Source organism: Apostichopus japonicus, chromosome 20 (genome assembly GCF_037975245.1).
Source record: "Apostichopus japonicus isolate 1M-3 chromosome 20, ASM3797524v1, whole genome shotgun sequence".
Classification (NCBI taxonomy): Eukaryota; Metazoa; Echinodermata; class Holothuroidea; order Aspidochirotida; family Stichopodidae; genus Apostichopus; species Apostichopus japonicus.
The window spans coordinates 27,694,616-27,758,356 of NC_092580.1; the positions used below are offsets into that span (position 1 = coordinate 27,694,616).

The 63,741-nt window shown below is 36.6% G+C and overlaps 2 protein-coding genes and 1 long non-coding RNA gene across 4 annotated transcripts; 1 reads left to right on the forward strand and 2 right to left on the reverse strand.

Annotated features, from left to right (window-relative positions):
- Positions 1-27,508: 27,508 nt before the first annotated feature.
- Positions 27,509-35,289, reverse strand: LOC139961789 (uncharacterized). The gene is made up of 4 exons (XR_011791016.1): positions 34,976-35,289; positions 33,314-33,505; positions 32,188-32,307; positions 27,509-27,619 (listed from the first exon to the last, which is right to left on the reverse strand). It is a non-coding gene; the product is annotated as an uncharacterized lncRNA (long non-coding RNA).
- A 10-nt stretch (positions 35,290-35,299) lies between these two features.
- On the forward strand, positions 35,300-40,770 carry LOC139961787 (uncharacterized). Its single transcript, XM_071961287.1, has 2 exons — positions 35,300-36,568; positions 37,690-40,770. Exons 1-2 carry the CDS (start codon positions 36,551-36,553, stop codon positions 38,941-38,943), a joined length of 1,272 nt encoding a protein of 423 aa, XP_071817388.1. The 5' UTR covers positions 35,300-36,550; the 3' UTR covers positions 38,944-40,770.
- An 814-nt stretch (positions 40,771-41,584) lies between these two features.
- On the reverse strand, positions 41,585-54,626 carry LOC139961788 (uncharacterized). Of its 2 annotated transcripts, none has more exons than XM_071961288.1 (7): positions 53,555-54,626; positions 51,247-51,367; positions 50,334-50,405; positions 49,689-49,756; positions 48,349-48,699; positions 46,594-46,718; positions 41,585-44,968 (listed from the first exon to the last, which is right to left on the reverse strand). In XM_071961288.1, exons 1-7 carry the CDS (start codon positions 53,675-53,677, stop codon positions 44,842-44,844), a joined length of 987 nt encoding a protein of 328 aa, XP_071817389.1. In that variant the 5' UTR covers positions 53,678-54,626; the 3' UTR covers positions 41,585-44,841. The 2 variants fall into 2 exon arrangements, with proteins under 2 accessions (XP_071817389.1, XP_071817390.1); XM_071961289.1 differs by having other exon boundaries at positions 41,590-44,968; positions 52,999-54,626.
- Between the last annotated feature and the right edge of the window lie 9,115 nt (positions 54,627-63,741).

Sequence of the window (63,741 nt, forward strand, 5' to 3'; positions counted from 1 at the left end):
TTTGAGAGAGGATTACTCATCATAATTAAGGTGACTGACATTCTGTTCTGGTAGATAGATGTCTCGCCAGTTCGCGTGTTACTAATCGACAAGTAAATTAAATGTCGCCAACGGTAGTTACAGTCGACAATAGCCAATATCGATAAAGTGCACACATTTCATAGAAGTGTCAACCGTCAAAAGATAAAAGAGTATAAATATACATATATATATATATATATCTATTACTATAGTTTTATGAACGTTTGAAGTTGTTTCATTAAAGGAAGCTATTCAATATTTGTTCCACTTAATCACTTCAAGCATTATACGGTATTATATCTGTTTGCTTAAACCCGCCAAGATCGTCGGCCTATACACCACAAAGTACCTAGATAGATGCTTTGCTATGCTATTATAATAGTGTTATTGAGAGGTACTTTGTGTCACGTAACAATCAGTCATCAAGCGGTAAAAAAAAACGATTCTTTCTTTCAAAACAGAAAATTAATAAGGACAACAGCTAGGCGGCCAATTTTTCATTCATTAGAAAACAAATATTTGTTAACTGGTTCAAAGTTTAATGACTCCTTTGCATACATATCCCATATAGACCTGTATCAAGTACAGATCTAGGATTTTAGAAAAAGGATTGGGGGAGGGGGAGAAGGGGGTTGGTTCTGGGGGCGTAAAAGCCGACTCTCATGTAGGGGTGTTGGGTTCTCCTGCATATTATTTTTAATCAATTTAGGGGGGAAATGGTGCATTCTGAGGTTGTTATTAGAGTTCTACACGCAAGGTTGTGTTAATAACTATTTTTTACTGTTTGTTTGGAGTTGAAAGGAGGGGAGGGGGGGGGGAGGTTTATACCCCAACAGTTTGTACATTGAATGTAAATGATTGCATATAAACCTAAATGAATACCATCACTTTGGAGTACGGTAACTGGCGCCTTTTGGTGGAGCTTCTACCAAACATTTAGGCTTCGAAAAGTGCGTTTGTTATATTACATACATACATAAAATAACACCTTTTCACACACATAATACACGTCGCAAACTCTAACCCCACCTCACCCCCCCCCATCCCCCCCACTGGTCTTTAAGTATACATATGAGTAAAGCGTTAATTGCTTCGCCGAACATTTATGTGTTAAGCGTTTGTGAGTTTGTGATGATACACCCACTCACGCACTCAAGTGTGGAATGTAAAACAAGTGGACCCTCACACGCGCGCGCAAACACGCGCGCGCACACAAACTGAACAAATTATCAACAACACATAATGAACACAACCATATATCTAGAGGCAAAAACGATACTAATTGAGAGAGAAAATGTCACTATGTTTGATCATGCAATCAAAAATACAAAAAACGTATACTAATCGGCTCGAATGATGTAATATCGTTATATGTGAAAGACGAGTTTGTTACCAAACCTATTAAGTAAATTGTTGATTTGAATTTTATATCCAGTGTGTAAAGGATGCAAACATAAACAGAGCGATGGAGCGAATGTTTTACATAAAAGAACCACAGAAACCCTTTATTATGACTAACGGCTTCCACACGCTTGATGGTTAATATGATCAACATGTTTCAATCATTTCGAGTTATACACGATTGAGAAGAAGCTAAAAAGGAATTGTTATTGGCTATGTAGTCGACTTTTTTTTTCTTACAATGTTGTACATAACAAAGTACACTGCAGGAAAATAGAAGGGGAAAAAAAACACAAGAAATATATTGCTTTGTAAATTACATTTACCTAATGTACATCCCACGGATAGCCTTAAAGAAATGAAAAAAGGAACTGAAATCTTTTATCTGTGTATTATTTTTTTTCCTTTTACTTTGGTATTCAATGGAGCATCCACTTATTATACATTAAGCCTACACAAAAGTATCGCGAACATCATGCAGAAATAGAGGCATTGTGAGAAAGAGAAGAAGAAGATGATGATGATGATGATGAATAAGAGGAAAGCCTGTTTTTTACCCTTTGGCAAAACATTGCATTATCGTTCTAAAGTAGTTATGGTCCTGTAGCCCAATTTCTCAGTAACTAGAGCATGTTTATATTTTGGATACATCAAATGATTTGCGTTTTATTCCATTTTCGTTTAAGAACGTTCGTTTTATGGCAAGCCAAATGCCCAATAATTCGGAGAAAAAAACTCGGTTTATCGTTCCATAATCCAGATTTATCGGTCGATAAACCTGGATTGTAGTCGACAAACCCAGATTTTCGGTCGATAATCCAGGTTTTATCTAAATCACTTCGATAAACCTGGAATATTGTATTGTCGGTTGATATTCCACGTTTTATTGGATAATCCACATTAATCAGATTTCTTGGGCATTTGGCTTGTCATATATATTCTAATATATAATTCAGACAGGTCCGTGCATAATGGCGGAATATTAGTTTTGTGTACATCTTGTCATTGATAATCGGACACTACTGGAACTCAAAAAGTATTGTCCACAGCTGCAATGTAAATCGGCGAAACGAATTATTTTGTTTTTTATTTTTCTCTTCAACCATGCATGCTTAACATTTTATATGTTTTCAGTTTAAAGAATGGGAACTTTTTTGTTATTGTTGCAGTGATATGATGCGCATGCGTATTTGGTTCATAGTTTCATTTTTTTCACTCTATTATTTTGACCTTTGATTTGGTGGGGTTTCAACTTGGTAGAAGATGAAGATAAAAGTAGCCGATATGAAAATGGTGTATTCATATTGCGAATCGAGACAATTATAAACTAGAAAATTGCATGCAAACCTTGAGCACAAGAAAAAGTTTCGTCAATGTGAGTCTATGACCTCAGACTTGCTTGCTTCATGTTTACCTTTAAATTCAACTTTCCAGATTTCAAAATCAACTTTCCAGAATTCAAAACCAACTTCCCAGGGTTCAAATCCAACTTTCATATCTCGAAAACGGTGCCAGTATATTCAAAGAACTGAATTTCAATTTCCCGAGGATGCATAGAACATATATTTTTCTCTCCCATCAGTCAAAATGAGTTCACACGTGGACATTGTGTATTAACTGAACCTTCTTGACAATTATGTCTGACCGTAATTAAGCGGAGTACGGATTCACTTTGCAAGTTTAACTTTGAGTAACTTTTCTTTACTAATAAATACTTTTCAATTTTGAAAAATCCCTCGACTGAACGTTTTCCCTGACTGACGGTGGAGCCCCAAATCCAGCCCCCCCCCCCCCCTGTCCACACACATACACAATTGTGCACGCCGCTGCAAAAGGAGATTACTCGATGTTATCAGGCTGTGATCTATTTTTATTTTTTATTGACGAACTTTACCATAAACCAAGTTATAATTTTGGTTCTTATTCTAGAAAACACTGATTTTATTATGCACTTATTTGCTGTGACGTACTTCAGTTACTAATTATAATCCGGTTGTCCAACTGTAGGGGCTCTTAAATAGAGGATTTCTGAGAATCTGTTTACTAACACCAGTCTCATGAGGGATGTTGAGGCCTAAGCTTATAAACTATTACGTATGTAAACTGTTGAAGACCGAATTACTTTATGACTTCGTAAAATATCAGAAAACTAATTACACGTTTGGGAGATGCAATCATTCGTAAAATTATTTTGTGTTATCGTTATCCAATGTCTACATCAGAGAATGGAACACAATTGCTAAAAAATTGTTCCGGGATGGTTTTCAGGAATTTTCTTTTCAGATGCTATATACTTGTTCCCCTTTACGCCAACTTGGGATTAAAAGATTGTAAACATTTTGATATAATGGAACAATTTTATGATTTACGGCTACAAAATTGTTGCCAATTGCAAAGATAGACCAAGGGGACGGTCCCATGGTGCTTGGCGTTTTTCAAGTACTAAAATAAACCGTGCCAAGTAAGCGTGACAAACGCTACACCTGTATAATTTATATTTCACGTGTGTGGGTTTTTAAGAAACCCATTCCAGGTAACCGTAATATTGCGTACAATGTCTCCCTGATTACATTGTCATTCATATATATATATATATATATATATATATATATATATATATATATATATATATATATATATATATATATATATATATATATATATATATATATATATATATATATATATATATATATAAATATATATATATATATATATATATATATATATATATATATATATTTATATATATATACATATATAAATAATATATAAATATATATATATATATATATATATATATATATATATATATATATAAATATATATCCGCTGTTACAATAGTTCCGTTCAGTTAGAACAGTTCAAACATATATGAGATCGGTATATCCCTTTCTGGGTATCATTATTGATATACAATCTTTGCTTACTTATATTTTTGTAACTGATGTTTTGGTTAACATCTTTGTACGTAAATTCGAGTACAATACAGGTCATCACTGTTACCTGTAAGTATGTTAGAGTATCAAGTAATGTTCATTTAAAGTTCGGTCCCCCTTCTCTCCAGCCCCCTCTCCCACCCCCCCCCCAAAATAAAAACACACATTTACTACTAACCTCAAAGCTCTTTTCTTCAGAGAGACAACTAATTGTCTATACTTCGAATGTCTGGGAATAATTTAAGCAGTCACCACCTCCAAGACAATACTTTTACATACGTTTAGCAAGTTTAACTTGCTTAAAATTCGGGCCAATACTGATGACCTTTAAGTATAGAAGGGTCAACGAATGTAATCACGTGATTGATATAGAACAGGTGAGATAATTGTCCAAGTAATCTCTTGCGTCAATAGCATGAACACTCCAATAAGTTACCGGTACTCCGCCTTCCCTATACTTTGCATGGCCATATATCGCCAAATATGTTAATACTCGGGACTTTCATTTCGTCAGCAGGTATGAGGTCCAATCAGGTGTATAAATTGTAGAGAACTGCATTTTAATGAGTTATTCTAGGGGGGAAAAAGAAGAAAAAAAGCAACATGGAATAATGGCAACTTTAACAAAGTACAGATGTAGACAGCAAGTCGATTTATCAGGTTACGACATGATGTCGATCTTGACGTTCGTACCTCTACCTTACTATATGGACATACATGTAAAATGTTATATATGTATAGTGGATTAGCGAAACGACTGATATGTCAAGTCTATACATATAATTATGATCTGCCACATTTATTTCCTATCCCGTAGGTGTCGATCTATACTCGACGACATAGTCGTCCCTGTATGGTATAAACGAGATGGCATACATTGACACTTTGCGAACAGTTTTGTCACATTTACAATGGACTATGACTGAGAAAGTATAAAAGGAAAAAAATGGACTGTTATAGTTCCGCATCTTGGTCACAAAATCGATGATGTTGAAGGACCAAAACTAAAAACTATCTATAGGGAGAATCATTTCCATTACTTTCCTATGTACGAAAAAACAAACAGTCTCGCTGCATAACTTCAGATTCATATAGCCTTACGAATACACAGGGATCTTTAACAGTGGGTAGCCGCTTAATGTAGTTCCCGTTCGTATCATCTAAATGAAATTATAGACATGAACAGGCCGTGAATAACGATCATATAGGTGTCATACCACAATTACTTGCTCCATTGATTTACACACTACATAATGTACATCCAAAGGCCGATAGAGTATAGATAGACGAATTCAACTACATCATGTCCTACCCACCCACATGATACGGTAACTGATGGATTAGGCTGTCACATTTCACTCAATGTTTACCACCATGATTTTGAGCTACAAGAGGTGGATGTTTAGCATAGTATACTCCCCAACCCACCTGCCAGCTTCTCGCTGCGGAATCCTACTGTTTCATCCAGAATTTCTAAAATGCCTTAAATCACCTTCAATCCTCACGATTTTGAGACCATCAGTAGTTTATTTCATCCACGTCAACATATACAATTATAAACAAGAATGATAATGATGACTGAACAAGTACCACAAAGTATCCTCAGTAAGTACATTTAGGGACTATTTCCCCCGAAAATGACGGATTATCACTGCTCTAATTGTAGTATGGTACCTATAGGCCTATCATGGAACGCCAAAAATGTTTATCAACATGATAATATCCGTTTAATACAGTGGCAATACCAATCAATGCTGTTTTGAGATCTGAAAGCCATTCCAAAATTTAAGGGCGACATATATAGCTTACATAGTAAAATGTGTCTCTGCACCCATCAGGGAACCTATTACCTTTAAAATCAGGTCGACCGGAATAATAGTGTGCCATTTCGCTTGCCATGGTTTCGTTGCCGGGTAAAACACATGCACCGATAATTACACAAAAAGTTTTTGTAGAGCAGAACGAGAGATTGGTAAGATCAAATGCTGTGGCTCTGCCATGGGGACAGGTACGGTCATTCACTGTAGTCTGCTATGTGTAAATCACAAGAAAGAGCATTTCTCTAATCCAAACTTTGTCGTCGTATTTCATGAAAAGAATTCCAGTATAAGCCAAGATTGACATCTAGATATCTTTAACATGTTGACTGGCATCTGAGCCCCAGGTGTAAATTAAGAAAGGTCAAAGCAACGCACGGAAGAATTTTTTTATTCCTCTTATTTGTTCCTTCTTTTTCTTTTGAAATTACACGTCTGTCTAAAACAAAGGGTTTATCTTCATAGTCAGACAAAACACGAACTTGCAAAATATTTTTCATCATTCTTGAATTCTTTCTTGCGTTTCGTTTTGACCTTGAGAGCAAACCGCATTAGTTGTATTACTAAACTCATTAAACCGCCACCTGGAACATATTGCAAATTTTATTTCATCCCCGCGTGCGGTTATACTTATTTCCCCCCTTTGTTTTAGAGTGACACCCTTGATATGACCCTGGTAACAAAAACTCCCTGTCAATCTTTTCGTTCATCGCCAAAAGATCTATCAAAAGGGACAAATAGTTTTGTAACTGTTTATACCGGTATAGACTTTATTTTACAGCGGTTTGCATTTGTTTGTTACTCGAAGTTCAAAACACTATAGAACCAAAGGGCTCTCCTGCAAAGACATGTTTGTGAGAGAATTTCAGAAAAATACTTCGATAAAAAGCGGGAAATTGATCTCTCGAATAGAGAAATATCGCACGTAAATGTATGTAACGAATGATCGGACGTAAAAATAGGCTTCTTCGGATGAGATGAGGTGAGAAAACTAAGATCAAAGATACATCATGGGAAACCGACTAAAAAATTGTCAAAAAGGTTTTTTATTTTTCGCTTTCAACTGTATTATCTTTGATATATTGCTCTCTTTCGGTGACATATGCTTTATATTAACTAGCTGATCACCAAAGCAAACTCAAAGATAAAATTGAAACGATACAGACATAAAAAACATAGCTTTCAATAACAGATATTTAGTCGGTCAAGCTATTTCATAATTTAGGTCGAGTCTTTTACACGCGGTGGGTACTCGTAAACCACTATACGAAATGAGATGTTGTCATCTTGTGTGTTTTTACATATGTAAAGCGTGATGAAAAGAATTGATCACAGTTGGGCAAACTCATTTTTTTGTAACCACTCTTAGGCAATTTTTCATTCCAATCATTACCCCCCATATTTCCGAGAAACTATTTTGTTCATGCCTTAATTACATCGGTGATCAAGTGTTACTTATATAATGTCTTAATCTAGTCACACAGAATTTTTGTTTTTTGTACTAATGCTATCAATTTTAACCATACATGGCCTAGTTACAACAGCTTCAGTTACATGTACTTTTATATATCTCGTAGAAGGAGATATCATATATTGCGCCACATGCCCTATGACAAGAAAATCGTGATCCATGTGTTAAAGACATGCTCTTGCCTTGCTCCCCTCGTGGGGGTGAGGGTGGGTTAGGGTGGGGGGGAGATGAAACTATGAAATTAATGGTACTGGGACGTTTTTTTGTCTGATATTCTAAAATACACGGTGGAGAGAAAATATTTCCTTGAAAGATTATATTTGGGTGTTTCATCATTTAATTAGATTTATTGTGTGGCCTTCTATATGGATTGTCTACATCAAGTTAAGAATGACGTTATTTTTGTTCTAGTTCCTTTGCCGTCAATTGTAAGCATTTGCCATTTAACCTATTTATAAGAAACCCGTCTACAAAAACTTCACTTTTTTTTTTAGTCGAAGAAGCAAAGTTATATCTAGGCGGCTTTTAAAAAATCGTAACGTTCTCAGTCAGTCGTATTAATAAGGTATTGTTCACGCCTCTTATGACATCGCAAACTATAAAGTTATATAATATCGGTGCAAAACAACGTAAAATAATGGACCAGCAGGCAATGTTTACAAATAACCCTGTATCCATTGTTGACTTTCCGATAAACAAGACTTTTAATTCGCTCATTCTTTAAAATAAAAAAAAATAAAAATCATGTGGGAGAAAGTATACCTCATGCATAACAATGTGACTGCAGGGAAACCTGTCAAAACAAAAAGCAATGATTTATGGCAGTCTTGACAAACATTGTTTTGTGAATGAAATGCCTAAAATGTGTCCATCGGCTTTGCTGAACAGTGGCAAGCAGTGATTACGGGTGACGTCACGACTCATACGACGAGTAATAGTTTTTAAGGGATACCAAAATGGCGCAACGTTTTAAACCAATTTTATCAGAACTACTGACCGTTGATCGTGTGTTATAACACTGGATGATCCGGCTATTTCAGGTAACCTATTTACTTAAATGTATTTTTTTAAACTCGAGGACATTACGAAATTAATCGATTTGTTTTTATTGTTGGCAGCCAGTAAAGTTCCTTATACTAATACCTCTCTAAACTGTCTTCCCATATCGTGCTTCAAATCGCTCGTATTGACAGTACAAACAGTTCCTAACCTATATCTGATAGAAACATGATATTCATACTGCTCATACTGACAGTACGAGTGCTCTGAAAGCGAGACATGAGTGTATACAGTATAGAAAGAATTATCCCAACTGGGAGATTCTTGGACTGGAACTGTTGCATATTCATGATAACTAATGTTTACAAACTTACAGGTGTCTGACAAAAGTCTGTCGACATAATGCATAATTATCCATTCACAATTAACGCTCTCATCTTGAGCGAAGAAAAATATAAAGTGCTGATCCAATCCTGATGTTAGCAGACATAAAAACTTTGCAAAGAGTTATACAAATAAGAAATATAATATACATTTGCAAAATATTTGTAAGACGCAGCTTTTCTGTAGAAACGCTCTAACTGATTTGTAGATATTATTAAAAACACAACATTATTAAAACTATACACAGATCTATTAGTAACATTGAAGAATATCGATTTATGTCTGAATGTTATTTGGATTTAACAATTCACATGGTTTGAACAGAATATCAATAAGGTGCAACCAGAAGCATCGAAAGCCAGGTTAGTCCCAGAGACAATAATTATGTTAAATTTTCACTCTTCATATTTCCTTTAATTAGTACAAATACAAGTATACAAGTATTTACAAAATTAGAATACATATATTTTCCTGAAACCCCTCCGTAGTTTCCTGGTGCCCCTTATTGACCAAAGGCACGCAGGGCTGTAGCTCCATGACCCGACTCCCTCTATTCAGGCGTCAGAATAAAACCCTAACAAAAATGCAAGCCTAAAAAATGCTGTATGGTTTTCAAACGTGTCATCTTCCGTCACGCAATTGCAATATAGCTTATAGCATATAGTATATTGATAAATTTATAACAATTGATGAATTAATAACGATTTCACAAGATGATATACCCTTGTCTTAATTTGTATATGCACATCTTGGCAGAAGCATGTCGTGAACATCACGTGATTAGACTATAGTTAGCATGGTGAGTGCACCGTTTTTTAAGTGAGAAGACTATTCTTTATAGCGTTTGCTGTACGGAGCAATGCAGTGTTATTTCTAAAATAGTGGAACATGTAGTCAGCTAGTAGGCATATATTTGGTTTGATATCATTCAGCAACGACACACAACCACGAGCAGCTATAAAGGAATATTGTTTCTATAGCATATCATAGCATTTCAACAATTAAAACATTAACTTGCGTCTTTGTCTTTTTTGTTTGTTTTTTGTTTACCTTTGAAAAATATAGGCCTAACTCAACACGTGATGAATGAAGCTCATTTACGTCATCATCGCTAGGGTATTGCATCAATCAATTGCACTTTTATATAGAAGTCCAAAGCCTATATATAAGACTATACGTTTATATATAGACCTACGTCAAGCGAAAAATGTCAAATAGCTGATACATTACTTGTGAGTGAAAAACATACAGTTTAATATGTCTTTTTCATGTTCTTTCTATATATATATATAGATATATATATATATATCGCTAGAAACATTTAACATTTTGTGTAATTTGTGATAAAAATGTCATCCTTAAAAGTTACAATAATCGTAAATCATTAACATATGCTATATGTTTATTAATATTACTGATGGTACTATAGCACTGCAAGCACATGTACCGCATAAGGTTGTTACATTTTATGGATCGTCGTAAAATGTTGTGCGGCTATCCATATAAGAAATATGGATCAGAATATGGAACAGAATATGACATTTGTCAAAAGGACCTCTTTCATTTTGCAAAGGACCTTACAAAATTATGTAGGCTATACGGTCCTTGGAAAACCCGACATAGTCAATTATAATCATGTAAGTTGTAATGCCATTACGTCATCATTACGTCACATCTCGGGAAACAGCTGATATCAATTTCAACTACATGCTCTTTATATCCTCATTGAGGTGTTCGAGACTAGTATAACATTTACAAATATATACTAAAAACTTGATGATGACAGTTTTAGATTACTTTGTAAGACGAAAAGGAGAAGAAATTTAATCAAAGAAAGAGTAAAAGATTTAAGCTATATGTCGAGAAAAGCATTAGCATAACAATTAAAGCGCAATTACGAAAAGTTTCCTTTACTTTATAGAAAAATCTACTTAACTTAAAACATACAAATTTGGTCGAGTATTTCATTTCTTTTGTTATATTAGTCACTCGCAAAGTCACAAAGCAAGTCCTATTCCCTCTTATGTTGCTGTTACTTTGCAAAACGTTATAATATACGATATCACAGTGTTTGTTTATAATCTTAGGTGTCGTATTACCTGTTTAGTCTAAAAGGGATAGTAATTGGGAACATTTATGTTTGGGTTAATAAAAAAGGAACATACATTCTAAGCACCTTGTTGAAACTTGGATGCGATTCTTACATAATGTGTTGGCGATATTGATAATGCAAATTGTCTTAGTATGTACCGTAAATCAACTTGTAGCAAACAGGCGTGATGTCACAGTTTCACATTGACAACAAACTATTGTTTTTTTTTTTTTATATTAAACACCGTTGTTTTTTCTTTGCCTTTTAGAAAAGGGTTACTCCATTACCGAATGAGATATGAAGATAACACGACATAGTACGTCAATGACTTTATTGTATTCATTTTTAATTTTGTAGTTGAAAATTAATCTTCAGAAACAAATAACACTAATTTGTAAGTTAACGTCACGCCAAGTTTCCTTTTGGAGCAAAAACTTGACCATAACTGTCGTTATCTCGGCACGTAGGAATTGAATGCAAATTTCACCGAAACGTTCAGAATGTTTTTGCTCTTTTCATCAGCCAAATAGGCTTCTCTTTCACATGGTCTTTCGTTTTAGACTAGTCACTCAAGATAACAGTCTGGGATAAGGAAAATGGAAATAAAAATATAAAAAAATTAAGAGTAGAGAAAATATCCTACAAGCCAACGTTATTTCCCCAACCTGATATACATTACATTAGATGATGAATGTGTTCATGTGATCCTGACAATCATTAATCTAGTGACGTATATATCGAACAGTACATATGTTTAACAGGTGTTACGACATTACACATGATTATTGCTGAAGTACTGGGGCTACAAATGGATTGTGTTGAAAGTAAGTCTACATCTTCGAGGGAATATTTAAACTTGTGGATATAACTCACAAACTTACAACTATCTTGATCAATGCATTACATATTTAATGCATATAGTCAGTATATATTAAATTCAACTTTTTTTAATTTTAATTTGGACATCATATCAATCAAGATACCGAAAGGTGTGCAAAAAAAACAATCGCTTTTGATGCCAATTTAAAGCTGCATGTTTATATTTATACAGTGCCTCTTTACACCTACGAAAGTAACGGGTTTTTTTTTTCTTCAAATTCTGTAAGTTGCTTTAAGTTTCTATTAAGTTCAATTTGACAAGTTATTGGGGGACGACATAAATCAATTACTGATCGAAACGTTTTTCTTTTTCACTATTTTTTATTACAAGAATCATTGTGATTAATTATCTATAAACCAGTGATTATATATTGATCACGTATATGAAAATACAAATAAGCAAGTAATAACAAGTTGTGGCTGTTTACAATCTCTGAACAAGAGAAAATAAATACTGTGCCAAAAGATTTTAACAGAAATGTAAAAAAAAATAGAAGAGTTCCAAGTAACGCTTAAAGGTAAATATCTCTTGAGAAAAGACAGATTGCTGTTCGCTTGAAAGTAATTAATCGTTTAATGAGTATACAATTTTCAGAATCTAGTATGTTTGAGAGATTATTATATTTTTATATTTATTTATATTTGTTGAAATAAACATTAAAAAAACTCAATATCGTCCTGTTTTCTATATACATACATATATATATATATATATATATATATATATATATATATATATATATATATATATATATATATATATATATATATATATATATATATATACATGTATCCTATATCAATGACCCATCACCCTCTCCAAATAGTTTCCCTTTAAATAGAGAGGTTTACTGCTTTTTTGAGGCACTGTTAAAGTATACATCCATTATATAAATATTCATTATACATATTGTAAATATTCATGACTGTATCATAATTTATGAATTTCTCACGCGACTGTAATACTTCACGTTTGTACTTGCGAGAATGATTTAGTCATTCCTATAAACTTGTAAGTATACTAATGGATCTGTAAAACACAATAAGATATTTTATTTACTTAATTGAGATTGTATACATATCAACATGAAAGTATATAATTCGAAACTACTACTTCTGTGTTTGATTCGTAACATTTTAATTGGTAAAGCCTTCCTGAAGTATACACGCAGGACCTGCGACATGAAAACCTTGCATAAACGGATAAGAGGAAAATTGTGTCCATTTTGGAAGGATTTGTTTAGTCGTATTGTCGGGTTTTTCATTTTCTCTTTGAAAAACTCAAATTCTTGTTCATCATGTTGGTCCATCTGCGGCGGCATCATCGGTGTATCTTTTGAAGTGCTGTTTACGGGTTCCACATGTGAGTCAGTTTTATACCTATGCACCCCTCACAAATAAAATAGATCATACAAAATCGATGAACCTAGATTTGTTAAGGCTGAGGTTTACGAATATATGTCGAAGTTAAAGGGGTATATTGATCTATAATAAACAAAAAATAACTAAATAGCAAACATACCGCCCTTTTTATGGTGCTGTTTTTTAGTGCTGTTGGTCCCTATGGCAACTAGAAACATCCAATGTCAACGAATCATTTTAGTGCGAAATCTTTTGTTTTGAACAAATGAAACTATAGTTACTGAATCGCTGAATATAAATAACAAGAAGCCCAGTACTATAGAAAGAACCTGAACTACATTAGAAAAACATGCCTTGCTGCTTATAACGTTTAAACGAAAAAGTCAATTTGTGACTACAAGCGACTAAGTACTTTATTATATGAACTACACAGAAACATGATTTGCTGCTTAGTAACGTTTAAACGAAAAAGTCAATTGGTGACTACAAGCGACTAAGTACTTTATTATATGAACTACACAGAAACATGATTTGCTGCTTAGTAACGTTTAAACGAAAAAGTCAATTGGTGACTACAAGCGACTAAGTACTTTATTATATGAACTACACAGAAACATGATTTGCTGCTTAGTAACGTTTAAACGAAAAAGTCAATTGGTGACTACAAGCGACTAAGTACTTTATTATATGAACTACACAGAAACATGATTTGCTGCTTAGTAACGTTTAAACGAAAAAGTCAATTGGTGACTACAAGCGACTAAGTACTTTATTATATGAACTACACAGAAACATGATTTGCTGCTTAGTAACGTTTAAACGAAAAAGTCAATTGGTGACTTTAAGAAACTAAGTAATTATACTTGATTATATAAACTACACAGAAACATGATTTGCTGCTTAGTAACGTTTAAACGAAAAAGTCAATTGGTGACTACAAGCGACTAAGTACTTGATTATATGAACTACACAGAAACATGATTTGCTGCTTAGTAACGTTTAAACGAAAAAGTCAATTGGTGACTACAAGCGACTAAGTACTTTATTATATGAACTACACAGAAACATGATTTGCTGCTTAGTAACGTTTAAACGAAAAAGTCAATTGGTGACTACAAGCGACTAAGTACTTTATTATATGAACTACACAGAAACATGATTTGCTGCTTAGTATCGTTTAAACGAAAAAGTCAATTGGTGACTACAAGCGACTAAGTACTTTATTATATGAACTACACAGAAACATGATTTGCTGCTTAGTATCGTTTAAACGAAAAAGTCAATTGGTGACTACAAGCGACTAAGTACTTTATTATATGAACTACACAGAAACATGATTTGCTGCTTAGTAACGTTTAAACGAAAAAGTCAATTGGTGACTACAAGCGACTAAGTACTTTATTATATGAACTACACAGAAACATGATTTGCTGCTTAGTAACGTTTAAACGAAAAAGTCAATTGGTGACTACAAGCGACTAAGTACTTTATTATATGAACTACACAGAAACATGATTTGCTGCTTAGTAACGTTTAAACGAAAAAGTCAATTGGTGACTACAAGCGACTAAGTACTTTATTATATGAACTACACAGAAACATGATTTGCTGCTTAGTATCGTTTAAACGAAAAAGTCAATTGGTGACTACAAGCGACTAAGTACTTTATTATATGAACTACACAGAAACATGATTTGCTGCTTAGTATCGTTTAAACGAAAAAGTCAATTGGTGACTACAAGCGACTAAGTACTTTATTATATGAACTACACAGAAACATGATTTGCTGCTTAGTATCGTTTAAACGAAAAAGTCAATTGGTGACTACAAGCGACTAAGTACTTTATTATATGAACTACACAGAAACATGATTTGCTGCTTAGTATCGTTTAAACGAAAAAGTCAATTGGTGACTTTAAGAAACTAAGTAATTATACTTGATTATATAAACTACATAAAAACATACCTTGCTGCATTGTAACATTTAAACTACAAGTCAAGTGGTGACTATAAGTGACTAAGTAACTATTTGATTATATGAACTACAGACACACACAAAAAAGGCCTTGCTGCTTATAGTAACGTTTAAACTACAAGTCAATTGGTGACTTGAAGTGACTAAGTAATTAAGTAACCACTTGTCTATATTTAGTTGACTCAGTGAATAAGAAACTAGTCTACGTTACTTACAAACTAAGTGACTGACTGCCTAACTTTCCAACTAATCAACTAAACAGTTATAAAACTAACAACATAAACCACGAAACAAGTAAACAATCAATCAACTATAGGGTACACACCCAACTACTATACGAAGGACGTTCTTGACCTCAAAAATTATAATATTTTCCTATATATATATATATATATATATATATAGGCTACCATACAAAATTTCATAGGCTATAAATTGAGTTGGCCATTTTACATACTTTCACATACGGTTTTTCAATCATGGCAATATTTTCTATGACGTCAGTAAAGAGTTATTTGAGCTATGTTTTCAGAAAGACCGTGAGGTCCTGTAGGCCTTATGTGGTTCCTACTTTATGAAACATTTATACAAAAACTGTCCAATCTGTCTTCAATTAAGATGAAATGCCGGCAAAAAAATGAAATGCCGGCAAAAGGAAATGACACAATAGTCATTCTTTTTTGTCTACATAATTTTTTGTTGTTGTTGGTAATCCACCTCTTTGAGAACACATACAAATACAAACTTAATTGGTTTCCTACTTTCCAATTCCCTTATTCAAAGGTTTGCATGTATAGATTTTAAATGACTCTTTCGAACAAAGAACCAAAGGATTATTATTAGATATAAGCTACGGTATGATTAAATTCACAACTGTTTAGTTTAACTTTAAACCCAAGACACATAGCATCTTTTCAGCTAACTATAAAGGGCTATATCAACATTATAGGTTTCGTAAGTCCATTCCCGCAGTTATATGTAACTGTAACCATTTCTGTAAAGACATCTGATATAATACAGCTCTTCACGTGTAACGTTATGCTGTGACTTAAACTCTTATATCTAGTATTACAACTTGATTTCTTGCAGATGAGAAAACCTTTAACCTTCATGAATTTGTTGCTTAAATTTATTGATTTCCTTTGTTTGAAATTAGTATCATATAATGACATTGAAACGAGAATCTCTCTGTGTACATTCAAGATTGAAAACTTGTGACTGTAGAAGTGTATGTTACTGATATATTGTCCATTTTGGCGCTCCATACTATTAATACATCTGAAGTATTCAGTTGGATCATTGTGCAGTGGTGAACAATATTCCAACAATTGTACAATATATGCTTCTATTCATACCTGTAAGTATTCAGTTTAGTTATATATAGACTACCCAACTCCATGTTAGATAGCATCCCACTAACACCATATATTTCATTTGCACTTAAAAGTTATACATTTACACTAGACTACCTAAAATCAAGTGACGATGTTTCCCATTATAACAACACAATATCTTCCTCTTTGACAGTGATGTGGTATTCTGGAATGTACAATGAAACGGTGAAAGCATTGTAAGACAAACATGGACATGCTGAATTTGAAGTCTACATTTAAGTACTAACTTCCACTTTCGGCGGATGTCCATATAATTTTATACCTAGTTTGCAGCCAAAATATCCCTGTAAATACAATATTATCTGTCATCGAAATACCCCTTTCAATTCTTGCCAAGAAGGAGCCATTTATATTGTCAACCGCGACATAATCTTTCATCTTGTAGACCTTCGCCCATTCCCATCAAATCTCAGTTTCATACCAAATCATCACCCTAAGTATGTATGGAAACCGAAGAATTTCGAATGATGCATTGTTGCCCAAGGGCCGGCGGGTAAGAAAGTAGACCTTATGTAGAGGGACCTTTTAACACAATATCGAAAAGCCGTTTCACCCTTAAAGGGATGTATGTCCTTTGTTTGATCTCGTTAGACTTCATTTACTTTTTACTTAGATATTAAAACATTAACTGTGAAATATGTATTTGGGCAAAGAAGAACCGTAACAGTAGGAGCAACAAAGACGTCAACAACGTAAAATGAACACAAACAAATATAAAGGTATTAACAATGGCTGTCATCATTTGCATGGTAATAATTTTCAATATAAATGTGTATTTCTTCATATCTAGTATATAGACTTTACAGAAATAGAGATATTTTGATTGATTGTTTTTGACAGGTATAATGATATCGTTGTCTGTCTCACAGCATTATCACAAGACTGGGGCTGATCATGAAAAAGTGTGCGTGTGTTTAAGTCATAAGGGGACATTCTCCTTTATATGATACAAGTTGTTCGTATGCAACTTTAGCACTTGCGAGAGAGATGCCATGATTCAATCGATCCCTGGTCCATGTGAGTTTGTAACCACAGTAAACATTTTCAAATGCGTCTAAAAACGATCATAAATTTCGCATTAACTGAATAGACCGTTTCATCATGGCAGTAATTGGCATCCCTACGTCATATGTACTCCTTTAATATATATTTAAGTAACCAATGAGACATTAACCATCATCACTGAGGAGGCATCGAAACAAGGACAGCGCGTTTTCGATTTATTTTACCAAATGGACCCAATGATTGACGTAAAGTTGCCCTAAAAGGGTTTATTTGTCAGCTATTGTACGTCCGAAGTACCCCATCAATCGTTAAATCATACCAATTAGTCCCCCTCTCCCCTTGTCTTTGTTTAGGGTTCTGACCACTGCGGCCCCCTAGCTGAGAATCGCCATCGCTTTATGTGGTTGAGGTATAAAGAACGATAGAAACTGTTTCTTCTCTGGATCAATTTATGATAATATTTTGTCTGTAATAATATTTCCAAGAAGTTACCCTTTTCATATTTTGTCATTTTTATAGACGGGTAACGGACAGTATTACAGAAACCGCGATGAGCGGCGTTATCGAAATCTTCTCTAGGGTTCGTTGTTTTGTGGTAGTTTACGAGAGATGAATCTCCGATAAGATCACCGATACGAAATCCAGAAGAACTTTCCCTCGAACCTTGTTCTGTTTCGATCTTGTTTTTGATACTCTTTTCTTATATAATTTCCAACAGAAATGGGTCTCAAATTTAATGGTACTTATTTTGGAATAGATTCACCTCATAAATAGTTTGGTAGGCCTACATATATTAAAGACTGTCACTAAAAGGCAATCAGTTTGTGTTTGATTGTGTGGACATAACTTTGTGGGTAAGGACGAAGCACAGCCTTGGGTCGTAATGCTTGTGGCACGGACCCATCCAAATGTCAGTCTGCAATTACACCTGTGGGGGGGGGGTCATAAATATTACGTCTTGTAATGTGTGTAGCCATTTACATTTCGTCCTTTCAAAGCACCCCTTCCAGTCCTCTCTCTATCTTATCCCACATATATGTCACCAACTTACGTATCTATGACAATCAATGTACAGTTTAACGTGTAGGCCTACTCCAAAATCCACAGTATAGAAAAGGAGAGTTGCCTTTATATGGAACTCATACGCCTAGAGGACCTTACAACGTTTAGCACAGTTGTAGCCTATATGTGTGCATGCTTCGACGTCTTCGCCACCTCCTTAGCGCGTCAATGTTAGAAAAGCTTACAATACAGTACTAACATAACACGTCAAACGATTGACTTTAGAGACGTTCTTAGCCTACCTCAACAATATCGAAAAGCCCATTCGTATATACAACATGAGAACCAGTTGTGCGAAATTTCATACACAACTGGGTTTCAAACCTTTTTAGTGACAGAATGAATAGAGATCGTGTTTTGTTAATTTCTGTCTTAATTCGTAGGTTTCAAGTTGACACCTCCCCTATCTCCACCCCTCCCCTCCCCCTCCCCACCCGTCTTAAATACATTTTAATATGGCACCGAACAGGTCAAAGGTGCCGGGAAACATTTTAATGAGATTGTGAACAGGTTAAAATCACAATTTTCCTTCAGCCAACGATCTTTGAAAATCTGGCACGGATTCAGGTAAATCACCCCCACCCCTTCCAACCCCACATAAAAAATATGAAAAGTCGAAATTAAAAAAAAAACTTGCGTGAAGACCTAATCAGAGATCTAATTAATGACCCAAATATTCCTCAGAATGCACCATTTCAAGTTTTTTTTTTTCATTTCTGGGTGCGGGATCAATTTTAAACCCCCGTCATGGGGAGTCGGCTTCAACGACAACTGGGCCAAATCCCCTACTTTCTAAAATCCTGGATTTGCCTCTAATAATATAAATATAGGGGCTCGTCATGAGGTGTCAACATGTTTGTATGTGACATGTCTACCGTACATGTAGTACAACATACAATTTATTCACTTCATAGGTTTATAAGACACTCGTGTGCAAACAAGTTAAGTCCATATTTAACTTGCACTTTGGTTTTACAAGCTCGTCATTCGTTTCATTTCATATAATGTCTAATGTTTAATTTATTTCTCTATCAAAGTATGTATATTGGCCTGGATTTCTGTTTTCTTGGTTAATAATTACAGCTTCTTTTCCTGTGCAATCTTCTCAGCTGTGGCCCTAAACTCTAAAGGGAATATATATATATATATTCAAATTACGTCATTTTCTTTTTTTACGATCGACGATATCTCGGTTGTGGTTTTGTTTTACCCTCTGTATCTTTTTACTTGCTGATGAAATAAAAATGAGTATGATGGTACTTGAAACCGTCACTTTGCAACAATTAATTTTTTTAAGAAAACGTATCCACTTTACTTTTTTCTTTGAAACCGGTTGTTTACTCTTGTGTATTTTCATGTATTACATGCGATGTGAAAACTAATATCAATGCCAAAAAGTTTTCGTTGCATTTGCCAAACGATTTCTGCTGAAAAGCTAAAACCACTTCTTGTTATAAATTAACAGCCTTTGTCGTTATTATACACGTATCGCATGAGTGATCGCTTGTTGTTAATTAAAGATGATTGCTCATTTTCCACTATATGGACGGATGTAGTTTGTCTCGAATTACAAGATTTCACCATGTACGTAACATAAAACTCATTACGTAGGTTTCTGTGCAATAATGAGGTATAAACAAAACAGGATAATGGTTCTGGCCACACGAGCCCATAATACGATGATCCATGTGTTTACGAAGAGGCATTCTCTGTTTTCGGCAGATTGTTTGTTTTTTCCCTTTCCGGTGAAGGGAATAGAATCGGTAATATTTACAAGACACATGGCACCACAGTCAGTCATCATGACTGCTGTGCAGATAAAAGTGAACGAAGTTGTTTCAAATCCATTGAAAGAACAGCACCAAATTCCCAATTCTCTAACCAGAAATACCAAATCCAATGGAGTCCCCCCCGACCCACCCCACCCCATAAAAATACACTACAAATGAGCAACGTTCAATAGGTCAAGAGACTCTGGTTCTTGGTGGGGACTTGAACCTGGATCCTGATGAAGAATGAACTTTGACCACCACACAAATCATTCACCTGTCCTGAGTTGGTTGGACGGAATCAAAATATCACTATAACTATATATAAAGTAATTTGAAGGGGAGGCCGGTAGAATATTCATGCATGGGTTCGATTACCAGATTAGTGCAAGATTATTGACATTTTTTTTTATATAACGGGCCTGATAGAAATCTATTCCGATCAGGATTTGGCCCATGGGTCGTCTTTATAGAGAAATTCAGCTCAATAGACTATTGCCATATCTCTTCTTATTTAAAAGATCCGGATCATACTTATCTTTTATGTTATAAACATATTTAAGATGATATATTTATCCTCAAATATCGCTAAGAAACACGAGGAAATTCTGTTTGAGACATATAGGCTATCATGGTTTAAATTCCATGTTAGGCGAATACACTTTGCCAAATAAATGTTCAATTTATCGTATAGTAACACATTTGCATTGTGGGAGCGGTAAACAGTGTGTAATCTATATCAAAGGAAATGAAGAAACTAATGAGTACAGAAGATATCATTACAAGTTTTAGCAATGATGTGGCATTGCAACGCCGTCGATTTTAGACTTGCTCAAGTCATCGTGCAGTCTTGTTTATATATGAACATCTAAAATTAAAACATGATATCTTCCCCGCCTTCTCACCCTCATCCTTCCTTGCCCCAAACCACGTCTCCCCTTCCCACACAAAAACACAAAATGGCGTCCATTTCCTCATGGCAAACAAAGCTTAAAGGAAGTAAACCAAGTTCATGGGCTAATTGCCTGTCATGTTTTTAGCCACTGACGGAAGTTATGAGAAAATGTGCCGGAATGAATATTCATGTTTCATGCACACAATTGGTTCCTAGTTGTCCTTGTATAGAAGTCAAATTAGTCTTCGTCAGTCATATTTGGGTTCCTAAGGATGCACTGTCACGTGGTATTTTTCAAAGAGGATGCATCCGTCCCCTATAGTCTTCCTCTTTCAGGATTTCTGCAATTAGCTTGTGTATAGACCTCCCCATGAGACACCTCTATAGATCTTATACATATACATTAGGGAAAATGCCCCCCAAATCTCACCAATTTCTTTATTTGTTTCTATTTTTTTATTAATATATGCCATTGTTATATGCCATTGTTATCAAATGGAAGCTTCAAAGTGAGGTCGAGTTATCGAAATAGACTCGCAGGGGGTAACGAATGCCAAAGCTACTCAGTAAACGGTTTCCAAAAATAGAACAGAGAGCAAATAATGAAATTAAACCTTCTATTAATATAAAATAAAAAAAAAAGATAAAAAGAAGTCCCCTGATTTTAGGAAGTCTATGAGAGCATTTTGAGTAAACCATGACAACTGATGAATGCTAAGCCTATACGAGTAAAGTACTGAGGAGAGAAGACCCTGGTAAACTGACAGAAGATCTGGTGAAATGTTACTGGGTAATGGTAACCATATTATGCTGCAGCTATAAGTTAAATTATAAAATAGAGGAATAGAACTATAGAGATGTACCTCAGTTCTCACGCAAAGAGTTAGGTAAATGTTACCAACGATCAAGGGGTCTCTCCAAAACGAGAGTGGAACCCCCCGGCAAGATATGGTTTAAAGAACAGCGCTATAGGTCTCAAATTGTTCACATGCTGAAGTTGCAAAAGAGATCTCAAGAAGGTTTCTCGTTTTTTAGGTTGTGGTTTCCAATTTAAGGTGGATGTATAATTGAATTGGTTATATAGGCTAATAAAATGGACACTTTGGAACTATATAGGGTAGGCATTTATCTCAACAGCCTGAGAAGAAATAAAGATTATGATTATTCATAAGGGAGGGAGCAGGAGGGGGGGGGGGGGGAGTTGGAGATATACGGGAAACTGTGGTATCCTGATTCTTGAAAGTATAACTTATGCTAACTTAATGTACTATATTAACGCAGAGATAAAAAACAAAAGAAGAGGCAAGTGTACTTAAAAGAAAACACATTAAATACCAAACTGCCCATGCATGTAAAAAGGGCACAAAAAAAAACAGTGTTACAAAGTTCAAAGGTTACCAAACTATAGATAGGTAATATGAATGTATTAGCATTGACCCTGACCTGTCGATATACTATAATACAAATGTCTTAAGCATGCATCGACTTCTCATCACTAAATATTCTTAACTATACATGTATAAGGTCAACATAGCACACAGTATAGTGAAGCATGTGCTTGTAAACTGACTGACGTTAGGATGTGAACGCAAGGACTGTATAAATATTTGTGATATTTGGATCAAAGCAAAAGCATATATTGCCGAGGGATTTCCCCGTTCTAGGGAGGAATATCGTTTCTTCGAATGAATCGCTTTATGGCGGGTGCCTCTTAACATCACGATAGGGTATTTTCTTACCACTTCAGTCTGGTCTTTGTATAAATATAATTTTCATGCTTACGTAAACAGCTTGATTGCCCCCCAGCATTATGTTTTGACTGGAAGGTAAACAAGAGTACACATAGTCCACATTGTGATGTACAGTTAGGCTACATAGACCTTGTACATGCCTGCGTATCTATACAAACAGTCTAATACAATGCAAGATATATATATATATATATATATATATATATATATATATATATATAGATAGATATATATATATATAGATATATATATAGATATATATTATATATTATAAACGATGATAATTAAAAAAAATGTAACAATTTTCGTTTCACATTCGATTGTCACGATGGTAAAATGAAACTATGCAAAAGACCAGGTGCACATATAAAAATGCGAATATAACTGTACGTCAGTTATATAGCTTATCATGGCATTTGCATTTAATTTGGTACAACAAAAATCCTAATAGCATTCCGCACCATGATATACACACAACTCTGTGTGTAGCTGCAAAAAAATAGGCTGTGATGTCTATATATGTCGTAAAGTGCTTGCTTTGTCGAGGGCTATGATAGCATACTGATGTATGCATGATAAATCATTAATCAGGGATAGTTTAACTGGGTTGCAAACTTGACGAATCCTCCTCCGTCGAAAGATGAGATAGTATGCCCGGGAGAGGGAGGGGAGGTATGCGGTGGCGTTAGTTCATATATATTCGGTTTATACAGGAGACGAGTATCGCCTATTAGATACAATCCTGCAAACCTTTCATTTTAAGCTGTAATCCAGTGTAAAATTTATATTTCTTTGTTGTTTATCTTTGCCCCAGTTCTGCCAAGCCATTCAGGAACAGCGTACAGCAGCGACAAATATATTTTACTATTGGTAGCTTATCCATGTTAATCGATCACCCTTGACTTGCCTTTCCGTCCGCCACCCCCCCCCCCCCACCATCCCTCCGTCCCGCTCATTTCAAACATTCCTCTTCCAGTTGTCATTGTTTGCTAAACCTTAAGTGTTATCTGTTGTTTCCACATTCTATTATCATCGAGTTGATGTGTAACTTAAACAATTAAACTATAAAAAAAAATTAATATGTACCTGATGAATGGCGTGATAGTGTACTGCGCATACTCTTTGAACTCCATGTAAAAGAACCTTGAACAAAGGTATGTTTGATATAATGAGATAACATAAAAGATATACATTGTAAAAGGACAGTTGTAACAGATGTATACATCAAAGTAAAGACAAATGGTACTCACGAATTGAGACCAAAGTTCGAAAATTCAAAAGTCTATAGTACAAAATACATGTACACAAACACACAATTATTCGCAGCAAAAGTTCACGTTGACCCGGATACGCGAACGATCTTGATTTTAAAGATATGGTATCTGCCAGGCACGTACTTAATAGCTGAAACTTTAATTATACAATAATATTGTCTTTGGTATTGCATTTTACAATAATACAGACTGCGACTTAGATTGCAATCGGAGGATGGCTACGGGGGACCAAACCAGACCCCCCCCCCACTCCAATCGAATTCTTCTCGTAAGTAAAAATCGTTGCTGGGCTCCATTTGTAGATATCGATCAGGCTGTATTGTTAGGCAAGATCTCCTTAAACCCCATCACCCCCCCCCCTCCCATTTCTCCATATACCCCATGCAATGAACTTGATTGCATGTGCATAATATGCCTATATCTAAACTATAGGTTAAGCTGCTACCTGAACACATTGTTGACGGTTGAATATAAAAGCTCTGATTACTATATTCCCCCACCCTCCCCCTCCCCCCCCCTAGAACAGTACAACATGGGAAGTACAATCCCTTTAACTATTTAATTAACAACAATAACATTTTGCCCCCAAACATGTGCAGACATGTCGTAGACATTTAACTTAATGATAATGTTGGTTTACTAAATCCATAACTCTCTTAATTAGACAACAAAACACATCAATTAACATTTAACCCCCTAAAATTACATCCTAATAGATTATGAATATTCATGACATGGCTGGCTATGAAGCTAAGTGCAGTTTACTACGGATGAGTATAAAGGCCATTCACGTTACATTACGTTATTGAACCTCAGACTGCACACTATCTATATAGGCCTTTTGAAAGTTTTCATTATCTTGTTTGATTGGTTATTTAACTTCCGGCCTTCAATCTTCCTTTAAGCCCCCTTTTCAAATCTGAGATGTTATAAAATCGTACCACTGTGTTGCAGCTTTATGGCGGATGTCAACAGTACAAACACAGACTGCATGCTGAGCAAACCATGTATTGTATCAGAGTATCAGTAAACAAAACTTAATCCATAAATAACTTAGCAAAAATTAAGTTCAAATTTCCTTGTAGATACTTCAATACATTGTCATCTTCGTAAGGTAACGAACATTTATTTTCAGTTTCAGTTTGACATAGTTCAATTCAAAGTAAACTCATTAATTGTACTTCCCAATAGGACCTAATATGGCATCATGCATCTTTTAATGGCCAAGCGTTACATTAATTAGCTGCAAATGTGTTGACTTCTTTAGTTTGTTCAATTTATTTAATTTGTTTAACCTCCCATCTTGTTCCTGCTTCCTTAATGGCTTTATCTGCACGTATCGACGGTTGTCCAGGGAAATGCTTGTAGCATTTTCCTGAGTTGTCTAGGAGAGGTCATATTATAAACCAGAGCAATGTTATGGGGGTGGTGGGGGTGGTGGGGGTGGTGGGGGTGGTGGGGGTGGTGGGGTGCTGGGTAAGTCCTCGTAGCCCAGGCGTAACGAATGCGGAACCGCCCAGTATAGCAAATGTTATCTGTTTGTTGGATATAAATGTGAATGGTGCCTTGATCAAGGACCCCTATAAGCAGAAAGTTTCCAGCATAGTATATTCGTAGAAATTATTTACCGTTCAATCGATATTTCGACATCTCGGTCAATTTTACAACATTATCAACGTACAAACCTTTTCTTATTTGTAGCCAAGAAAAGCTATTTAAACCATGCATGCAACCTGAAATGGATCCTAATAGATTTATTACCCTCGTAGAGAACATTTCCCTAGAGATCTACCCCATCGCCTTCTCGTGCCACATCTAAATCACGGGTATTAATAATAAAATAATAAAATAAATAAAACGGGTATCGACTAGGGGAAGTCCATTCTATATATACTATTAATAATTATCCGTATCAATGTTTTGACTTTCGGAAAAGAATTAACATTTTACCACCCATCTTTTCCATTTTTTTCCCCTGTTTAAACATAGCCTATCTGTTGACAGACATTCAAGAGGGCGAATATAGTTCACGTGTTAAGTAATCATATAGAGGTATAACGTGGTTTGGCATAGAGTATTACAATACAGAGTACTGTATATCTGAAGATCCGGGATTTTAAAATAAGTATACTCACCGTTCCAGATATCTACCGAGTATTTAACATTAGGACCGAGATGAAAGGACTACAACATTCTACCAACTATTTGAGGTTGCATCTTTTTGGACTTCCTTTTCTCCTCTAGAAATCGTAGGAACTAAAACAAAACGTCAAAAAAGCATATCATATTTATATAGCAGGGAAAAAATGTTAGTATTTCACTTAAGTCTAGTTTCCGAAATCTTTATCAATTTATGACGCAGTAACAGAAGTAAAAATGTAAAATTCAAAAATTTATTTGTCTTTGTTACTTGAGACTAGAAGGTTTCAATCATATTACATAAATGTACATGAGTATAAGCTATACATTAAAGAAATATTTCATAAACTTTAATTTCTATTTTCTTTCTCGAAAATCTATTAAACAATAAACTAATAGTGGATTATTCCATTCCTGCTCCCTGCTGCCTGTCTACTGCCTGCTACCTGATGTCTGCTGTTTACTGCCTTTCTACTGCCTGCTGCTTGCCTACTGCCTGTCTGCTTCCTGTCTACTGCCTGCTGTCCACTGCCTGCTGTCTACTGCCGGTTTGCTCCTTGTCTTCTGTCTGCTGTATACTGCCTGTCCACTGCCTGCTGCCTGCCTACTGCCTGTCTGCTCCCTCTACTGCCTGCTGTCTACTGCCTGTCATCTACTGCCAGCTGCCTGATTGCTGTCTACTGCCTGCTGCTTGACTACTGCTTTCTGCATGTTGTATACTGCCTGTCTGCTGCCTACTGCATGCTGCCTGCTGTCTACTGCCTGTTTTCTGCATGTTGTCTACTGCCGGCTGCCTGATTGCTGTCTGCTCCCTGTCTACTGTCTGCTGTCATTTCACTCATTTATTCAATGCAGTATGAATATAAATTATTTATGAAAAGGAGATCAAACATAAAATATATTAATAATAAACAATGTCTACTGCCTGTCTGCTTCTTGTTGTCTACTGCCTGCTGCCTGTTGTATGTATACTGCCTGTCTGTTGCAATTCTGTGTAGAAAAGAAAAACCGTGGAGTTCTTCTCAATCTCATATGTATTGTTGTTCGCTTGAAAACTGTTTGCATGCAACAATTCTTTGCAATAGTTTTCAATGATGAGCTACTTCTTTTCAAGCTGAAATAATTACAGTTTCTGAACCATTGTGAAGAGTGTTCAAGTTGAATATTGACAGTAACCTTGCCATTCGAAAAAGATTTCACACCACGCACATTCAAAACACATGGGATATATATATATATATATATATATATATATATATATATACACACACATACATATATAAGTGTGTGTATGTGTGTGGGTGTATATAAAATTGGTTATGACGTCATCCATCACCCTGCTGATCGATTAGCCGATACTCATGGCTTTATCAATTACAACTGGTAAATCCTATGCATAATGATTGGCTGACTAACCTGCAAACCTGCAGACTACTCTAAAGGTTTCGCCAATAATTTCGTCCACATATTTACAGAAAGTGAAGGACACTTTACTGCAAAACGCTTAACAGCGATTTGAACCATCTTGACAAGGTATACTAAACTAGTCAAACTAAGGGACAGTTGTTTAGACTCCTAACCAGTCATTAGTTGAAACAGCCTTTGAGTAATGAATTCGTCTACTAGTTCTTTTTCCACAGTAGCATCTCCTGACAGGTCTGACATGTGTTACGGTGTTATAACACACTTCAGTTTATACTGATTAATGGCTGTCTCTTATTCACAGTAGAAAGTGATCAAGTGTATACATTGGGTAGATCGATGGTCAATGATAGTCGTCCGAGAGAATTGCATGAGAAACTGATGGTATTCCATCCTTCCATTTTGAAATAATATGACTGTACCTTTTTTAATTGTTTAGTTAACATTTAGTGTCATTACGTTTTGTATTGAGTTGTTGATCGTTGTCTTTAGTTCTATGAACCGTTTAATACATTACATATGTGATGATGTGGGGGAATACCAACCACGTGATCAAAGGCCATTGTTTAAACTACATGACTTGCAAGTCAGAGCCAAGTTTGTTAATACGTAATTAGTTTATATCGTTTGGTAAACACCATTAGATCAGTACTAACAATGCATAAAGTCCATTGTTGCAATAAACAAACATGATAACATTTAATATTGAAATTATCTGTTTAAAATAGATTCCCATCTGATCCAGGAAACTAAAGCAGAAACAAACACATTAAATGATATATTCTCATCTGAATTGAACGTCCCCAAATTTAAGTAAGACCATGTTCAGTTTATGCAAAGTTTGTGACCCTGGATGTTGAGATACACAAACATACACGCACATATAAACTATATATATATATATATATATATATATATATATATATATATATATAAGAAAATCCACGTATGCTCCGAAATATATATATATATATATATATATATATATATATATATATATATATATATATATATATATATATATATATATATATATATATATATATATATATATATATATATATATATATATATATAAGAAAATCCACGTATGCTCCGAAAGAAAATATTACTAGACAAAAGCAGAGAAATAAAATATGTTTCATAGTTGACAAATAAGGAGTACTGTTTAAGAAAATATGTTGGAATTTTACGTCCCCCTGGGGCCTTCGTCAGCAATACTTGCCAGGGCAGTGGAATGAAAGGTATACAAAAATGTAACACAATGAAAATATGACGCTTGATAAGTGTAGGTGGCGTTGATGGAAATAGTACCAAAGAAAAACCATGACTATAGAAAGCGGATTAAGGAGCAAAGAATAAGAAGAATGGATTACCTATGTATGTAGAACTGGTTGTAGTCGATTTCTTTTCGTTTACCTTCAGTTACGGATTTGAAATTCGAGGCAATTAAAATACATTTTAGGTGTTTGAGAGAATGTCTATGAAGATTGAAATGTTCGGAAACGGGGAATTCTTTTATCAATAGATCTGATATTTGAAGGAATGTTAAGAATCTCTTCTTCGAAAGAAACGTAATCATTTTTTGGAAAACACTCAACTATTTCTGTACTATTACTTCATCATCGTTCATGCCATGACGTCACACGGTGTGTGTACATATTCTTTTAGGACCAAACAATTTTCACAACGCATTTTGTGGAATGTTTTTAGGCCCATATCCTTTTATCTGATATTTTGATCCGATTCGGAAACAATGCGTTGAACAAACTAAGGATTTCTTTTAAAGCACCCTGTAGTATCCTGTTCAGGATTCCTTATTACTTGGAAGAGCTTCTGTCGGTCATTTGGACACTTGAGGTTCCGTTTCATATATGGCTTAGGCTATACCCTGATCGGATAACCTTTGCCCAAGTAAATAGATTTCACAAAGACAAACATTAAGTAACTGTGACAAGTAAAAGGTGATCCATGCATGCATAGCAATGGACACTACGAGTTTATTTGTCTTTGTGTAAGGTCGTGTGATAAAATGCTAATTTTATCGATGTAATACATACGACGAATTATAAGGGAATATTCTTGCACGTTTATGGTCACGCTGACTATTAATCCTAATATAACATAAATTTAATGGCAAACTACTAGTATACTATATATGGTTATACCATTTGAGATCTGAATAGGGAAATCGCACGGCCTAAGGAGTGCAAAATGAAGACAATTACCTCCCTCTTGCCCCTTCTCCCCCCCCCCCCCCCACAGAGTAAGGCAAAAACACAACAGAACGAAATTAACGGAAGCCAAACTGTTTTTAAATATGATGGGAATGATCTATTAACTCGATTTGTAGACATTATAAAGCTTTTATCAGATGTCACAACCTTCACCGGAGCACCTCTTCACCCCCCCCCCCACCCACCCACCCACAAGCACACAGGCTTCATTCTAGTAGCCGGTTCTATACTTACATTACACAATCGACCAAAGATTACAAGGTACAACTTACCTTCTTGATGGTAATACCCATGGAGTACATCTGATCTGAGTTCTAATATGCTATGAAAATTGCATAGGTGTTGTACCAAACTTAATTGTTCCATTGATTTACCGTACACTAAATTCGTCACTCTCCAAGACCGCTAGAGCTTAAAGATAGATGTTTTCCACTGACATGTGCTACCTGACTATATGATAACTGGTGGCTTGGGCTATCACATCACATTCAAATTTTACCACCAAGAGAATTATAAGATTTTACGCTAGAAGAGGCCAATGTTTAGCATAACGCCCCCTGCCCCCCCCCCCTCCACCCCCGATTCACCTATCTACCAGCTCTTCCTGTTTCACCGAGGAATTTCTAAAACGGGCTTCATCACTTCCACTCTTCCCGAGCCTTAGGCTGCTCGTCATCATCACCGAACATAAGATAGAAAAGTTAGGACTATTTCCCGACGGGTAACTTTTTTGCAGGCAAACGTATACGAGGCCTTCTTTAATTGTGGTATGGTACCTATCTTGAATGTGTATTTTACCTTGCAAGGCAGCTTAAAACATCAAGGGGACTCATAGTTATATAGCTCATTTTGCTAATAATGTGTTCTACTTTTGAAAGAAAGGGCGTCGAAGCTATATGAATTACTGTTAATAATGAACATTTATGACTGTCTTTTCTTTTCCTCCCCTTTGGCATTGATGACGTAGTACCCAATGGCTTTCCAAGAATTGACAATCCTCTCTATACCACAACTCTTTACTCTTTACTTCTTTTGTAGATAAACCCGCTCTCGTTTCACTAATCACCCACACCCACCCCTCCTCAACCTCCTCCACTACCAACATACAGAGGGATTTTACCCTTTAAGCCTTTTAAGCTTAGTTATAATACGATCTCAGCTTGGCTGTACCAGGGAGTTGTTACGGAAACTCCCTGGCTGTACACAAGATGTTTGGCAAGGTCTCGAGGGGACGGAAAACAAACTCACCTGGCGCAAATTTTGATTTGAACTAGACTATCGATGGCGCCCTTTTGAAACATTACACAATTGCACTATCCTCCATGCAGAATTGTTTTACCTCAGCCAAACGTGAGGCACAGCTCACGCCAGTAGCCCCTCGTATAGGGCTACAATTGGAGCTATGATTGGGATTTGTACGTCATAAGAAGTGCATTGGTGTAGAACAGGGGTTCTCAGTTCATTCTTTTATAAGAACCAATTGGAAACATTGAACGGAGATAATTGTCGAAGAGAACCCAACGGTCACTATATACCTAACTTGAGCAATATGTTGGGTAAGCCAGTAGGGTGCTTTATGCATTCAGCATTACGGGCTGGCATACTCGAGTAGTGCATAATTGTCTGGCCATTTTTTTTTCGTGGGCCGCGTTTGGCATCATGTTGAGTCCATAGGGCAAAAAGCAAACCATGTCAATTCCTCTGTAAATTTGACACATTATTCGGTTCGTTACATAGTTTGAAGCTGAATTTCAAGTTATAGCTATTTCGGAAACTTCTTTACAAACAGGAACATTGTCCCCCCAAAATGATAAGGATATTCTGACAATACCTTTTCAGTTTAATAATAATTTCGGTAAATACCTGTATCCCGATCGAAACACACTAAAATTACTAAACCTTGCAACCCCCGTGAGCTGTGCAGCTTCCTATGTTGACTGGACCAACTGACGCAGCCAATCGCAAAGAATGACAGGCAGGGTGTACGGTTGACCAATGTTGTTTCCTCCTCGAGGGGTGCTTAAAAGTTGGAAGAAAATCAATGTTACTAGAACAGCAGTCAGTTTGCTAAATAGAAATAAGAGAGGAACAGTTTTAAGGTGATGATAAATTGGTACAAAAGGGACGTTATATACAGCAGTATATGGACACAATACTGCAGTGTTATTGGCAGGAGCTTTAAATTTATTATCTCCACTTTAAATAGTCGCCAAGGTCAGGTTCAGTAAAGCCCACGTGAATGATCAAACTGTCATCACAAATTTATATCAATTCTCTGAAAACTTTTGGTGAAATTATACCTCTTTTCTTGATGGCCAAGTTTTTCGTAGCATGGATACCGAAAAAAAAGCCTATACTCGTATTCGTTAACGTTGTATCTTTGATTTCGTTTAGTTGATTTCACTTCCAGCACACGTACTGATAGAAACAATACAGTGTGGGAATTAGATAGGAAATACCCGAGAGTTTGGGAAGGGTGAGGGCGGGGGTTGTAAACTAACCTATATGTGATTAAGCGGACATCGATTGAAACCGATTGAGCCTCTCAAAGATTGGGAGATGTAGCAAACCTGTACTGCAATCCGAAGTTGATTGGTATACTGTATACGACACAAAGCCTCCCCTTCTAATGAACTTTAGTTGACTGTGTATCAACGCCCCCCTACCCCTCCTCCCCTACCCCGACATTCCGCTCGATTGTTTCATGTTTATAACGTCAGAATGGGAAGGTGAAGCGATATGCTGGCAAGTATGGTGATATACCTGAAGAATGATGAGGCATAATTGTAGGAAGTTTTTTTTGCAACTTCTGTAATTCATAATTGTTTAGTATTTCTTTTGATCCTTCGTTCTTCTCTCTATTTGGATCATATAATTTTTATTTTTTGTGGAGAGACGACACATCTGTCTCTATTAGCCTCCACTTACCTTCATTAATACACAATGCTATGGCAAGGATCAAAATACCTTTCTAAAAAAAACACCATAATATATATCATATCCATCATATTGATTAACTTCTTACCCTCGTAAATGCTTTCTATTCCCATTTCAAGCTCCCTTGATAATTATTGCACTATTCGAGGCCTCGATAGTGCTGCGCTCGTTGCAGTATCTAACCCCTCATGGGAGCCCTAGCAGCGTCTACCCCCTGCCGAGGATTGCTAATAGGAACCTGTCGTATGGTTAGGCTGAACCTGTTTGCTATAGGCTGAACCTGTTGCTAAGGAAAATAAATCATAATATATCTATATATATCTTATATATATATATATATATGTATATGTATATATATATATATATATCCGTGTCAATTGAAATCGTGTGAAATGTTGTCAATGTAATACCAAACTTTTGGCTAACATAATGACCATTCTTTTACAATCTAGCATATTATGGGCTTTCAATGAACCATCAAAGTCATGTGTAATCCAAACTCAAAGTGAGTCTATATAGATCGAGAGAGATAGCAGCTTCACTGTAAGCTCACTGCATGGACGATTTCAAAGAAAACTAAAACAATAAAATCACAAACTAGACATCGCTTGCTGGAACCAGGAGAATCGAGTCAGGCTCGGTCCCCTGGAAAATGTAACACAAGGCATCCCTTTTTAAAGTCTTCATTTTTCATAAGATATTATTATGACATGAGAATACTTTATTCTTTATCACATATTTCAACGGTCCCCTAATTGATTCAGGAGTTAACCGGAGTTGTTACCCCCTCTGACATCAGGCCCACCTTTCCCCTCCCCACACCCCATCTCTCGTCAGGCCTTGGCGGTGAACTAAGCTTAAGAGAATACTTCCTTGCTAAGTCTCTGGCGCCGTCGTAACTAATATAATGTCTCATCTTCACAGTGTTTGCTTTGTCGGACACCATCTGTCCGTACCTCCTACTACGGTGACCGGTCTGTTTCTGTAGCAGCTCCAGCAATATGGAACAACCTACTATCAATTATTCGTAGCGCAACATCTGTGAAGTCCTTCAAACGCTCTCTCAAAACTTACTTTTCAAGGCCTGAACTTATGTATAGCACCTTCTGATTTCTCTTTGTTAGGTTCTACATTAATCTACTTTATCGTCGTTGTCGTTCGTCGTCGTTCGTAGTGCCGTCCGCCGTACGTCGTCGTCGTCATCATCATCAGTCATCATCGTCGTCGTCGTCATCATCATTCATATTCGTCGTCATCGTCATTATCATCGTCATCCATCATCATCGTCATCATTGTCGTCATCGTCGTCGTCGTTGTCGTCATCGTAGTCTTCGTCGTCGTCATCATCATCATCATTCATCGTCATCGTCATCAATTATCGTCATCGTCATCGTCGTCATCATCATCATCATTATTATTATTATTATTAACCCTTACACCATTGCCGTATGTGAATAGATAGGCCTCTCCAATATTTGCAATATGAATACTTAAAGTAGGAATCAGTGTTTTGTTTGGACCGGCAAGCCATTACGAAATTGCCGTGAATCAATCAAACATTACCGTTAATGCTTGATCAAGTCGTTAATATGACTGACTTCCAGTGAAATTATGGAAAACGCAAGATAACGGCATTAAATTCTCAAATCTTGCAAACTCATTAGCTCTGCTGTTTAGTAATCAATGAATATTCACAACCGAGGTCAGAAAGAGGGTCAGACACAAATGAAACCTATCCCGAAGTACGAACCTGACAATAAGTAATTTGGCAACCTGTACGTCGGAACTAGAACCTTTCGCCAGCTTTAACGATTGCCATCTGACAATTTACTCCTCGATTCTCACTCTTTGAACGTCACACTTCCAACTTTGCTCTCGCTTTCTTTCTTTTCTTTGTGGGTTGGGAAACTTTCGTCGGTTTGCTGTCGAAGCAATGTTGTCTGCGTATAAAGTGCGTTGCATACCTATATAGTGGTTGTATTCCCTGTACAGTATGTGGGGTTCTATATACTGAGATTGGTTGCACATGTACACTTCTGTGTTTACTAAATACTTCAAGGGCTCAATAGTACGGCGGTCATAAGGTGACATCCGAGATGTAGAGTTGACATGTTAGCATAACTCGGCATCTCGACAAAATTATGAATTTTTGTCGAGATACCGACTTACGCTAACTTGACATCTCGGTAAAATTTGTCCAAATGTCAAGTTGACATGTTACGCCTAACTCGGCATCTCGACAAAATTTTGATTTTTGTCGAGATGCCGACTTTCGCTAACTTGACATCTCGGTAAAATTTGTCCAAATGTCGAGTTGACATGTTACGCCTAACTCGGCATCTCGACAAAATTTTGATTTTTGTCGAGATGCCGACTTTCGCTAACTTGACATCTCGGTAAAATTTGTCCAAATGTCGAGTTGACATGTTACGCCTAACTCGGCATCTCGACAAAATTTTGATTTTTGTCGAGATGCCGACTTTCGCTAACTTGACATCTCGGTAAAATTTGTCCAAATGTCGAGTTGACATGTTACCCCTAACTCGGCATCTCGACAAAATTTTGATTTTTGTCGAGATGCCGAGTTTCGCTAACTTGACATCTCGGTAAAATTTGTCCAAATGTCGAGTTGACATGTTACACCTAACTCGTCATCTCGACAAAATTTTGATTTTTGTCGAGATGCCGAGTTTCGCTAACTTGACATCTCGGTAAAATTTGTCCAAATGTCGAGTTGACATGTTACACCTAACTCGTCATCTCGACAAAATTTTGATTTTTGACGAGATGCCGACTTTCGCTAACTTGACATCTCGGTATAATTTGTCCAAATGTCGAGTTGACATGTTACGCCTAACTCGGCATCTCGACAAAATTTTGATTTTTGTCGAGATGCCGACTTTCGCTAACTTGACATCTCGGTAAAATTTGTCCAAATGTCGAGTTGACATGTTACGCCTAACTCGGCATCTCGACAAAATTTTGATTTTTGTCGAGATGCCGACTTTCGCTAACTTGACATCTCGGTAAAATTTGTCCAAATGTCGAGTTGACATGTTACGCCTTACTCGTCATCTCGACAAAATTTTGATTTTTGTCGAGATACCGACTTTCGCTAACTTGACATCTCGGTAAAATTTGTCTAAATGTCGAGTTACCATGTTACACCTAACTCGGCATCTCGACAAAATTTCGAAATTTGTTGAGATACCGACTTACGCTAACTTGACATCTACATTAGTGTAGTGCAAGGCTATGCAGGATACATCGAGATCTTAAACGCGGAAGAGTACTCCCCGATCGTTTGTTTGTTTTTGCAGGAGAAATGCATCGACTTAGCCTGGTAAGTAATTGGATTTATATCTTTTTGAGTAATAGTGCATTATTTTGTTTCACCACAAACAAAAAGGAGAAGTGGTTAGGTTTTAAATTCCAGATATTCCCAAACCAGATGAAGCCTGTTTAAGTTAGCACATATAGGCCTACCTGTAATCAGTTACATGGGCTAGTGCCCGGTTGTTCTTGCATGGCGTTTGCTGTTGTATAGGACTCTTGCAATAGTCTTTGGTATTTCGCGAGTCGGTTATGAAAAATATGAAACTATATCTATAACATGAATTAACTTGATTGAATTTACATTATTGTTGTAGTTTCTTTGATAAAGGGTGCAGGTATTGTAGGCAGACTAAGGCAGTGCAATTGTAGTATTCAAGTGTGAACTCGACACTTGGCTCGAACTCGGAGCAATTGAATTCGGACTCGACAGCTGCTGTATGTCTCTAATTACCGGAGTTATGTGCGTTGCAATCACTATATGTTGTTAGGGTGCACTTATGGATAATAGGATGTAAGATTAAAGCAAGTAAAATTGAAGCAAACAGATTATTCCCCTCTCTGATGTTTTGCACCGGCTCTCGTTTTATATGGTTGGCCAAAGAGAGCATACATGGTTGATATATGCTGACTGTGCGAATATATAATAATAATAATAATAATAATAATAAACAACAGTACGAGCAACCACAACGACAATGATAATAATCAGCAGTTATTTCACGACGCTTAAGCAACTACAAATGTGGGAGAAACTCGCAAGGGCTTATGCATGGATTACAACTTACACTTCGGGTGGCTTCCAATTCAACATTTTAACTCAAATTTGGAATCTTTTCAATTTAGAAAGTCATTGCAGATGGGAAAACCGTAGATTGCTCTTAGATGAAAATGAAAAACCCACCTTACTATGTCCCGGCCGGGTATCAAACCCGGAACCTTATTTCAGTCTCATGCCAAAAAAAACATGGGTCCCTGTGCATTCTCTTACATGGTGGTCCCTGAGGCCCTATTTAAAACAAATTAATCTAATGATAAAAAAACATGTAATTGTAAACTTTGTGTCGGGCTCTGGACGAGAAGAAATGAAAATTAATGTCGGTGTTATATTTCTGTTCAATTTCTCACCAGGTCATCATATTTCTGAGTGTACACATAACCATTATCCTCGGCCCAGAACCTTACACAGCGGCCGAGTATCGGATAGACGGTACCGATTTTCGAGATGAATTAATATGCCACTACTTTGATGCCGGTTATCAAATAGTTGAAATTGTAGCTCTTCTAGCGATTTGCCACAACGTTTTCATCAGCATTCGCCATGTAAAGAGACGGTTGCGGCACTTTGGCAAAAGGAGGCGAGGTGACCAATCACCGGTTGCAGATATCCTTGAAGCCTTCTTGTACGAGCTTAATTCAGGTAGTGGAGAATGTCTGGGTTATCGATCAATGACAAGAAGGCTTCGTACATCACATCATTTGAATGTTCAAAGAAGTACAGTAAGGCTTCTGCAACACGTACTTGATCCTGTTGGTGTGGAAAACAGAACTTCGCGACGTTTCAGACGACGCATCTACACATCTCGGGGACCGAACTATATTATTCATGTTGATGGTTACGACAAACTTAAACCGTATGGATTTGCAATCCACGGAGCTATTGATGGGTTTTCAAGAAAGGTTTTGTGGCTAACAGTGGGACCCAGCAACAACAATCCAAGGATCATCTGCAACCTCTTCCTTAAGTTCATTTGTCGATTAAATGCCGTGCCTTTAATAGTACGGGCTGACAGGGGAACAGAAAATTCAATAATTGCAAATATCCAAGTGGCTCTGAGATGGTATCACAATGATGCATTCTCAAGGGAAAGGAGTTTTATGTTCGGACGGTCTACAAGTAACCAGCGCATAGAATGTTGGTGGTCTCAGCTTAGAAGGATGTGCACTGGTTTTTGGATCAACTTGTTCAAGGACATGAGGGATGAAGGAATATTTGATAACAGCGATATTATACAAGTTGAAATTATGCGGTTTTGCTTTTCTCGTTTGCTACAAGAGGATCTGGACAAATCAGCACGTGAATGGAACCAGCACAGGATTCGTCATCAGAGAAACATGGAATGCCCCGCTGGTATTCCTGATATGATTTACTTTGCACCCGAGGTATATGGTTCAAGGGACTACAAAATGCCATTTGATTTTACAGAAGAAGAAATCCAGGAAGTGAGGGAGGAATACTGCTCTGAATACCCACAACACGGTTGTGCAAGATGGTTAACACATTTTCTTGAAGATTTATTGGGTGGACTTGATAACTATCAAATGCCCACGGATATACATGAGGCTCGTCGCTTATTCATGGCTCTTAAGGAAATAATAGAATAATCAGATTTATGCAAATTTAACTTTAGTTGTAGGATCAAAAACATGCAGTGTTCGAAGAGGTCTGAGCTAGCGTAGTTAGAGGTAGCGTTTATTTGCTTAAATGGGACAGAGTTTTCTACATCGCCTTTATTGTTTGTAACAATGAGCTCGAATTTAATGGGATGTTTATTTTGAGAGAAAGTTTCGCATTAATGAATGAAATAATAAGTGTTTTTTCGGGTGGGGGGGGGGGTGTTCCTAACCTGCCACTGATGAAAAATGTAAAAACGTCGCAAGTGTGAGGTGGTGAGCAACAGATGAGGATTTATCGTTCGTCCTTCAGCTTATGTGCTATCATTCGTTTTTTATATGTAACCCTATAAGATTAAATGACGTGTATGTATTCTTAAGTTAAACGTTACAATCAATGGCTGCTTTGTGTGAGGATCAAGTCTTGAGAAGTGCCATCATACATAGGTTAGCTTTCTTGGGAGAAGACAAAGATTTGATGAAAATAATAAGTCTCGAGAATACAGCAACACGTATGACCCGGATTGCCTGTTACAAGAGGCTCAGCCAAGTTAAAGGTTCACATGTCCCTTAACAATGTCATTTGTATTGTAAAGAAAATTAAGCTGATTGGTTCAAACATGGTTTCTGTGCTAAAGATCAATCAAATTACAAATGTTGTCTGAACGACTTTCTGTAAACCAAAGTTTCCACTTCAATTTATACACCATAAACGTTTAACAAACTTAACATGACATATAACAAAGGCTATGCAAACCATTACCAATGATGCTGTTGTTCTCCGATGTTGACAACTGTCTTTTCAACAGCGGTATCATAACATTGTTTCGAGTAAGTAGGAGTGAAAGATTTGTATTTCCTAGAACTTGTAAAACATTACTTTGAAATAAACTTTTGCGTTTGTTGTTCCCGCAGTAAAGGTAACACTCAGCACAAAAATGCGACAGGACCGTTTATGAGGCTACTTATTCCTAGCGTCGTGTGTTCTGAATTTATTAGCTTCGGAGGAGAGTTGAAAGGGCGCAGGTGTGGGGGACGGGGGAGTAGGGTAGCGTCATTGACCTTAATTGACACGTACATCAGTGGGCACATCAACGAGTAGTCGACAAATCAACGACCCAGAAGAAAAGGAACAGAGAGGAGAAAGATAAGTAAGTCAAAATTTTGTATGTATCCTAAGACGTTAATGAATACACTATAGAAACTCTAAAGTTAAAATTTGGTTGGAAATCTCTGAAAAAGGGCGGGGTGTGTAGATGCATGCCTAAAAAAAATGGTCAGTACCTTTTCCGGCAAGCTTGGAGGCATGTTTTTTGCAAAAAGTCTACGCCGAACGCTAAGCGCCAATTGATGGAAACGCTACGCTTAGATAAGGTTATGGTGACCTCTTTTGGGAAATATTCTCTCCTCTTCAATACTACTTCTTTAAAACAATACCCTCTTATACACCCCTTGAACTCAAAGAAAATATTTCCCTACTTCAGTCCGAGAATTGCAACGTTAGTCATTATACAACTATAGTAGTGGCATAGAAGAGTTTTGTAGCATAGATCGGTTTACGCTATTATCAGTCTACGGCATAGTATCTCAACGCCATTTTCATAAATCGAATGCCGTTTGTGTTGTCTGCTGCTCTATAGCGTGTTAAACTAGTGCATGTGCACCTATTCATTACGCACTGTTAGATAGTTGTCAAGGAATGCTAGCAGTACTTGTGCTCTTCGGTGGAAACAGGTAGATTGGAACGACCGTGGAATACGTCCAGTGATCTAGCCTGTGTTGGTCAACGAATATATAGATATACAGACTCGGTATCGCTAAGTATGTCGCCTGCTGCTCTAAGCCCGCATGTACATTTAGGTACTAGTTGTGTTAAACTATCATAAGGAATGGGGATAGTAATATATCAGTACCACACTGGAACAATGACATATATAGAAAGTGCTTTTAACGTCATTGATTCACGTGCGCTGATCTAACTAGACCTGTAATCACATTAACCTCCATGCTTGGTACGCGTATTTGCTGTGTGATAGGTTTAGGTTTTATCAAACTCGATATTGTACCATCTTCGTCAAAACTTCCCTACAGTGTACATTACTACTTGATCTTCGCTGACTACGCAGACCTTGATTTATAGTATATATTTAACGCTGCCTTTATAGAGTTGGCGCCGTGTGTGTATTTCTAAAATGGCTCGCAGTACATTTTCATGATATGACAGCAAAATACAAGAGTATCAAGTTTTGCACAACACGATCATCTTAAAACAATTAAGTCTACGAAATTGAGTTTGATAGGTTCATGTATTTGCAACTAGTTGCCCGCTGTAGATTGAACATCAATTTTTTTTCCGTCGGAAACTGTCTACGCGTTAGCGTATATCCGCGACTGGCTACCTGTCAACCATAGACGTATTAGGCAGCGGATCCAGGGGTGGGAGTTGATCACCTCCTCCGTTCTACTTCCCTTCTCTTTGATTCTGTTATTTCATTTATAGGCTATATGCATGTTTATTTTGCTCTTCTTCTTGAACACAATATTTCCACTTAGTATCGTGGCTAGGATTTCTTCATGGGAGGACGCAGGAAGGAAAAAGAAGGGGGGGGGGGGGGGAGCTGGATCAATCCATAGAGAGGCTGTGTTGGCTCGGTCAGGTGTTAGCAAGGTGGCTCAAGCCATAAAGCGCAGGTACTAGGTAGGTTCTTTCTTGTGGTGGAGGGCAGGACTGTTCTGCCCATTGAATGCTCGGACGGTGAGAATACTTCAAATTTAAGGGTGGGTCTAGAAGCCCACCTTATGATATCCTTTATAGGGTCCAGGGCGGATACAGCTTTCAGTAAAACGTTTGATTATCAAGGCCCTCAAAAAACTTGTATTATACATGTCCGGGGGAGGGGGGCATTTCCAAAAGTGACCAAAGTGCCCGTACAAAATTTGCTAAGTATACCTTCCAGATTGCCGGTAATGGCAAGCTTCCCACAAAATCGGAATGGCAACTTTAGATTCTGAAAACAACAGTTTAAAAACAATTAATGATAGGAAAACCAAACTTTCCTCTCAGCATACAATCCAAATGTATTAGCGTCTTTTATATCTGTTTGTTGACGCAATAATTATTAATGCCAGGTGAAGTGAATTTCCAGTAGTCTGGGAGAAATGTTCGGCAAATCATGTATTTAGTAGGCTACTATATTTACCAAAACACTGACACACATATCAATACATGTTACACCTCAATGACTTCAAACTGGTTTTTACTGGTGCGAGTTGACTCTGACCAGGCAGAATTTTTGTGTTGACTTGATTTGACAATGTATCTGATTTGTTTTGATTTGGGGGAAACTAGTCCCATACATGCTGATTAAATTAATTTTTGACAAGTCTAAATTTGGCATAAAAATGAAAGAAACATACTTGTCATTTTTTGTGTGTGAATATAATGAAACCATACAAACTCACATAACCATCAGTTTATCTTATTATATATGAATATAATTCAGATGCAGGTAAACCATTTTTTTTCAAAACTATAGTCATGTAAAAGGCTTTTATCAAGATGAATGAAGAGATTTAACCAGAATGCAAAAATGCATTGTGGTTTCGATGATGTAACATGAGCAGTTTACTTCATGAATATGATGTAATATATAGTGAGGGTCTACGACATACTTTATCTTAGTAAAAAAGTGAAAAGCAGTGTGATATGACAACCAAAAATACACAATGACACAGGCTGTCCTGAAATGACCATTGACCTCAACAACAGGCCTCTTCTACTAAATATGACATATCAACATACCAAATATGACATCTTTTCTTGTTGAAATATTTTGTAAAACTGATATTGTTTTCACAGTTTCACCCCCGGTGAACTCAAACAACTATTGACCTTCCCCAACAACTTTCTTCCTGAACTCAATGTGGAACAATTACAGTACATACCAAATATGCGACCTTTCCAAGCCTCCCTTGCAAATTTATATTTAGGAAGGTGCGCTGGTGTAGAGGAACAGGTTAGAGGGAGTGAAGCAAATGTTTGGCATATATTGACGTCAAATGACCTTTCACCTCCACCAAAAGCAATAATAGGCTCCATTTACAAACCAAATATGGGATCCGAGGTTCCCTTCTTGCAATATCATGTTTACAAGGCTTTCACAATTTGACATGTCCCCAAAATCCCAAATGACCTCCACAAGAAACAATAGGCTTCTTGTACTCAGTGTGGTACCTCTACACACCAAATATAAGATCAAAGCTTCCCTTATTGAGATATCGTGTTTACAAGGTTTTCAAAATTTGACCCCTGGTGACTCCAAATGATCTTTGACCTCCACAAAGAATAATAGGCTTCTTGTTCTCTATGTGGTACTTCTATATTCATTGATTTTGCATGCATCTGAAACTTGAGTTTTCTCTGCAAGGATTTTACATAAATCCCAAATGACACAAATTGGTTAATTGTACTTGTATATCTGCAAAAGGTACAATTTGGGACTTTTCTCAAATAGACTAACCTTTCAGACTTTTAAATTCATTACATTTTTAATTAAATGAATAACAGCACTTAAATAGTTTCATCCTCCCAAAGAAACAAGTTCTTTTGTGATATCTTTTTTCTCATTTAAATTGGAATATCCTCTTAGTCCATTTACTATGTTGCCTTTAGAACAATGTATTTATACATCAACAGTAGTACTAGACAAAGCAAGGAAAACTTATAAAATGCATTTGGATAAGCCATGGCCAGTATAAGTGTTTGCTGAAAATTTTTATGAATTAAGGTAACAGTGCATTTCCTGAACCAAGAGCAGAGCAAGACATGATGACAGGAAAATGACTGGGCATATTCCATGTAGGCCCAGTTCTGTAAGGGACACATCATTTTTATAGTCATATGTCTACTTCTTTAAAATGAGAGGCATTATTACCATCTCTGGTCTTTGATGACCATAGATGCTGCATGTCTTTTATTCAAACGAACAAAGTTATTTTGTAAATAGACACAGTAACTAGATGTACAAACATAGTCAATTCAATGGAACTATAGAATGGTTCCTTGCTGGAATTGTTGATTGGCACACTTGATGTTCTTAAAAAAATGTACACATAAACACATGCATGAAGTTTTTGAGGTTTGACCCCATCACCTCATTAATATTTATGATATATCCACCAGAAACAATAGGTTTCTTCTAATCACTATGATGCATCTACATAGTAGGCTAACTATATGAGCATCGAGCGGGCATTCCTTTATCGAGTTATTGCACTCCTAAGCTAAATGTTGCACTATTATATGAAGCCACACCCCCTTATTAATATGCAAATATGTCAAATGTAACATACATCAACACATACCTGTTATCACTTAACATCATCATACCAAGTTCAACTACAATGGGGCATGCAGTTGTAGAGTCAGAACTGTTTGAATATTTTCCGGTTTGACCATGTGACTCCATTAATTTTCATGAGATATCCACCACAAACAATAGCTTTCTTCTACTCAATATAATGCATCTATTAAAATAGGGACTATGATGAATATCGGTCATTCCTTTATTGATATAACACATACCTAAGCTAAGTGTCACATGCACGCACACGCTCACACACACACACACACTTGCCAACCTGAATTCATAGGTTCCTTTTGATTTCAGCAGCAAGGAACCAAACACTAGAGAATACCAAGATAAAGCATCTGATAATGAACCAAAAGTAACAAACAACCAAACAATAGTAAGTGAAAAAAAAGGAATGTAACGCCTACATGAACACTTTACTGAAAACTGGCAACTTCAATCGTCTGTTTTTATTCAAATAGTGTTCCTATTTTCTGCACTCCGATCTTACAGAAAGGGCAAATGCCATCTTGTTCTTCTAGGAACACTGCACATGTTGTGCACAGTGCATGGCCACATGGGATAAAAAAGGATTCTTTTCTTCTGTCAGCACAGATTCCACAAAGGTTGCTGGCAGTTCCTGTTGGTGGCCCCTTGAATGATACCTGTAAGTGGATAAACAATACGGCTGATCTACAAATTAGTAGCAAAACACACAGTAATTGTAAAAGTTAAACCAACATTCAATTTTTATTACTTATTATGTTTACAATGTTAGCAGACTTAAACCTCTGATGACCCATGACTTCCATGAAAAATATAGAGTTCATCTATACTCAAATGGGACAACATACATACACAGTTTGAAGCTGGACCAAATACACTTTTGAGTTAGCTTGTGTTCAAGGTTTTCAGACTTTGGGCACTTTAACAAATTAACTCAGGGGTCCTGCACCTAAAGGATAATAAAATTCCATGACTTTCTCATTACTTTTTCATTGTCAAATTACAACACCCATGGTCCAGTTCAACAACGAAAGCTGTTGCTCCATGCAGCCCCAAAGTTACGCAGTCTTTACATTATCATTTTTACAAAATTTCCATGACTTTTCCAGGCCTGGCAAATGAAATACAAATTTCGTGACTTTTCCAGCCTGTGGGAACCATGTCAATAGTCCTTTTATCTTTATTAAAAACAAAAACTTATATGGACTCGATAGGAGCAACCAACAAACCTTGAAGTTGAATCTACCTTTCTTTTTTGAGATGTATTTGCAAAGGCTCACAATGGGTTGCGTATGTATGTGATTATGGATGTTTGTGGAAGAACGTTACTGTTTTGGTGGTGGTCAAAATTGTAAACATGCTTTCTCAAGAAGGGACTCAGTTATCTTATACTTGGCATGTGGATGTTTAAATATGAGCAGAAGATTTCTAGTGTTTTGGTGGAGGTCAAAGGTAATTTGAGGTCACCAGAGGTCCACTTGGAATAATCTGTAAGCATGTTATATGAAGGTTTAGATCTTGGCTTCATCTCATATCTGTAATGTTAGTAATGAAAAGATGATCTCTAAGCCCTTGGTACATGTCATTTTTTACATCCTATTAGTCTACCAAAGTATATTTCATTCTGGTTTGATGGAATATAAGGAAAATATAAAGCAGTTGTAACCTACCTCATGAATATTTTTATTATGTATCTAGGCAAGGAGTACCAACAACCAGATATTGACTCAAAGCATGTTACAATTCTTGAAGTTGTTGGATTATTAAAGCAGAAACCTCACTTTTCCCTACACCTAATTATTCAGCTCTTTCATTTAATGCCTTTTGGCTACATGTCCATTTTACATCATGTAGTCCATTACTGTGAGAAACATTCTGGCTATATACCTGCAGGTATGCTTTTAATACATTTATAATCCAAGTTCCTGTGCTGTAAGTATGCTTTAGTTTGATATATATATATATATATATATATATATATATATACATATATTTATATATATGTATGTATATATATATATATACATATATATAAATATATATATACATATATATAAATATATATATATGTATATATATTTATACACATATACATATGTATATATATATATATATATATATATATTATATATATATATATACATACATACATATATATAAATATTATATATATATATATATATATATATATATATATATATAGATATATATATATATCGCCTTGTAAATTCATCATTTTCCAATATTGGTATATCTTCCACATAAAGTTCAACATATCATATACCGTTGGAGTCCCGGAAGTGCCTGGGAAGTTGATGTTGAAGGCCTAGCAGGTGGAATATCTTCTTCAAATAAGTCATCAAGCATTGCAGCTTCTGGATCTAAGACACTTGAAAGTGTCAACTGTTTCTATTAAAGCAAAACAAAGACAATGAAAATAGTTCAAAGTGAACTGGTAGAGTATTAGGGCAAGTTTAATGGAAATTAGAGATGACATGCAGATTTTGGCAGAGGCTCAAGCTATTCTACACATCCAAAGAATCATTTGTGCCTGGCATCTTCCATCTGCCTCAGCCAGATCCACTGAGAGGAGGGACGGAGGGGGGTTAGATTGAGCAAGTGCCCCAGGGCATGCCCACAAGCTTAATTGGGTGCAAGGGTCCATAAAAAAATTCATCTAATTAATAAATGCATTGTTTTCCTTTGTGAGTTCAAACAAATAATAAATAAAAATGATAAACTGCATGATTTAAACATTACATACATATATACATACTATATTAATATATATATCAGACACTCAAATCCTGTGACTTTGCCTTTGTCCATGGAAAATTTCAGCTACAGGAGGTGTCCTAGCTTTTCTGCTGTCAACAGCCCTGCCCTCACTGTCCTTTAATATGAAAACCTGATACAATTGTTTCAACATACAGTAGATACAGTTTTCTATTCCACTTGCTTACTTATAAATAGCATTTAATTCCTTCAAAATTCAGTCAGTAGGTCATAAAGGCAGAACACAAATCAAAAGTTGAGGGGTCCTTTCTGGTTATAGCGTTGGAAGTAGTTAAAATGGATCAGCAGTCTCAGACTCTCTCAAACAATAATGGTAAAGTCATTACTATGATGTAGTACCATGTCACATATATAGTAGTCAATCATATGTTAACCAGCAGGCCACCAAACTACAAAAACAACTATATGTTGTACTTGAACTGTGCTGGCTTTGAGTATTAAATCTGATCTGCCGGTCTTCATCTTGTCAGTCAGTAGGCCTACTGTATACAACAAGATATTTTCAACAATATGAAAAAAAAAAAAATATTTTCAACCCCTTTCTGTCTATTGTTCATTTCTAATCTGTTCAGAGTTCCAGGGAAAATGGTACACTGAATGGTCTTCACTGGTTAGAATATCATGCTACCTGTTTTGAATAAATGTGCACTGCAATGAGGTGGCAGATACTCTCCATGCAGTGAATTGATAAGTGCAAAGTTATGCACATATGAGATATTAATAAAATATGAACTTTTAGTCTTGGCTTATATGGTGTGTTTCTTCACAATTTTGAGATTGAAAAAGATTTGGTATTTTCAATAATGGTTCTTTAAAGCCATCTAAGTAGTGGGCTGAGGCAAGAAAGAAGTTTAACTGGATTTTAATATACTATTTTTAAACAATGACAATATTGCCAGATTTTATAAAGTCTGCAGTTTGTCAGTCTTTATGAGGAGTATGCAGCTTTTAGGTAACAGTGCTTATCACACATTGGGTAAAATTTACTTTGTCCCGGGTGATTTGTAAGTGAAATGCTCTTATAGTCCTGAGTCTGTTGTATTGTGGGAATATAAAATATTAAGAATGCCATTATTATGCATTTTATGTTTGCAGTAGAATTTAAGGGTGTCTTTTGTCAGAGTTGCAATTATAAGGACCTTGTCACGACCCTTGTTTGATTAGAAGGAAATAATCCAAATTAAATCCATGCTTCTGGTACCTCCTGTGCAAACTATAACCTTTAGGTGAATGTAAACTGTACCTTGGGTGTTGACATAAGATAAATCCTAAGTTTGCTGCCTGCTTCCTGGTATAAGTCATCTACAGAGAAAGTATCTCTGTCAATCCCTTGTCCTCTAAAGTTCGCAAGATGCAGGTCAAGGTCGTCTGCAGAGCCATGCTTTAAAGAAATACCATTTGGAAAGAAAACTTCCTTTGCTCTCTCCAAAACAGAGTTGTAGGAAGATGTCCTCTCAAGCCTGATCGTGGCTACTCCCCCACCATTTCCTGCCCTGACTTGAGTATATTGCTTCAGGTTGCATCGAATCTTACTGTGTTGCCATCCAAGCTGAATTGAAACTTGAGCCTTTTTCTTCCTGATTGTGCCTTCACCCTGCAATGATCGTAGGTTTACCATGTAGTTACCACAATTTCAAATATCCCTCAGATACTTCTCTCAGAACTCAAATTGTGTCTAGACCTACAGCTGTACAGTACTATGCAGGTTCCTGTTTGTATACTGAGCACTGTGCAAGAATGTGCGAACTATAGAGAAACATCAGCAATCATTTCAGCCGATGGCCAGGTATTGTAGTTTTTTTTCAAGAATCACGCACTGAACAGCTACAAATGGATTAATTTTCTCTTCTGAGTTGTAAGTTCTTGGAAATATTTTAAAGACAAATATTTTATTCACCTTCCCTAAAATGATGAACAACGCAATCAACAATCAACTAAATGGTGTACTTTGCTCATGATTTCCTTATAGGAAGGAGGTCAATTCGTTTTACATCTTTTCAAATGTTTCCCCTAGCTCTGACTTAAAATAACCTCTGACCTTAAAATAAAAAAATAGATTGTGATGATTCTGAATATTGATCTTGCAATTTATATGCAGGTGTGCACCCTGATCGAGTTCTACAAAAAGGATAAGACAAGTTACTTTTCAGGAAGAGCCGTTCTAAATTTATCATCAGTTGAGTGATTTTAAAGGTAGTCTGTATAGGTCCCAGATTATACAACGCTATAATTTTTAGAACTTTTCAAAAAGTACTTCCCTTGAAATCTTTACTCTCCAAATTGTTCTCAGACATTCTATATGAGCACACAATATGATTGAATGTCCCAGTGAGGTACATTTCTGCCAAGGTGGTAATAAAAACTGTTGAAGAATTTTGACCAAATGGTGACCATATTTGATTATCTGGCATATTTGGGACCAATAAAGCATACCTTTAACCTTCTGCAACTTAAGTACACTGCAACTAGAAAAATAATTTAACTAACATTGCATATGGTCCGTTTCTAATTCTAGATCTAGGTGGGATCTAAGCTTTCCAATTGTTTCACAATAGATACATAGTAATTAACGTACAATCTTACCTCATTCTCCTTAAGCTGCTTTCGCATTTTAAGAGATTCCACAATTGTTGTCAAGCGTTTCTTCATTCCTGAAGAGTGAACCACATAACAGATATGGGTCAATTGGAAGTCACAGTGCCAATTAGGTTGAGTTTGTATAATAAAGATCTTCATTTCCAACCACAAAGCCAGTTCATTAGATTGGGATCACCACATCCATGTAATCCCAGAAGATAGGGATAATTAAAATTAAGGTGTCAAGTGAGTCCAATCAACCGAGCATGAAAACCAATAACCTTTTGTTCATGCAGTCTGATTTCATGTCATTCACGGTATTTAGTAAATTAAGTGGTTTTAAAGTCTTTTAACATTTCATTGTGCCAGATGGTGACAGCCTTTTAGAACGATTGAACTGCAAATTTACTTAACTCAAGGTGGACTGATTTAAAAGTACACAATTATTTATATCATGGCTCAAACCACTTGACTATGGTAACAAAAAAATCACTGATTTAATATATAGTAACGATATACACTAAATCACATATGGATATATGGGAAGTGCTGAGGATCAAGAAGGGTACTGTTTGAAGTGAAATTAATGATATCATTTCATGGTTAGTTTAGATATTAAAATATGAAGCCAATTTTCACTTTATGACAAACCTGCTGACTGGGAGGAACCACTGGAGCTTGCAAGATGATCCACTAACGCATCAGAGCTGTCATCATCAAGGTCTGATAAAAAAGAAATGAACATGCATAAAGACACTTCTGAGCACCAAACTCAGTAATGTTATCTGTACAGAGGATATATATTCAATAGATCACTGCAAGCATTTCTATGGTTACTACATATATGCACAGTTATTGTAAGGAGCAATTATTTCAATTCTTCCATCTGTTTACTGGGTTTTGACAGCTGTTGTGTACAAGTATATTGCTAGTCCTACACTGTCTATTTACCAGGCGTACAAATTTAACTAAGTTAAGGTAATTAAAACTATCAATAGGTTAAAACTGAACCAGTCAACCAGACCATGATTATTAAAAATCATAATTTCCCTCTGTCAGCATTCTTCAAATTTTGCTTCAAATTATTGTGTTATGGTAGAAATTGAACCACCTTGAACAATGGTTGTCACTTATGTAACAACCACTGAAATGTTGTTACTGGCTATTAAGGAAACTTGTGGAAAGGTACGATGCAATAGGATCGAGGAGCACAGATTTACTGTACTTCCAAAATTCAGATTAGAGTATTCATGAATTTCTTTCCTACTTAACAAAGGAATTCAAAACTCAAAGGTATTTTCATGTAGTTACTGTAGTTACATAAATATGTCAAAATGGTTCCTTTGTACAGTATGAGCAGTTTACCTCCTAACCTATCATTGTCTTCTATCAGTATGAGAATTAATTAATTCTATAAAGGTCTTAATGCATCCCACTCATTTAAATGGTCCACATACCAAAACCTGTGAAAACAGTGAAAAAAAATTGGGGATGTATAAGGGCAGCTATTGTGTTGCAGCTACCATTCTTAAAGTAGCAAAATAACATGAACTGCAAAATTTACCAATGCGAAACTTTAACTTCTTCTCCAAGGTATAAGTAGGAGAAACATCTATCCATTCCTTCCATTCGTCACACATGTATTTGACTGTAAATGGCTCTTCTAGCTCCAAGTCTGCGAAGGTCTAAACATTTATCAAGATAAAACTATGTTCAAAATATGTTTATACTTAATTAAGCTGTATATTACAGTATCTAGATTTCCTCATGTGGTAATGGGGTTCATCAAGACGTACAGTAGCAGAAGAAAACTATCAGATTGATGGGAAATTGGTCACAGTCACGATACTAACTATACCAGATCATATTGAAGCCCCTCAAAGTAGCATTTCCATGGCATTCATACAACTGAGCTTCATATACACACGAAAATTCATCTATACAGTATATACCTATTTACTTGCTGGTCCAAAATGCCAAGGAATTCATCCAACTTAGATGACTGTGAGTTGTATCTCTCAAGGACTTTGAGTCTCAATATATTGTGTGAGTCATTTGTTCACTTTGGTTCTACTATTTACGGTTCTTTTTTTGCAATATGAATTGCAACAAGAAAGGTTTCCTGCTAGACGACTTTGTCAGCTACGATCAACACACGCCATACACCAGAGCTTGAGTCTGGATAGCTAGGCCTAACATTAGGCTATGCTCCCCCTATTTGCATGCATCAGTTGTGACCTTAAAGATGTAGTATTGAACTGACATTGGTGACCAACGTTAGTAGTTGTGAAGTACACACATGCCGAGACGTTTTTCAACATAAACTGTTATCCAATGTGTTTGTCTTTTTTGTGAACATTGTTCTTATTATTTTACTTCAAGTTAAAGGGCAGAGAATATGGAGAAAACGTTTTCAATCAAATTGAGCACAGGTCGCGTTCAAAGAATGAACGTTAATACTTGAAAGGTACATCGCACAATACCATACCACATATACAACCGCGCACGCAACGGGCCCAGAAACGCTAGTAGTGAGATAACACTTGAGCAGGGCCGTCTGTGAATCAAACAGTAATATTAGACCAGGGAGTTGTTTTGGACAACTCCCTGAAATAGACCAGTCACAGTATTCACAGTCCATTATTCACAAGATACACCTTGCATCAGGCTTGAGCCAAGAAATACTAAAGGAGTCAAAGGGTTGCATATATGGCTGGTTCGGCGTGCATCCATTTTGGCACACCTGTGAATCTCTTTTCACCCAGCTACACTGTATACCTACCTCTCTCTGGAATAATAATTGGCTTAATAGGGTGCATTGGGAGTAGAGCAATTGATCGTATTTTCTCGGGAGGGGGTATACAATAACATCTACGTTTCAGGGACTTTCGTCAAGACTAGAACCGCTATTGGTAAGGCATCAAAAATACGTGTCTTAAGGCCAACTCTGACTGAGATGTTTTCAATGCAATTCGGGAGAGAAAAAAAAAACGGTTTTTGTCCCAGATTTTTCTTTAAGTTTTTAGTTTAACTTATAGAATGTAGGCCTACAGCCTATGATAATGCAATGGGATAACAGCATTACCCTAACCATACGGTAACACTAACAGTATTAATTATGTGGCACATCTGAGTTTTTTTAAAATAGGGAACTCAGAACTGTTTTGATTTTCTATCCTTACTTGATCTGTGAAGGACAATACAGCTGCAGCCAATGGCTTTAGAAATCTATATTAAACAGAAACGCTGCAAAGCATGTCTGTGTTGAAAAATTGACAAAACTAGTGTTGCTTTTTGTTATGGAAGTAATACGTACACTACACAGGGTACTGTACAGCATCTGGTCACCGTTACTCCCGTAGTAGTGCCATGCCTATCATAGGGCTACCATCTGTGTTGATTAGGATATCACTGTTTACGTTAGCCTGACGTTAACTCACGTAGTAATATAGTCTATACCGTATTACCAGTATTGGTATTGACACCATGCAATTCGAATTAATTACTCAAAAATCACACTTTACGTGGATTACTTTCTACGTACGTTCATTCAGTATCGTAATACTGCTATCCCTTCATTTCCATTATTACTTGTCAAATTTGAAACATTAAGCCCCTAGTTTAAGAGTATAATACGGTAGTCCTGTGCCGGATGTTAATAGAGTACTACTGTACGGAGTACCAGTAATCATGCAATACAATAGCATAGTGCTAGTACTAACGTAAGGCCTAACAGCATGCCCTCCAGCTCGTGCACTAACCTTCAGGTTACACGTTACACTCGCAGGCCGGCCAGGCCAAGTTGAAGGCGTAAAACGCTTGATATGTGGAAATCACCTATCCTAGGCCAAACTATAGAAACGATGACTCACCTTCAGGCAAAATTGACGAATATCGTCAAGGTTAGCTCCTCTATTAAGTTCACCCACCCGGTTGTGCCCCTTGAAGGTGAGCAGAACTGATATGCCAACTTCTTTTGGTTCCTCATCAGACATTTTGGCGGTAGTGTAGTGACTCGACTGTATTCTAGTTGACGCAAACGAATTTCACGTTCATGATCATAGGGAGTATAAATTCAGCACGTGCTTACGCGCTAGGCGTACTGTGATGTTGTATAAAATTGATATCTCGACAAAAACCAAAATTTTGTCGAGATGCCGAGTTAGGGGTAACATGTCAACTCGACATTTGGACAAATTTTACCGAGATGTCAAGTTAGCGAAAGTCGGTATCTCGACAAAAATCAAAATTTTGTCGAGATGACGAGTTAGGCGTAACATGTCAACTCGACATTTTGACAAATTTTACCGAGATGTCAAGTTAGCGAAAGTCGGTATCTCGACAAAAATCAAAATTTTGTCGAGATGACGAGTTAGGCGTAACATGTCAACTCGACATTTTGACAAATTTTACCGAGATGTCAAGTTAGCGAAAGTCGGTATCTCGACAAAAATCAAAATTTTGTCGAGATGACGAGTTAGGCGTAACATGTCAACTCGACATTTGGACAAATTTTACCGAGATGTCAAGTTAGCGAAAGTCGGTATCTCGACAAAAATCCAAATTTTGTCGAGATGACGAGTTAGGCGTAACATGTCAACTAGACATTTGGACAAATTTTACCGAGATGTCAAGTTAGCGAAAGTCGGTATCTCGACAAAAATCAAAATTTTGTCGAGATGACGAGTTAGGCGTAACATGTCAACTCGACATTTGGACAAATTTTACCGAGATGTCAAGTTAGCGAAAGTCGGTATCTCGACAAAAATCAAAATTTTGTCGAGATGCCGAGTTAGGCGTACATGTCAACTCGACATTTTGACAAATTTTACCGAGATGTCAAGTTAGCGTAAGTCGGTATCTCGACAAAAATTCACTATTTTGTCGAGATGCCATGTTATGCTAACATGGTAACTCTACATCTCGGATGTCACCTTATGACCGCCGTACAATAGTGTTTTGCAATACTTGCTTCCTGCTCATTGGCTGTTTTGAAAAGCTCATGAATTATGAAGAAGAGTATTGGAAATTGGGGGGAAATTTAAATACGGAAAGGACGCCGAAAAAAAACCCTGTCAATCATGTTTCTTCAGGCAATTACTCGCTAATTAGTGAATTTATGTGCCATGAGAAACTGGACATCGCAGTTTTTACCTGTTTTTACCTCCATGTTTTTACTGACAGAGCAGTGAATGAATGGCAGAAGCTGCCCTGATAGGACAAATCACAGTGTTTGAGGATTTAAACTCTGAATCCTACTTAAAGAGCTGTCCTACATAGAGTCATAAAAGTTGCTGTAAGATTTACGTACGTTACCGTAAAAGGCTGATGCAGGAAGTTTAGTATATACTCACTCTCTCTCGAGACAGAGGTGGAGAGAGAGATGCATGGAGGACTTTAGTAAAACTAGAAACTGCATTGCCGGCTAATACGCAGTATGGTAGTGGAGTGCTTGGAGTATTAGGAAGAACATTTCGGTATACTTATGGTTTACTTATATGTGCAAGTGCACAACCAATATATCACCATTAATTAAGTCCCCGATGTGGATTAAAGATAGTTTACACACAAACCCATATATACTTCCAAAATAACCACATACCGTATATCTGAATGATCAAATTAGACGTCAATGTCACAACTTCAGATGCAGAATTTTGTCTTTTTCTTTTGGACATCAGAAAAAAAAAAGCCAGAGGGGACGGAAAGGGAAAATTATGACATTAAGTAAAAAAAAAATTGATCATATTCGATCAATTTTTGACCTGACATAGTTATTTCTCCAATGCAATGACAGTTTTTTATTCTTTATTATTTTTTTTTTTATAAAGTTATAACTCACTCACTTGGAGTTTGTGTACGGAACCGTTAGTTCAGATTGAATCTTCCTTGTTACCAATTGATGGATTAAATTTAGAAGCAAAGCGTAGAAATGATGGTGCTGTATGTTGTGTCTGTGTCTGTTTGTCTGTATGTTAGGGGTATTTGCCAGGGTGTGTGTGTTTCTTGGTGAAAGATGGAATTGACGATTTTCCTGCACAAGTTCTGATTAATACTTATGTGAAAAAGAAAATTAATTGGAGAGGAAATTATTTATAAAATGTATATATTATTTTCTCTCTGATTAACTTTCATTTGATAAAAATCAACTCGGGCATGTCTCTTTTATTTGTATTATTTTAATTTTTAACTTGATTAATACCGGGTAAGTGTGGTAAACTTGACGGATTTTTGGGGTGTCAGGGTTACGAACAGCTTTTATATCCCTTTTTATAATATTGTTGTTGATCTACCATTAAATGTGGAAATGTTTGCTTATATATGGTTGTCTATGTTCTAAGTATTTAGAACTTCATCAATATACATTATGAATATAAAAATATTGACTGTCATCAATATATAGATATTTAATTTGTACATAGAAAAGAAAAGCCCCCCCCCACCCCAATAAAAAAAATATGATTACAAAAAAATGAAACATTTTCAGCTCAGTAGATGACTTCAGTAACTTTGCTGTTTTTACCAGATGCATTCCTCATGTTTCTCTACGAAACAAAAAATTCTAGCCTATATCTGGTTCTGACCTAAAATTGTAGAACGGTTCCCAGTAAGTTTGTTAAAAGATGAGGACTTCAGCTATCGGAATGTCCTTTTGAAACTATTTGTTACTCGAGCACCGAACCATACATATAGTTGTGAGCTGGTTTTATTATTTGTGACCATTAAGGCCATTTACTCGTGTAATTGCTTGGTTTGGAAGAGTAAACCTACGCCGACATCATTCTCACGGAACATCGGGACTGGAGTAGGCTATATATAAATTGAGTCAATTTGACGGGAAATGGAAAGTTGTCCGTTTTTTATAAGTTTTATACTATACCGTATAATAACATGAAAGAGGCGCAGCTGCTTTGAGTCATCTAATTAAAGCGACGAATCGTGAGTGTGTAAAAGATCATTTAAGTTCCTATAATTATCTCATAATCGCAAATCCAACACACTGATGTTGTCTAAGGAAAGTGAACAATCGACTCTGTTATAAACACGTACAATAACAAGGACACAAGTTCATGATCACGTGAACTTGAGTAAATCGTTCAGCTAAAGGATGTGCCTTCAGGCTATTTTCGCTCCGAAAAAAATCTCGTAAAAAAAAAATATTCCCCACATTCTCGACACCCCACCTGTTCGTTTTCCTCCGCTTGAAAATTAGTACTGCAACCATGGTTTCAAAAATTTCTGGAGGGGGTAAAACGAAATCGTCTAATGTTGGTAGCAACATCTGTCAGAATCACTGTAAATAAAGACAACAATGTCTTAAAAAAATTGTCAAAAAACAAGGAGAAGTTGATAAATATATTTCATGTGATAGCAATTCCCAAGGGATAGACTGTTATGATCTATTCGTTAGCGTTATACTTCCGTCGCGTGAGTTTAAGAGAAAAAACAGGCAATATATACAGATGTAAAAGGGGGAAATATGTATACTGGATAGAGTTCGTTGTACTTCGATATCATTTGTAAATATCACTAGTTTATAATTTGACTTAATGAATTCAAGTCTTTAATGTGCAATAACATCCTAAACAGAAGGTTACACACTGCATATGCTACAACGTTATTTATCATCATATTGTAAGAGACACGTTTCAACATAGTTAAGAAATGTATATATACTTGCGTTGACAAATAAACCAGAAAGGCTTTTTGGCTTAGTATTTGTCTTCGTTTGTTTGGGGGTTTTATTATTAGTTATAATGCCATTTATAGCAATGACAACAGAGTTTTCAACAGTGACGTCGCCAGGGGGTGGCCTGGGGGAGCACGTACCCTCCCAACAAAATATAGTGCCCCCCCCCCCCAGGTTTTCCCTAGATGACATTTGTAGTGTAATAAAAATATTAAAACAAAAACTTTATCTGCCTCAATTAAAACATAAATATCGGACAGACTTAGCCCGAATATTCTTGAACATAAAGTTACTTCAAGTTGCAAAACAAAGTAAAGCACCAGATTGCATCTAAGGACCTTAATTAATCACAAATTTCTCAAAAAGGAGTGGGACACCCCCTATCCTTAGACCCCTCCCCAGGACGGCATTCACACACAAAAAATTGTGCACACTAATTAAGTGCTGTGCCGCCCCCCCCCCCCCCCCTGTGCTCCCAAGATTTAAAATGTCTGTTTTTCAATGCCAGTATAATTGTTTGAAGAAGTTAAGGTACACAGCGTACGTCATATAGGTTGGGTTCGGTTAGGACTCTTCCCTTGGGTGGACCGCCGCGATCCACCAAACATGGCCTCACGCAATGGATCCATACACACGCATATAGTTACACGCGGATAGGATACGGCGTATATGTCATCTCAGTATTACTGCAGCATTTCGCTCCAACTAACTGATCCCAGCTCTTCCTAAACTGAGCGGCAATATGCAGTCCAAGTATAGATTTTATTTACGTTTTTACAAAAGGACTTTATTTGGTACCCGCTGAGAATCCATAAAGGCATAGTTTCATGTGGTTTTATTGGTAACAGATATTCTCTCAGCAGCTGTTTGTCTGGGGTATAAGTATAAGCTACGGTGAACTGACGGGGTTGTCAACATTGAGTTATCATTGTTAACATTGGAGGAAGAACATTTTCATTCACTGCGGTCGACCGTCGTATGATGATTCACCCCCATCTCTACCATAACCCCCACCCCTCCCCTTCGTTACTTCCTCCTTCACCCCTCCGCCCTCCAAACAAAAGTATATCTTCCACTTGTCTTTCCATCGAGACTTTGGGTACAAATTTGCTGTAAACTTCAAACAAACATAAATCTGGAGAGGCAGGCTTGGTCTAAAGTTTCATCAATATCACGCATATCTTGAAAACTATTAGGGGAAACTTGTAACCTTTCAAACCAATACTTGAAAGGCTGCTTAAAGTCATAGTGAGTACCTCTCGTTTAATACGTATATGTCATTGTTTGGAAACAATGTGAAAACAATAAGCCTCAAGTGACGCAATTCCCATCTGCCCAAGCAGCGTCGGTATGTGAAGCTTTCTATGGCAGTGTATCCTTTTGCGAAGCTTTTTAACCATAATAAACTTGGAAATGAGAAAGACTGACTTGGTCACTATTATACTACGATGTCTCTTTTCACGTGGGGTGGGTTGAGGTTCGGGTAATGGGGGGGGGGGGCTTTTTTCAGGCAGTTTGATTTTTGTCTTTAGCGTTTAATAATCACTTCCTCGGTCGCTCATATCCATACTAAATGTTTTTGTTTGTGAAGGAATTTGCTTTCGTTTGTTCCTGGAAATGCATTTCCCTGCTGATATAGGCTTAAATTGATATTGGTGATATTGGAATTCCGTTGTGAAGAGGCCTGTTATTATTTTTACAATTACTTACGCAATGCCCCCTACCACCATAGCACTACCATCGTCTAGCCCGATAAAACAGGAAACAGAGAGGCAACATCTGGCCCAAAACTTCACCAAAATATGAAATAGATATTTTTGATGTTCAATGAAACATTTGGACCAAAATTCGTGTGCAAATATGTAGGCCTATATTGCGTCCCTTCCGTCTCGGTACCACCATACAAAACGGGGGGGTGGGTCAAGGGGTCTACAACCCATAGCCCGAGGTCAACTAGGGGGGCCCGTGATCAATTAGAGGACCTGGTAAAATATGGAGGACCCAACGAAATGTATGGCCAGGATAAGGAATAATATATTCTCATTTTGATAATATACTTGAATTTTTTATTGAAAAGTCATAAAGGGGAGTGGGGGGGGGGGTGATGACATAATTTTCCCATCTGGGGGGAGATAATTAAAATGGGTGACATTTAAGTACTTTGGGATGGATTAACAATAACGAATGATATAATGAGCCAGCTTCACACAATTATCTAGTAACTCCCTAGATCTCCCTTGAATTCCTGCCTCAGGAATCAAACCAGGAAACTTCTATTCGGGTACTTTGGCTCAAGAGATAGGCATCGCTAGGCCTAGTAGTATACCGACTAGACTGTTCACATGGATACGGTTAAGTATATGGAGCTGTAGAAAACGCCATCTAATATACGAGAACAATATGTTTTGAGAAATGAAACCAGCTATATAATTGTTTCCCATTGAAAACAGACAAAGTAATTATGAAGCCATACAGAAAATTAACATTAACCCGGTATCAGTTACAACGAAATTAAAGTCCAAATCTGGAATACTTCACATAGCTTCTCATGACCCTGGATGGGGTCATGCTGTGTTAAGACGTTAACCCTGGTTAACCTTTGTTCCGTATAGCTCATCAAATATCAGTCGGGAGCGTCCGTTTTTTTACCATTGCTCAACATGTAACACTATAAATAGGGGCGAATTTCAAATATTGCCATTGTAAAACAGTTCAACGTTCCTTACAAACAACTTGGAGTTTCATTTTATTTCTTGACATTCTTAAGGTCATCCGTACATTATAGCCATTCAATTTTTAGCAATGGGAAATTAGAAAAATTATCATCTAAAAATAAAAAGCTCCCGAAGGCTCTGAACTCTCGATAGGCCTATATATTTTTTTGGCTCAGACATTGTAGATTTTTTTTTTATATTTAGCAAACCAATTAAATAACTTCTAAGTTACGAAAAGAGGTCCTATGAGACTATGTCGAACATAGGGAAAGACATGTAAAGTTGAATCATAGGTGACCAATTTTTGCAACAGACGTCGAAAATCACTTTTTTTTGAGGGGGTACAAAACGTCATGTCAGTAGTCCATGCTACCTTTCATGTATTCTGAGCATCTGTTCTGACGAGTAGGGGTCTGGTGGGTCGTGATTCAGCACATGAAAGACTGCCGGTTGTTAGCCTAGAAGTTTGCGGACCGCTGCTTTATATGATACTGCTTCTGTCTGTATAGATTGAATTTTTTGTTTGCTGTTTACTTCATTGAGAGACTTATAACTATTTGTTTCTCTTTTACTAAGGCTTTAGTCACTATAACTCGATCTCATACTGAAGTTGTTTGGTAGGAAGATCGCCTAAGCCATACATCTGTTCCTCAATTTCCTTTTCACGCTTCGGCACTCGACCCCTCCACTCGACTCCACCCTTCAGAGGCATCTAACTTTCTGGTCCCTGGATTCCCAATGATTTGACCTTTGTACCAAACCGCAAACATGATAATCCATAAACAAGATCAGAATCAATACAATTTTTACACGTACATTAGCACGTGGAAACTTTGTCCGAGTTGTCCCTGTCCTTGCTCGGTAAAATAAAATATATATATTACAGTAGCTGTCGACGTGAGTTATATGAACGCCTAAATCTTGACTCAGTGCAAAAAAGACGAAAGCCACATTATAATCCACTAGGAATCATCAAATATATGCATATTTAATCCTCCGGGCCAGCCAATCCGCACGTGAGAGTATTTCTCAAGAGAACTATTTTGTACACAGTTTAGTATGTCGAGCAATGTCATCATGCATGAGACAGCCAAATGAATGACGTATCTTGTGGACCGGGGAAACCCTATGGTTAGGTTTAACCCCTAGGGTAAATCCTAACCCTAACCCGAAACATACTGCATCACAAATAGTATCATGCAATTCCGTACCTCTTGAGGCAATGCAACTTGCCACATTATAACTTGTGTTGAGAGATGCCAGGGCATTGTATCACGTTATGCTCAAAAGAGCTAACAACGTTCGAATGCTAGCGTAGCAAATGTGGTTTAGTAAGAACAATTGAAAAGCAGGGACCCCCGACACAGGTTTGAGATGGGAGGGTGACGGGGAGGGGGGGGGGTGAGCAACGTTGTTTCACAATGTTAAAACCTCGCAGTAAACTTGGTAAAGTTACCACATTGCCGGACGACCACAACTAAATTCATCCTTTTTATTGTCCTATTTTGCGTTCAAGAATGTATAATATGGTACCCCATAATGTAATTGTGCAAAACTGACAGAAAAAGAAAATAATATTTTTTTCCCCCTACCAATTCACTCATCACCGTATTAGTCCGTTTGCATGTGAGGTGCAGACACCTATCATATACACCATGACATCATGATAGGCGATATCCTAAAGTTATAATCCCTTCCGAAGTGTGATGTCACGCGCTCCCTTTTTGATTGACATGATATCACTGTGCGTAACTATAATCTCTAACTGGCGTGTGGAGATTGAAGGAATGTTCTGCAGTAGACTTTAAGTTACGTTAAGGAAAATTTTAACCTATCGCAAAGCTAGGTTAATACTCGAAAATGGATGACTTCTTTCAGTTGTCACTGTAGGGGGGTGTTTAGGGCCAACAATAATAACACCTACCGGACCAATGCACAGCATGTCAGTAGAATATACTGCATATGTATATACACATAAATATGAAAACACAATAAGCTTAAGAAAAAAAAAGCTAGATTGAGACTCATAATGGTCAGGTAAGTCCAATTTTTTGTTCTCTTCGTTAAGATTGTGACCTCGCGTCAACGCACTTTTTTCATTCATTTTCTGACAATTTAGCATTTATAATATTTCCATTTTGACCTGTCGGACTTTCAATTAAACTTTTATAGATAGTTTCAAACTTTTCACATTACTTTGGGTATGTTTACACGAATTAACAGACACTGCGGACGGACGGACGGACGCATACACAAATGTGTGCACGGTGGGAAAGAAACGCAACTATGACGGAATATAGAAGAAGGACAGTGGAAAAAAAAAAAGATTTAGCTATTCTTTCTCTGTAAGCAAAGGTAATTCTTTGATAATAATTTCAATCTTATTGAGTTGATTTAATCTGATGGGACGTTTATTTCTTTTGCTTTTCTTTTTAGCTATAAATTTCCGCGAGAAAAGAAAACTTCGAGCAAGTATATACGTTACCTTTTTATTGGGAGAAATGAAAAAATATATTTTGATCACTTTCTGCTTAAATCATTCACCAGACAATATTATTTCTTTTTGTTAGATAATTAATGGTTGCTTAGTTGATAACTTACCCATTTTTATGATCACTTGATTTGAAAAAGAAAAGTATGAACTTTGCAAAGAGAAAATACGAAATTTTATCTTACAATTTTATTCCAGCACAGAGCCTCGAGATGTGCATCATTGAAGATTACGACAGGTGTCAAAATTGAGGGCGCTCTTTGTTTTGATCGTGGGAGGCTCCTATGCAAAACAACTTTAAATTCCATTTCTACAGCATGTATATAACTCTTTATTAACATAACACAGATGGTACAAATGTGTCTGCCTGCCCTGACCAAACAACATTTGATATCATTTTATTGCTTTATTTTTCATCACAAAAAATTCCTTTTCATAAGTCAAAAGAAGCTGCGTAGTCAGTTATTAAAGATAAAAAACAAACTGTGTCAGGTATACAGAGGGGGGTGCGGGGGTCCTCTAGCTTTGTAACTGGGTAACAAAACCTCTCCCATCAATCCAAGGTGTCGAATGAAGACCAAATGTTGTCAAGTCTGTCCTTCTTCAAGGAGAGACGTGTCTGTCCTCGGTTGGTTCATCCCAGCATATCTCGCAAGAAAAGCGACAAATATTTTCATATTTGGAACTCTTTCTGAATTCTGAAACTAACCCCGTAATCTTTTCTTCCCATGAGAACGACGACTTTCTAAGTTTTACAGGTGTCCGCCTACGCCGAGGAGAGCTGTATAAAAGATGTTAGTAAACATGAATCTTTCGATGATATCTTGAAATCTATACGTATACATGGTCTGATGTTGGATTTTCATTTCACGATCGGAAAGAATAATATTTCATTCTTTCTTTATACCTCTTTATGGTATAAATATGTTTATCAACAGCTTAAAATTTTCCGATTGATTATATTCGGCAGACATGGTTACTGTAAACAACATTTATCATACACCAATTGTATTGACTAATGCACATAAGGCCTATATACTAGCTACATGCAATTATCTTTAAAGAGCCCCCCACCCCACCCCACCCCCGCCCTCCCTTCTCCTTGGCCGTACACCAATACCAGCGAAAGCAACACTCTTTGAGGGATTCCAGAATAATCACTTT

Excerpts from the sequence above, each read along its gene's own strand:
- LOC139961788 (XM_071961288.1), bottom strand. The coding sequence starts at position 53,677 with ATGTCTGATGAGGAACCAAAAGAAGTTGGCATATCAGTTCTGCTCACC. Across the intron at positions 46,719-48,348 it reads ATCTTATGTCAACACCCAAG|AAACAGTTGACACTTTCAAG; the intron begins GTACAGTTTACA and ends TTGCTTTAATAG. Across the intron at positions 44,969-46,593 it reads GCACTTCCGGGACTCCAACG|GTATCATTCAAGGGGCCACC; the intron begins GTATATGATATG and ends ATCCACTTACAG.